The sequence below is a fragment of the Grampus griseus genome (genome assembly GCF_964374135.1).
Source record: "Grampus griseus genome assembly, chromosome: 6".
NCBI classification, from domain to species: Eukaryota; Metazoa; Chordata; class Mammalia; order Artiodactyla; family Delphinidae; genus Grampus; species Grampus griseus.
The window spans coordinates 87,477,854-87,549,942 of record NC_139000.1 but is presented as its reverse complement, the minus strand read 5'-3'; the positions used below and the strand labels follow the sequence as shown (position 1 = coordinate 87,549,942).

Here is a 72,089-nt window from a genome sequence, read left to right as displayed (position 1 = left end):
TCTTGTCTTTTTTATAATACACATACTAACAGGTGTGAGGTGATATCTCATTGTGGTTTTGATTTGCATTTCCCTGATGATTGGTGATGTGAATCACCTTTTCATATACCTTTTCCCCAAATATTTGTCATCTTTGGGAAAATGTCTTTTTAGGTCCTTTGCCAATTTTTAAATTGTGTTATATGGTGTTTTTGCTACTGATTTGTATGAGCTCCTTGTATACTTTGGATATTAACTTCTTTTTAGATAAGTGATTTGCAGATATTTTCTCACACTCCATAGGTTGCTTTTTCATTTTGTTAATAGTTACCTTTGCGGTTCAGAACCTTTTTCGTTTCATGTAGTCCCACTTGTACATTTTTGTTTTGTTGCCTTTGCTTTTGGTGTCAAATCCAAAAGAACATTGATGAGATTAGTGGCAAGGAGCTTACCCCCTATATTTTCTACTAAGAATTTTAAGGATCAGGTCCTATGTTCATGTCTTTAATTAATCTTGAGTTTTTTTTTATATCTGGCGTAAGGTGACTTTTCCATGTGGCAATGCAGTTTCCCCAAAAACCGTTTATTGGAGAGACTCTCCTTTTCCCATTGTTTATTCTTGACTTCTCTGCTGAAAACTAATTGACTATATATGCATGGGTTTATTTTTGAGCTCTCGATTCATTTTTGTTGATCTGTGTTTCTGTTTTATGCCAATACAGTACTTATTTGATTACTATAGCTTTGTATTATAGTTTGAAATCAGGAAGTGTGATGTCTCTAGTTTTGTTCTTCTTTCTCAAGATTGCTTTGGCTCTTTGGAGTCTTTTGTGGTTTCATATGAGTTTTAGGATTTTTTTTTCTATTTCTTTAAAACATGCTTTGGAATTTTGATAGAGATTGCATTGAATTTGTAGGTCACTTTGGATGGTATGGGCATTTTCACAATATTAACCTTTCCAATCCATGAACACAGAATATCTATCCATTTGTTTGTGTCTTCTTCAATTTCTTACATCAGTGTTTTATGGTTTTTAGTGTGTAGATCTTTCACCCCGTTAGATAAATTTGTTCCTATGTATTTTACTCTTTTTCATACTATTGCAAATGAGATTATTTTCTTAATTTTTCTTCTTATAATTCATTGTTAGTTGATATTTGTTGGTATACAAATGCAGCTGATTTTTGTATATTGATCCTGAAACTTTAAAGAATTCAGTTATTCTAACAGGTTTTTTTTTTTGCAGTGTGTTTAGGGTTTCCCACATATAATATCATGTCATCTGCAAACAGACTTATTTAACTTATAACTTTAAAATTTGGATGCGTTTTATTCGTTTTTCTTGCTTAATTCCTCTGGCTAGGACTTACAGTCATATGGTGAATGAAGGTGCTGAGAGTTGCATCCTCGTCTTGCTCCTGATCTTAGAGGATGCTGTTCCTTATTTCAGCTTCTCACTGTTGCGTGTGATGTTAGCTGTAATCTTATCATATATGGCCATTATTATGATAATGTACATTACATCTATACATAAATTGCTGAGTTTTTTTTTCACACACACTGTATTTTATTTTTACAAGACATAAACTGACACCAAGCATTGTAAATGGATGACCACAACAAAAGCAACAATGATTGCAATTACCAAACACGAAACACACTCATACTATGTCATAATATTGACATTCAGTCCAGTAAACTTCCACTGTAACGGCTCCTTTACTTTGCAGTGAAAATTGATTTGTATATTTTTTGCCTCTGAGTCTTTGTGGGATTTTTTTTTTTTATTCAAACAAAGTTATAAAAGGGCTTCCTTGGTGGCACAGTGGTTGAGATTCCGCCTGCCGATGCAGGGGACACGGCTTCGTGCCCTGGTCCAGGAAGATCCCACATGCCGGGGAGCAGCTGGGTCCATGAGCCATGGCCGCTGAGCCTGTGCATCTGGAGCCTGTGCTCCACAATGGGAGAGGCCACAACAGTGAGAGGCCCACGTACCACAAAAAAAAAAAAAAAAATTATAGTCGTCCTCATCAGTTCACTCAGTCCCATGTAATTAATATTTTTCATCTTATATGAATTCATCAGTTTTACACTAGAGTTCTGAAAATGCTTATTCCTTCAATTCAGCAGTATAGTCAGTTACCAGAAACCTGTACTTGTCAGAGTCCTCTCCATGAATGCCTTGAATATGAAACCCTTTTATAGGATCATTTTTGTGAAAGCATCAGAGTACACGCAGAACTGTCTGCAAATGACAAAAGACTTAAAAATGACCACAGTTAAATATTTGATGAAAGTTCATAATAATGCAATTGACAAGGAAATTTAGTTATTGCTGAGATATACATTTTAAAGTAATAACTAGAATTATGACTTGTAACATTATACCAGAACATATAAGATTTTTAGAAATTTCATGTAATGTCTGAAACATTTATATTAACATATTTCCATACAAATAACCCAAAGAAAGTTTAGTATTAGTTGTTTTTTTGTTTGTTTTTTTATACTGCAGGTTCTTATTACTCATCAATTTTATACACATCAGTGTATACACATCAATCCCAGTCGCCCAATTCAGCACACTACCATCCCAGTCCACTGCGGTTTTTCCCCCCTTGGTGTCCATACATTTGTTCTCTACATCTGTGTGTCAACTTCTGCCCGGCAAACCGGTTCATCTGTACCATTTGTCTAGGTTACACATACATGCGTTAATATATGATATTTGTTTCTCTCTTTCTGACTTACTTCACTTTGTACAACAGTCTGTAGATCCATCCACGTCTCAACAAATGACTCAATTTTATTCCTTTTTATGGCTGAGTAACATTCCATTGTATATATTTACCACATCTTCTTTATCCATTCATCTGTCGATGGGCATTTACGTTGTTTACATGACCTGGCTATTGTCAATAGTGCTGCAGTGAACTGGGGTGCGTGTGTGTTTTTGGATTATGGTTTTCTCTGGGTATATGCCAAGTACTGGGATTGCTGGATCATATGGTAATTCTATTTTTAGTTTTTTAAGGAACCTCCATACTGTTCTCCATATTGGCTGTATCAATTTACATTCCCACCAACAGTGCAAGAGGCTTCCCTTTTCTCCACACCCTCTCCAGCATTTGTTGTTTGTAGATTTTCTGATGATGCCCATTCTAACTGGTGTGAGTTGATAACTCCTTGTAGTTTTGATTTGCATTTCTCTAATAATTAGTGATGTTGAGCGCTTTTCATGTGCTTCTTGCCCATCTGTATGTCTTGTTTGGAGAAATGTCTAGGTCTTCTGCCCATTTTTGGATTGGGTTGTTTGTTTGTTTGATATTGAGTTGCATGAGCTGTTTATATATTTTGGACATTAATCCTTTGTCCGTTGATTCGTTTGCAAATATTTTCTCCCGTTCTGAGGGTTGTATTTTTGTCTTGTTTATGGTTTCCTTTGCTGTGCAAAAGCTTTGAAGTTTCATTAGGTCCCATTTGTTTATTTTTGTTTTTATTTCCATTACTCTAGGAGGTGGAGCAAAGAAGATCTTGCTGTGATTTATGTCAAAGAGTGTTCTTCCTATCTTTTCTTCTAACAGTTTTATAGTGTCCGGTCTTACATTTAGGTCTCGAAACCATTTTGAGTTTATTTTTGTGTATGGTGTTAGGGAGTGTTCTAATTCCATTCTTTTACATGTAGCTGTTCAGTGTTCCCAGAACCACTTATTGAAGAGCCTGTGTTTTCTCCATTGTATATCTTTGACTCCTTTGTCATAGATTAGTTGACCATAGGTGCGTGGGTTTATCTATGGGCTTTCTATCTTGTTCCATTGATCTATGTTTCTCTTTTTGTGCCAGTACCATATTGTCTTGATTACTTTAGCTTTGTAGTATAGTCTGAAGTCAGGGAGTCTCATTCCTCCAGTTCCATTTTTTCCTCTCAAGAGTGCTTTGGCTATTTGGGGTCTTTTGTGACTCCATACAAATTTTAAGATGTTTTGTTCTAGTTCCGTAAAAAATGCCATTGGTTATTTGATAGGGATTGCATTGAATCTGTAGATTGTTTTGGGTAGTATAGTCATTTTCACAATATTGATTCTTCCAATCCAAGAACATGGTATATCTCTCCAACTTTGGTATCATCTTTAATTTCTTTCTTCAGTGTCTTATAGTTTTCTGCATACAAGTCTTTTGTTTCCATAGGTAGGTTTATTCCTAGGTATTTTATTCCTTTTCTTGCAATGGTAAATGGGAGTGTTTCCATAATTTCTGTTTCAGATTTTTTATCATTAGTGTACAGGAATGAAAGAGATTTCTGTGCATTAATTTTGTATCCTGCAACTTTACCAAATTCATTGATTAGATACAGTAGTTTTCTGGTGGCATTTTTAGGATTCTCTATGTATAGAGATCTGCAAAGAGTGACAGTTTTACTTCTTCTTTTCCAATTTGTATTCCTTTTATTTCTTTTTCTTCTCTGATTGCTCTGGCTAGGTCTTCCAGAACTGTGTTGCATAATAGTTGTGAGCGTGGACATCCTTGTCTCGTTCGTTATCTTAGAGGAAATGCTTTCAGTTTTTCACCATTGAGAATGATGTTTTCTGTGGGTTTGTCATATATGGCCTTTATTATTTTGAGGTAGATTCCCTCTATGCCCACTTTCTGGAGAGTTTTTATCATAAATGGGTGTTGAATTTTGTCAAAAGCTTTTTCTGCATCTATTGAGATGATCATATGGTTTTTATTCTTCAGTTTGTTATTATGGCATATGACATTGATTGATTTGCATATATTGAAGAATTTTTGCATCCCTGGGATAAATCCCACTTAATCATGGTGCATGATTCTTTAGTGTATTGTTCAATTCTCTTTGCTAGTATTTTCTTGAGCATTTTTGCATCAATATTCATCATTGATATTGGTCTGTAATTTTCTTTTTTTTGTTGTATCTTTGTCTGGTTTTGGTATCAGGGTTATGGTGGCCTCATAGAATGAGTTTAGGAGTTTTCCTGCCTCTGCAATTTTTTGGAAGAGTTTGCGAAGGATGGGTGTCAGCTCTTCTCCAAGTGTTTGATAGAATTCACGTATGAAGCCATCTGGTCCTGGACTTTTGTTTGTTGCAAAATTTTTAATCACAGTTTCAATTTCATTACTTGTGATTGGTCTGTTCATATTTTCTATTTATTCCTGGTTCACTTTTGGAAGGTTATAGCTCTCTAAGAATTTGTCCATTTCTCCCAGGTTGTCTATTTTATTGGCATATAGTTGTTTGTAGTAATCTCTTATAATCCTCTGTATTTCTGCAGTGTCTGTTGTAACTTCTTTTTCATTTCTAATTTTATTGATTTTAGTCCTCTCCCTCTTTTTCTTGATGAGTCTGGCTAATGGTTCATTAATTTTGTTTATCTTCTTAAAGAACCTGCTTTCAGTTTCGTTGATCTTTGTTATTGTTTTCTTTGTTTCTATTTCATTTATTTCTGCTCTGATCTTCATGATTTCTTTCCTCCTGCTAACTTTGTGTTTTGTTTGTTCTTCTTTCTCTAGTGCCTTTAGGTGTAACGTTGGATTGTTTATTTCAGATTTTTCTTTCTCTTGAGGTAGGCTTGTATAGCAATAAACTTCCCTCTTAGAACTGCTTTTGCTGCATCCCATAGGTTTTGGATTGTCGTGTTTTCATTGTCATTTGTATCTAGGTATTTTCTGATTTCCTCTTTTATTTCTTCAGTTATCTCTTGGTTATTTTGTAACATATTGTTTAGCCTCCAAGTGATTGTGCTTTTTATGTTTTTTTCCCTGTACTTGATTTCTAATCTTATAGCATTGTGGTCAGGAAGGATGCTTCATATGTTTTCAATTTTCTTAAATTTACTGAGGCTTGATTTGAGACCCAAGATGTGATCTGTCCTGGGGAATGTTCCGTGCATACTTGAAAGTTGAATCTGCAGTTTTGGTATGGCATCTCATATAAATATCAATTAACTCTATCTGGCCTATTGTGTCATTTAAAGCTTCTGTTTCCTTAATTTTCTGTTATCTGTCCATTGGTGTAAAAAGTTGTGTTAAAGTCCCCCACTATTATTGTGTTACGGTCGATTTTCTCTTTTAGAACTGTTAGCAGTTGCCTTATGTATTGAGGCGCTCCTATGTTGGGTGCATATATATTACAATTGTTATATTTTCTTCTTGGATTGATCCCTTGATCAGTATGTAGTGTCCTTCCTTGTCTCTTGTAACATTCTGTATTTTAAAGTCTATTTTATCTGATATGAGTATAGCTACTCCAGCTTTCTTTTGATTTCCATTTGCATGGAATATCTTTTTCCATCCCCTCACTTTCAGTCTGTATGTGTCCCTAGGTCTGAAGTGGGTCTCTTGTAGACAGCATATATATGGGTCTTGTTTTTGTATCCATTCAGTTTGCTGAGTTATTATCATGAAATAATGTTCACTTTTTTCATAGTTACTGATCATATGATTTATCCCTCATTTTATTAATGTGCTATATCACATTTATTGATTTACATGTGATGAACCATCTTTGCATCCCAGGAATAAACCTGTTTGGTCATGGTGTATGATTCTTGTAATGTGCTGTTGAAGTTTGTTTGGTAATATTTTGTTGAGGATTTTGGCATCTGTGTTCATCAAGGATGTTGAGCATTGATTTTATTTTCTTGTAGTATGCTTGCCTGGCTTTGGTAACAGGGTAATATTGGCCTTTTAAAATGAGTTTGGAAGTTTTCCCTCCTCTTCAGTTCTTTGGAAGAATTTGAGATAGAATGGTTAATTTCTTTAAAGTGTTGGTAGAATTTACCAGTGAAGCCATCTGGTCTTGGAACTATTTTTGGTTGAGAGGTTTATTATTTACTGATTCAATCTCCTTACTTGTAATTTGTTCATATGTTCTATTTCCTTATGGTTCATTCTTGGTAGGTTGTATGTTTCTAGGAATTTATCCATTTCTTCTAGGTTATCTAATTTGTTGGCATAAAATTACTCATAGTAATTTCTTCTGATCCTTTATCTTTGTTGTTATGCGTGGTAATATATCCCCTTTCACTTCTGACAATATTGAGTATTTTCTTTTTTGCCTAGTTAGTCTAGCTAAAGGCTTGCACATCTTTTTTTTTTTCTAACCTTTAAAAAACCAGCTCTTACTTTCAGTGGTCGTCTGTTGTATTTCTAGTCCCTGTTTCATTTATATCTGCCCTAAATTTTTTTCCTTCCTTCTGATCACATTACGCTTAATATGTTGTTTGGTTCCTTTACTTTTTTTAGTTGGTTTTTTTAGGTTGTTTATTTTAGATATTCTTTTGTCTTAATGTAGACTTTTATCATTATACACTTCCCTCTTACAACTGTTTTTGCTGCAGCTCATAAGTTTTAGTACATTGTGTTTCATTTTCATTTGTCTCAAAATATCTTGTCAATCGCCCTTTGATTTCTTCTTCAACCCTTTTGTTCAGGAGTCTGTTGTTTAACCTACACATATTTGTGATATTTCTGGATTTCCTCCTATAATGTATTTTAGTGTCATACCATTGTAGTCGGAAACAATACAGTGATTTCAGTTATATTATGACCTAACAGATGATGTATCATGGAGAGTATTCCATGTATGCTTGGGAAGAATGTGTATTCTTCTGTTCTGCATATGTCTGTTAGGTCCATCTGGTATTATGTGTAGTTTAAGTCCAATGTCTCCTTATTGATTTTCTTTTTGAATGGTGATCTAGCCATTGATGAAAATGGGGTATTGAAGTCCCGAAATACTGATTTGCTGCTATTTCCGCCTTCAGGTTAGTTACTATTTGCTTTATATATAATTAGGGTGCTCTGATAGTGCAGGAATAAAAATGTATAATTGTATGTCCTCTTATAAGTAAATTTACTCCTTATCTTTATATAATGACCTTCTTTGTCTTTTGTTACAGTATTTGACTTCAAGTTCATGTAAGTATAGCTACCACTGCTCTCTTTTGGTTTCCATTTGAATAGAATGTCTTTTTCCATCCCTTTACTTTCAGTGTAAGTGTGTCATTAAAGCTGAAATGAGACTCTTGTTATCAGCAGACAGTTGGGTCTTCTTATTAAATTCGTAAAACCACTCTGTGTCTTTTAGTGGGAGAATTTAATTCATTTGCATATAGAGGAATCATTGACAGGGAAGGACTTACTAATTCCATCATATTAATTGTTTCCTGGATTTTTTGTCATTCTTTTACTCCTTTCTTCTTTTCTTGCTGTCTTTCTTTGTGAATTGATAATTTTGTTGTGTTATGCTTTGATTTTTGTCTCTGTTTTTTGGGTATCTACTAAAGGTTTTGATTCTTTGTTATCGTGAGCCTTTCATCCAATCTCTTAGAGTTATGACAGACTATTTTAAGTTGATAACTTAATTTTGAATCCATACAAAAGCCCTACAATTTTACACTCTCCTTATTTTATGCTTTGATGTCACAATTCACATCATTTTATATTGTGAATCCATTAAAAAATTATTGCAGTGATAGTTGTTCTTGTCTTTAACTTTTATACTAAAGTTATAAGAGATTTACCCATCACCATCTTAGAGTATTCTGAACTATCTTTTGGCCTATGAGTTTTATACTTTCATGTGTTTTCATGTTCCTAATTAATTAACACGCTTTCATTTCAGATTGAAGGACTCCTTTGAACAACTTTTGTATAAACTCCTTCAGCTTTTCTTTGTTTATGAAAACTCTGTCTCTCCAATTCTAAAGGACAAGTTTGCTGGATAGAGCATTCTTGGCAGTTTTTTTTTCTTTGCACACTTTGAATATATCCTTCCTATCCCTTGTGGGCTGCAATATTTTGCTGAAAAATCTGTTAATCTTATGGGGATTCCCATGTATAAACAAGTGGCTTTTGGCTTCTTGCTTTTACGATTCTGTCTTTAATTTCTGATAATTTCATTATATTGTGTCTATGTGTAGGTCTCTTTGGATTAATCTTCTTTGGAGAGTTTTGGGCTTCCTCGATCTGGATATCTCTTTCTTTCCCCACATTAGGGAAGTTTTTAGGCAGTATTTCTTTGAATATTCTCTCTGCCCTTTCTTTCTTTCTCTTTCTTGAAGACCTCTAATGCATATATTGATCCACTTACTGGTGTCCCTTATGCGATCTTCACTTTTTTCTATTCTTCTTTCTTTTTGCTCTTTTGATTAGATAACTTCCACTGCCTTGTCTGATTCTTTCTTCCATTTGGTCTAGTCTGCTTGTGAAGCCCTGTATTGAATTTTTCAGTTCATTTATTCTTGAAATCTATGATTTCTGTTTGGTACTTCTTAATATTTTCTGTCTCTTTGTTGAAACTCACACTTTGCTCATGCTTTATTCTCCTGACGTCAGCATCTTTATTACCATTATTCTGAACTCTGTTGGGTAATTACTTATATCCACTTCATTAAGGTCAGCTCCTAGAGATCTGTTTATTTGTTTGAAACATCCCCGTTTCTTTACTTTCCTTGACTCTCTGTGTTGGTTTCTGTATAAAACAGCCCCTTTTCCCAGTTTAATCTGTCTTGTGTAGGATATGAACCTCCTTAATCAGCCTGGCCTAGTTGTTGAAATCATTGTCTTTGTTGTTAGTGACTTCCAGCAGTTGAGGGTGTTCCAAGACCCATCAGTGTGCTCAACGATGTGGTTAATGCTCATATGCCTGTTTAGGCTTCTGAACAACTGCCAGTTTCCTGCTGCTTTAACTACCTGATGCAGGTTAATTGGAAGCCCAATTATCAGGCAGGAGCTGGAAAAGTCAGAATATGACATATGTAGTCTAGCCCCTATGAAGAAGAATTCAGAGCTGGAAGAGTTTCTTCTTCCTCACTCTGCGCTGAGCCAAGGGAAATAATTACTCTGAATGCTTCTCTGTCCAAGTAAAACAGCCTTTGTTTTTAGTGGTCCCAGGCACTCATGAAGGCTGAGCCCTTTCAGCTCCCAGAGCTAGGTGAACTGGGGGCTAGTCCCTTAGGTGGCAGTTGAAAACTGGTGTGCTAGATGTGTGGACAAGCTCCTTCCAGGAGAGAAGATAAAAATTTGGGCTTACTTGGAGCTGGGGGAGGTAGCAGGGGACATGCCCACCAGCTTTACCAGGCTCCCAAATGGATCCCCGTGAGCTTCCACATGCAGACTAACTGGAAGCCAGAACCACAGGCAGCAGCTACGAAAATATACGACTTCCTTCCAGGGAGAAACATTCTTGCTGGGAGATGGGCATGTTTTTGTCATCTCCCTCCATGCTGGGTCTGGGTGTATAGATATGGGAAATCCTCATGCATCCATTTAAAAACTTCTTCTTTGTTTGCTATAGTACTGTGGTGCTCAGGAATGCAAGCCCAATTGACTTTCAGAGGTAGGTTATTTTGGGGTCCATCCCTCAGGTGGCAGTTTTTAAAGTCAGGGTTCTAAATGTGTAGACAAACTCCCTCCAGGGACATGCAGGAGACTTGGCTTTATTGTTGAAGGAAGCTGGGGGAGAGGGCAGAGTAAGTACCCACTGGCTCTTTTGGGCGCTGGGCAGGATTCCAGTCAGCTGAAATGCAAGCTGATTAGAAGCTGGACCCTCAGACAGTAGCTGGGAAAGTATGTAGTCCAACGCCCTCCAGGAAGAAATTGGGAGATAAGCATTTGTGTGTGTTCCCTCTGCTCTGCGTTTGGGGAGATAGCCAGAGGGAGTGCTCAAGCACCTTGTAAAAACTGCTTATTTGTTTGCTATAATATCATGGGACTTGTGAAGGGAAGCCCTTTTGGCTCTCAGAGCTAGATGATTTGGGGGTCCATCCCTCAGGCGGCAGCCTTAAAATCTGGGGCATTAGAAATGTGGTGCAAACACTGCACTAATTGGGAAGAGGCTAGAAGTTGGTGGTTTCAGAAAGATTATAAGGCGCTGTTCTTGGGTGGGGTTTATAGTAAGAGTGTGTCTCATCCTTTCCTACACATTTCTGAGTGGGTATTTTCTCAGTTTCCCAATGTGTCGGAGTCACTAAAGTTAGTTTCTTGATATCTTTCAGAGGGAATTGATCTGTGTGTAGCTGTATATTCAGTGCATCCATGGAAGGAGGGAAATTCAGGAGTCTCTTCTGTGTCCATCTTGAGGTACGTGTTGATCTTTTCTAATAACTAACTCCTGGTTTCATTGACTTTCAATATTGTTTTTCTGTTTTGTTTATGTATGCTGTAACATTTATTATTTTTCCCATCTGCTGGCCTTGGGTTAAGCTTTTTCTACTTCTTTAAGGAAAATATTAGATTGTGGATATGAGATCTTTATTCTGTTTTAATGTAAGCCTTTACAGCTATAAATTTCCCTCTCATCACTGCTTGTGCTCCATCCCGTAAGGTTTGCTATTATGTAGTTTTTTTCTTTGGTCTCAAGGTATTTTGTAGTTTCTCTTGTAATTTCTTCCTTGACCCATCGGTTGTTTAACAGCGTGCTGTTTAATTTCCACATATTTGTGAATTTTTGTTTCCCTTCTGTTACTGATTTCCACTTTTATCCCATTGTGATGGAAAAAGATTCATTGTATGATTTCAGTAGTTTTAATTTTTATTAAGAATTGTTTTGTGGCCTAACATATGGCTATTCTGGAAATGTTTCACGTACACTTGAGAAAAATCTGTAATTTACTGTCTTTGGGTAGAGAGCTGTGTATATATGTGTCTGTTAGGTCCATTTGGTTTATACTCTTGTTTAAGTTTTCTGTTTCCTTACTGATCTTCTGTGTGGTTGTTCTCTCCCATTTCTGAATGAAGGCTATCAAAGTCTTCAACTCTTACTGTTTCTCCCTTCCGTCAAGGTTTGCTTCATCTGTTAAGGAGCTCTGGTACAAATGTTTATAATTTTTATTTTTTCTTAGAGAATTGATCCTTTTCTCATTATATAAATTCCTTCTTTGTTCCTTGTAAAAGGTTTGACTTAAAGTCTAGTTTGTCTGATATTAGTATAGGCACCTTGTTCCCTTTTGCTCACTATTTGCATGGGATAGTTTTCCATTCTTCACTTTCAACCTGTGTATGTCCATAAATTTAAACTGAATCCCTTGTAGACAGCTTAGGCAGCTTATACTTGGATTCTGTTTTTTATCCATTCTGCCAGCTTATGCATCTTAATTGGTGAGTTTAATCCATTATTCTTAAAGTAATTACTGATAGAGAAGGACTTTTTTTTGCCATTTGTGACATTTGTTTTCTGTATGCTTCATTAAATTTTTGTCCCTTCTTTATTGCCTTCTTTTGTGTTTATTTTATTTTTTTTGGAGTGACACGTTTTGATTCCCTTCTCACTTCCTTTTCTGTATACTTTGTAAATATTTTCTTTTTGGTTATCACAGGGATTACATACAATATCCTAAAGTCATAACAATCTGTTTTAAACTGTCAACAGCTTAACTCCAATAACATACAAAAATTCTACTCCTTCACAGCACCACTCCTCCAGTCTGTTATTGATGTTAAAAAATACATCCTTATATATTGTGTATCCATTAACATAGAAATTATGTTAATTTTTAATTTTCTTACTTTTATCCCATAATATATATAAAGTGTGATTACCAACCCACGTTGCAATACTCATGTTTTTTATATTTCTCCACTTATTTACCTTAACCAGAGAACTATATATTTTCTTCTAGCTTTCAGCTACTTGTCTAGGATTTTATCATTTCAACTTGAAGGACTCCCTTTAGTATTTCTGGTAGGGAAGGTCTAATGATAGTAATTCCATCCAAGATTTGTTTATGTTGGAAAGCCTTAATTTCTCCTTTATTTTGAAGTACAGTTTTGCCGATATAGGAGTTTCAGTTTATAAGGCTTTTTTTTTTCCCTTCAGTACTTAAAATACATCATCCCAGTCCCTCCTGGACTGCAAGGTTTCTGCTGAAAAATCTGCTAAAAATTTTATTTGGCATCATTAATACATGATGATTCAGTTGTCTATTGATTCTTTCAAGATTCTTTGATTTTTACTTTTGTCAGGTTGATTATAATGTGCTTTAGTGTGGGTCTATTTGATTTTACCCAACAGTTTGTTTAACTTGTATTTTTCTATCCAAGTATTTCACAGTTTGGGAAGTTTTTGTCCATTATTCCTTCAGACGAGGTTTCTGCTGTTTTCTCACTCTCTTTTCTTCCTGGATTCCCGTAATGTCTTCTTTTTTGGATTCCCATAATTCCATTAGGGTCTGTTCACGTTTCTTCATTCATTTTCCTTTTTGCTCTGAGAGCTAATAATTTCAAATGATTTTTCTTCAAGTTTACTGATGCCTTCCTCTGCCTGTTTCAGTCTGCTTTTGAACCGCTCTTGTGAAATTTTCAATTTAGTTACACTTTTAACTCCACATTTGCTTTTTTTAAATAAATTCTGTCTCTTTGTTGATATTCTCACTTTGTTGATATATCATCTTCCTGATTTCCTAGGCAGTTGTTTTCAAGAGTTCATCTAGCAACTCTGAAGCCTGTGTTTCTTTAGTGTCACTTTCTAGAGAGTTATTATGTTCCTTTGAGTGGGCCACATTTTCCTGTTTTTTTCTGTGTTTTGTGAGCTTTTGTCAAAAATTGCATATTGAAAAATACAGCCACCTCTCCCAGCCTTGTAGACTGGATACTTGCAGAGGAAGACCTTCACTAATCAGCCTGGTGTAATGACTTAAGGTCTTCTCAGATCTTTTCTGAGGATGTGCCTTCACTGGACCTGTGTCTGCAGCCCAGCCACAGCCCCCTAATTCTGCCACACACAGATGTTTCATTTCCCCAAGAGCCGCACCCCTGTCTTCTTGGCCCTTAAATGTTCTGTTGTATTCCTCTGTCAGTAATCTCTGCCTTCCAAGTGTGTGCAGGTCTACAGTTGCCATGAAGTTTTCATGGGCCATTGAATCCATCATTGCTTTCACAGCCACCAATCTGATATACAAAATATTCCACTATTCCTATCTCAGCTGTGAGTCATGTGAGACAGAAATCAGACTCTCAGACATTGCCTGGCATGCCACACATTGCAATCAAGTTGCACTCTTTTACTTTTCTCCCAATGGAGGACCAGTAATTGGGCAGCTTTCACTCTAGTGCACCATATTGAGTCAGGAATGGGTTAGGATAAGAGTGAGCAAAAATGTCACGAAATTTGCTATCCTTTTGAGAGTGACTCTTTCTTGACTGGGCATTCACTTTGTTGCTTCAGATTACTGACTGGTTTCTAGAGCTCCCACAAAGCTATTTGTATTCTATTGTTTAGTTCAGTGTTTTCATGGGGTTACAGACCTGGAGTTTCCTATTCTGCCATCTTACCTATATCACTGCTGTCCTTCATTTTTGGAAGATGGTTTTACCAGATATAGAATTCTTGGTTAACAGTGTTTTTCTTTCAACACGTGAATATGAAATCCACCAGCCTTCTCCCTTGACGCTTTCAAAATTCTTTGTTAGTTTTTGCAATTTTAAAATAGTGTTTTCATTTAGATCTCCTGTTGGAGTTCACTGAGTTTCTTGGATATGTACTTTCAGGTATTTTATCATATTTGAGGAGTTTGGGACAATTATCTCTTCAAATATTTTCCCTGACTTTCTATCCCTTTCTCTCCATGCAGCATTCCTATTATGGATATGTTGTCATACTTGATGATGTCTTGTAGATCTTTTACGTTCTGCTCGTTATTCTTCACTCTTTCCTCTTTCCACCTCTCAGACTGGATAGTCTCAATCAGTTCTTCTTCAAATGTGCCAATTCTTTATTCTGCCTGCTTAAATCTGCTAGTGAATCCCTCTAATAACTTCCTTATTTCAGTTGTGGCACTTTTCAACTCTAGCATATATATTTGATTCCTTTTTGTAATTTATTTCTCTTTATTAGTGTTTGTCACTTGGTGAGGCACCATTTTCCTGATTTCCTTTAGTTCTTTGTCCAAAATTTCGTTGAGTTCTATGGGAATATTTAAGAGAGTGATTTAGAGTCTTTTTAATGCCTGGACAATGTGTATATGTGTATGTCCACATTGTGTGGACAATGTATATGTGTATATATACACACACACGCATATATATATATATATATACACATTTATATATATATATATACATATATATATATACACATATATATATATATACACATTTTTTTCCTCATTCATGGATCAAACTTTGTTGTTTGTTTTCATACCTCATAACTCTTTGTTGAAAATTTATATGTTAAATAATATAAAGTAGAAATTCTGGAAATCAGTTTCTCCCTTCCCATCAGGATTTTCTGTTACAGCTGTTTGTTACTGTTGTTGGTGGTGGCGGTGGTATTGCTCCTGTTTGTTGAAATCTAGCTTGCATTGGGAAGATGTAATGGTTGTTACAGGTTGGAAGGAAGCTTTATGATATGAGAAGCCCATCACATTTTTTTGTGACTTTATTTTAAATTAATATAAAATGATGTTGGTTTTGTTGGATATATTTTTATGCTCCATGCTACTAACGTTTAAGATTCAAACATTTGACAAAAGTGTATTTAGGACTTTTCATAAGTATTTGATTGAGAGTATTTAGTGGTGATATTTTGTTTATTGTATATACATGGGTCTTTTTTGGGCCTACTTTGGGCTTACTTTGTTCTTCTTTTTTCTAGTTTCTTGAGGTATGATGTTAGGTTGTTTATTTGAGACTTTTCTTTTATCTTAATCTAGGAATTTATGACTATAAACTTCCCTTGTAAAACTGCTTTTGATGTATCCCATATGTTTTGGTATACTGTTTTCATTTTAATTTTTCTCAAGACATTTTCTAATATCTCTTTTGTTTTCATTTTTGAAAACAAAATAATCTTTCTCAAGATTATATTATTTAATTTCCACACATTTGTGAATTTTCCAGCTTTTTTTATGTTGCTTTTTATTTACATTCCATGGTGGACAGAAAAAATACTTAGTATAATTCAGTCTTGCTAATTTTATCAAGACTTGTTTTGTGACCTAATATGTGATCTAGGAGAAAGTTCCATTTAGAGTTGAGAATAATATCTAACTGTTGGGTGGAATTTTCTCTATATGGCTCTTAGGTCCATTTGGTTTATAATGTTGTTAAAAGTTAGCTGTTCCTTTATTGATTTTACGTCTGTATGTTCTATCCATTATTGAAAATGTTCTGTGTCACTTCAAAAATTTGTATCAGGGACTTCTCATTGACTCCATGCTGGCCCACAGTGAAGCTAAAAATAGTATTTCCTGCAGGCATTCTTTTTCTTTAAGCTGCAATGCAAAGAGACAGAATGACAGTCTCCCCTTTTGTTTCTGTTTTATTTTTTTTAATATTTATTTATTTGACAGTGCCAGGTCTCAGTTGTGGCATGCGGGATCTTCATTGCCGCATGTGGGATCTAGTTCCCTGATCAGGGTTCAAACCCAGTCCCCCTGCATTGGGAATGCGGAGTCTTTTTTTTTTAATTGGAGTATATTTGCTTTACAGTGTTGTGTTAGTTTCTGTTGTACAGCAAAGTGAATCAGCTATACATATACATATATCTCCCCTTTATTGGATTTCCTTCCCATTTAGGTCACCACAGAGCCCTGAGTAGAGTGCCCTGTGCTATACAGTAGGCTCTCATTAGTTATCTATTTTATATATAGTATCAAGAGTGTATATATGTCAATCCCAGTCTCCCAATTCATCCCACACCCACTTTCCCCTTGGTATACATGCACTTTTTCTCTACATCTGTGCCTCTATGTCTGCTTTGTAAATAAGATCCTCTATACAAATTTTTTCAGATTCCAAATATATGCGTTAATATACGATATTCGTTTTTCTCTTTCTGACTTACTTCACTATGTGTGACAGTCTCTAGGTCCATCCACATCTCTACAAATGACCCAATTTTGTTGCTTTTTATGGGTAATACTCCACTGTATATATGTACCATATCTTCTTTATCCATTCCTCTGCTGATGGACTTTTAGGTTGTTTCTATGTCCTGGCTATTGTGAATAGGGCTGCTGTGAACATTGGGGTGCACTTGTCTCTTCTTTCTCTTTAAGCTACAATGCAAAGAAACAGAAGAACAGGTGTTTCCCTTTAATTACTTAGAGTTTGACACCGCCCCCCCCCCTTTGTTTCTGTTCTGAACACTGGCCACAAAATAGTTACAGTTTGACACAATACTTGCCAATGAAATACCACCTGAGAGATTCTGAGAACTTACTTGTTTTCCTGATCCAGCATGACTCCTTCCAACTTCTGTTGTCCTTTATAGGTCAATCATGCACACTTGAAAGCAAAAGAACACTTTCCAAAGATGATGTGGCAGGGTGATAAAACTTACCTGAGTCCTTCATCACATCATTGAGCTATCTCTCCAGCCCTGGATTTCTTATTAGGTGAGAAGGATAAACTGCAATATATTTAAGCCACTGCCCTATAATTTCCTGTATTCTTGGTAAAGAATGACCCACCTGGAAATGGCATTTCAAGATGCAGACCTCAATATTTAAAGTTGGCTGAATGGGGGTAGAAGAGAATATTCAGTTATTCCAGGCAAGAAAATTAGACATCTTTATTACATGGTGATGAAAATGTGTGATCGAACAGATACGTACTTATCCTGGGACACAAAATACAGGGTAAGGAGAAATTATAAAAGAAAAAAAATCGATAATTTTAACTTGGGTGTGTTATATTTTGCTACTTTCTACGCAGTCCTCAAAGGCAGGGATGACTTCAGACTTCAGACAACCATTCTGCTCAAAACATGGAAGAATGAAATATAGCTTTGCTAAGGGAACATTCTCTAACTGCAGGCTGTAATGTATATTGAGTCAAAGAGTCATGATTTGGATTTCTGTGAGTTGAAATAATAACAGCTAACATTTATATGACACTCCCTACATGCTAAACACTGTTGTAAGCACTTTACATTTATTAACATATTTAATCCTCACAACAGCCCTGTGATGGGTGCCATTATCTGCAACATCAGAGGGAACCATGTGATCATTGTAGCCACCAGCTGACCCTACAGCCACCTTGTGCCTCCCTTGGTCCCACCCAAGAATTTCTGAGCCTTCTTTCTGGTGAGTCTTGTGGCCTTTTCTCCCTCATTGTGAATCCTCCTGCCAATAAAACATGCTGTGAATGTTAACAAAAGGAAACCTCAACTAGAATTGGAGTCTGGAAGGCCGCCCCGTAGAGGGAGCTCTCATGCAGTGTCACTCATCATCAATTACCCCAACAGGTATTGACAGATTTCTAAATGGAGGCCCAGAGAGGTTAATTACTGGTTGTACTGGGTCTCCCTTATTTTTTGAAGCTGCATAATTTAGTCTCTCATTTCACTAGCAAAAGTTTTGTTCAGACCATATATCAACTTGTTTTTGTTTGTTTGTTTTATTGAAGTATAGTTGATTTACAGTGTTGTATTAATTTCTGCTGTACAGCAAAAGTGATTCCAATATATACATACATACTCTTTTTTATATTCTTTTCCATTATGTTTTATCTCAGGATATTGAATATTGTTCCCTGTGCTATACAGTAGGACCTTGTTGTTTATTCATTCTATATGTAATTGTTTGCATCTGCTAACCACAAACTCCCAGTCCATCCCTCCCCCAACCACAAGTCTGTTCTGTATGTCTGTGAGTCTGTTTCTGTTTTGTAGATAGGTTCATTTATATATTTTATTGATAGATTCCACATATAAGTGATATCATATGGTATTTGTCTTTCTCTTTTTGACTTACTTCACTTAGTATGATAATCTGTAGCTCCATCCATGTTGCTGCAAATGGCATGACGTCACTCTTTTTTATGGCTGAGTGTTACTCCATTTTATATATATACCATGTCTTCTTTATCCATTCACCTGTTGATGGACATTTAGGTTTCAACTTGTTTATTGTTTCTTGGGGTTTTTTTTTCAATTTAAGCCAAATTTAACAAAAACCCAGCCACCTATGTTTTCCTAGGCCTTCTGCCCAGATCCTCCTAGGACCATGCCTGGGAAATGTACCAGTGCCCCTTAAGACTCCAAGTCTTAAGTAAAAACAGCTTGAATAAAACTCAGGATCATCACTCAAACAATGAAATCTGGATGTCAGAAGAACTCACCAGAACACCTGAGGAGTACTGAGAAGCCAGTGGGGCTCAATGGGTCCATGCTTGGTACCAAGCACCAGTTTGGGGTGGACTCCAGGTGTCCTCTGGTGGGTATCTCTGATATCCTGCTGGCTACACCATGCATGTTTGAAGAAAAAATTAATCAGTTGACCTAAGAAAAAGATGGAAAATTTTATTTGAACCACCCTGAGGATTACAACCCAGGAAACAGGCTTTCAGAAAGCTCTGAGGCTGTGACAAAGTGAGAGAGTGACATTGACATATATACACTACCAAACGTAAAATAGATAGCTAGTGGGAAGCAGCCGCATAGCACAGGGAGATCAGCTCGGTGCTTTGTGACCACCTAGAGGGGTGGGATAGGGAGGGTGGGAGGGAGAGAGACAGAAGAGGGAAGAGATATGGGAACATATGTATATGTATAACTGATTCACTTTGTTATAAAGCAGAAACTAACACACCACTGTAAAGCAATTATACTCCAATAAAGATGTAAAAAAAAAAAAAAAGAAAGCTCTGAGGACTGCACCCATTAGAGGTCAAAGCACAGTTAAATAAGTATTTGAGATAAAGGGTTATATGTAAAAACAATATGTATTGTTAACAGTTTACACAATCCAGATGTACACATACAAAGCAAGTATCAATAGAAGGTCATGGGCCATCATAGCCCCTTACAAGATAAAGATGAAAGGTTATCTCCTAAGGAGTTATGATCCTTGATGAGATTAAGATGGAATGTTATCTCCTAAGAAGGTCTGGTTAATGCAGATGCACAACACACACTAAAGGGGTGGGAGGAGGCCCAAATGGTCAAAGAAAATTTTTATGTTTAAATTTTTCTTATCTTGTCATAAAGTATGAATTTTATTTCATCAGGAGGAAGAGAAGGAAACTGTCATCAGGTAATCTGTCACTTGCTAGTTATTCAGTTTCACTGTATTTTCTGCGGTTTCAATGAGCTCCTTGGAAACATTTTTTATTGAGTTTTTCTTTCTTTAAATTGTTGCTTTTGTATAGGTGGTACCCTACAAAATAGTTTCAGAATTAACTCCTCTCTCTCCTTATGTAAAAAAGTTTTCACCTGTAAAATTTGGTTCTGCTATTAAAGTAGGCATTCAGTTTAAAGTAAACAGGTTTATTACTTTCATAGACTCAATATTAAATATTACCACTTCAATAAGATAAAATTTGAACATCAATATTAGACAAGGTTGTCACATGTAATATCAATTATACATTTTTAACCCACTGGACCAAATAATGGGCATGCAGTTAGTAACACAGTAGAAGGATATGATGAAAACCAGAGCTATTTGTGTTGTCAGATGAATGAGTATTCTAAACGTTTATTTTAAGGACAAAATGTGCTCCTCCAAAATGGGATAAGAGCCACTCTAAAATGAGAAGTCATCTCACTTGGATACAGTTTATTGGAAAACACTCACCAGGGGTCAATTCCTGCTTCAGCTGGTAGAGAACTAAGCAGACTGTGATATGTCATCGCCAGATTCCATTCAAGGATTAATGGCTCCAAAGAACAAGATGCCTCTCTAAGTCTTCCTGTAACTTTACACCCAATAGTGACTTGTCCCTCCATTCTAGTCACCTTTGCACACCGAGGGGCAGAGGATGGCTTTTCACAAGTCTCAGAGGAACAGGGCACATGGATAATCCAATACATGTTCTAAATCATCTCTTTTGGTTCAGGCCAAGTCATGGCACTTGTGGGATCTGCCAAAACAGAAGCTCCCCTGCCCTGGGGTGGGTGGGATAGCAAGAGATGGAATTTGTTTAGAGCCATCTCTCACCACAAGGGAAGGCTACAATGTCCCTGGAAAGATAATTGTCTGATTCTGCTACTAATTTGGTTCAAATGACCTTGGAAGGCTGAGGGATTTCTGTAACTCCTCCACTCCATATATAAAGGACTGTAACAATGAGATTTCAGGACAGCACCTGTGGTCTCCGCAAATCAGAGCTGAGGATCCAGGAGTGGGACTCTGAGACTTGCCCTCCTTTGCATCCCAGCAGGATATCAGTTCACCTGTAAATTCATCTTTAAGGTACAGTGTGTTCAGCTTTGTGTTGTCAGGTGTGGGAATAGCTTACATCTGGGGCTGGGAGTTGAGTCCCAATTTTTATACATGTGTCCTTTTTGGCCATTTGGACTCATTTTTTTCCCCTCACTTTGAACACCCCACCCTGTACCTGTTTGGAAATAGAGTTGGACAGGCCAATAGGACTTTTCCATCTCTTGATTTCTACATGTCAGTTATGCATAATTTCAAGTTAAAGAGTGTGAAAAAAAAATCAGAAATCAGTTTTTTATCTCACTGAACAAGGCTCTCTTAAGATTAAATAAATAAAATACAGAATACACCTCATGTTGATTAATGGATAACTTAGTCTTTCCTTTTAGCACAAGAATGCAATAAAACTTGTTAAAATTTACATTTATTTGTTTAAATGAGTTTTTTTTTTATGTTTGAACACAATTGACTTAAAACACATACTAACTCTATATTGGCACTGCCGTGGTTTGTTTATCCATTAATTCAACAAATATTTTTTGAGTGCCAACTACTTTCCAGGGTCTATCTTGGGGTGGCACATTCACATATGTTCTCCTGAGTACAAGACTAGAAGCTGTGCTTTCATCTTTTCACTAAGAGCTGAATACATTTACAGTCTGGTATTTTCTGCCCTAGTAGAGACTAAAAGCACCGCTATAGAAGATGATTATCTAAGTCCATAAACTTTCCAACATTTCCATAACTGCAGAGTGCAATTTAGAATTATACATTCAACGTTTAATAATACATAGCCTTTGACCTGCAGTTATACTTCTAGGAGTTTATGCTCCATATATACTTGTGAACAAAATGTATGATTCACTCTGTAATTTTTTTGTCCAAATAAGAATTAATTTAATGTCCATCAATACAAGAATGCTTAAATAAATTATGGCCTATCCATTAAAAGTGGCAACCATGAAAAACAATACGGGCTGGTAAGGAAATATTTTTTGAAGTGAAAAAAGAAAAATGCAGAACAGTGTATATAGTATGGTTCTACTTGCAAAAAGCATGCACACATGTGGTTTCATTAAAATGGAAATATAAATAAGACATCATTAACAGTGGACAGCTTTGGGAAGTGTATCTGGCAACAGCAAGGAAAGAAAAGATTTTGAGTTTTATATCCTTCAGTACTTTTTGAAATGTTTTGCTGTGTACTACTCTATTTTCACATTCTTTAAGGAGCATCTTTGCTTATAGTGTAAAACTTCAAAACTGATTGACCAAATTATTTGGGGGATTTTCTGACAAGAAAGACTGAATAAATTGTGGCATGCAATAATTTTCATATGTATCCCCAATATATGGACCATCACAACAAAAGGGGAAAAATTTTAAAAGTGACCTACAATACTCAGAGCGAAAAAGGAAGGTGAATGCTGCTCTAAGTCTCCATATTTTGGTCTCAAGTGTCTTATCTCCTTCAATACCACCACCAAGTGTGCCAACTGTGTTTGTCCTCCTTGTCAGCCATGCTCACTGTTTTCTCCTCGCACTCCAGTCTTCCAGAATTTGTCTGTTTGGACACAGCTGCCTCTCTCACATCTCTTGATTTTCTAAAGAATTATGCTTTATTGATCATAATGATCCAGCTTATTTAGAACCTGCTCTCTGTGGGGCAGAAATGTGAGATAACAACCAGCATGATTTTATTCTCACTCAGCAGAGCAATAAAAATGATTAAGGAGGTTTGTTCCATATATTCCACTTTCTAAAAGAAAAAGAAATGTTTCTAGACATGCAACTATTTGGGAAATCAGACTCTGGCTAAAACCCACTTTTTTAAAGAAGATACACAGATCATTTTCTGTCCAGGAAAAAGTAACATTGATTAATGACAGTCAAGTAGCCACTGGGCTGGAATTGGGGATGGGGGGAGAAATGATATTTTAGCCAAATTTTATATCTTAGCCATCTTACCACTTACTTTTAAAGATTTTTTTTAATGGGAGTAGAATATAAAATTTGCTAGAGAAGTTATCACTTTTAGCTCAAAATTCTTTGGAGAATTTTGACTTACCAGATGAGTGATGTCATCATGAGGGAATCATAGGTGTTTTGTCCATTGGGCAAGAAAGTTTACGGTGCACTGGGTGAAGGGTGTTCTATTAAGCAAGGTCCTTGGCCCACAGTATTTAGAGTTTGGTTAATGGGAAAAGGGGATGGAGACCTGGCTCTTGGTCCCAACTCAGCCAGACACAGAGGCTCTCTGTGCTTCAATGGAGTTGGGCAAATGCAGACCCAGGGGCTTCTCAGTGACTGGCAGGATGGACTTTATGGCCCCCCAGTTCCCTTCCAACCCCAGTAAGGTGTCTAGACATCAAATGGAACAGCCTAGATGTGACCAATATAAACCTACAGTGGTTAGCAGTGACCAGGGAGGTGGAGGAGGCTAAACTCTGTTTGCTTTTGCTTTGTAGTGTTTTATTTTAACTCTACATGTGCCCAGTGTATATTTTTTCCTGGAGTCTAAGGCATAGCTACATGGTTCACGGAGAACTCCAAGGTTTTTCCCATTAGACCATGTAGGACTCAGAAACTGGTGACCGAAAGGCCAAATCTAGCCAACAGACATTTTCTGATATTCATACAATGCTTTAAAATGTCTTAAATTCATTATCAACATTTTAAAAATAAGGAGATAACACATTTTTAGAAATCAGAATTTTTAGCTTGTCTTGAAAAACTTTTGGCAGCTCTGGGACCAAGCTCTGCTGGCAACAGTCCGTTCGAGCTGCGTCTCCTTTAAATGGGCCATGCATTCTAGAATTTGTTACAGAGCCATCTAAATGCACCTGGACCCTGCAGGCTTCTGAGTCTGTGGCCTGTGACTTGTAGGCAGTCAATGTTATGGATATGAATTAGACCACCCAGGATTTTATTAAGCAATTACTCTGTCAGGTGCTAAATACTTATCACAGCAGCTTTTTCAGTTGAAAATTAATTTAATCTTGTGAAAGTATGTATTGTTCCATTTTACAGATGAGAAAACAGACCTGGTTCAAGTAACTTGCCCATGTGGAACGTAGAGGTCTCCTAACTCCTAGTTCACGGCTGTTTCCATGACTCAGGTAGGGTGGTGCTCCTGGAGGGGTTAATTCTGAGCTCATTGAAAATGTTCCTCTGCTAGAGAATGGTCCATAATTCATAACTGTCAGTAGTGTCAGGAAGATGCGTGTACTTGATATAAATTTTTTTAACTTTTTATTTTGAAATCATTTTAGATTTAGACAAAGTTGCAAATCTGTCACCCACTTTTCTCTAATAGTAACATCTTACATAACCAGGTACATTTATCAAAACTATGAAATAAAAATTGGTACAATAAAATTAACTGCAGGGCTTCCCTGGTGGCACAGTGGTTGAGAGTCCGCCTGCCGATGCAGGGGACACGGGTTCGTGCCCCGGTCCGGGAAGATCCCACATGCCACGGAGCAGCTGGGCCCGTGAGCCATGGCCGCTGAGCCTGCGCGTCCGGAGCCTGTGCTCCACAACGGGAGAGGCCACAACAGTGGGAGGCCCGCGTACCGCAAAAAAAAAAAAAAAAAAAAATTAACTGCAGACTTTGTTCTGATTCCTCCACTTTTTCCACTGATGACCTTTTTCCTGTTTCAGGATCCAATCCAATCTACATTGTATTTATGGTAACTAGATCAATTCCAGTCTGTGACAGTTTTTCAGCCTTTCCTTGTCTTTTGTGACCTTGACACTTCTAACAAGTAGTGATCAGGTATTTTGTAGTGTTCCAGAATTTGATTTTGTCTGCAGTTTTCTCATGAATAGACAGACTTAACTTTCTGGTGTTAAGGAAAGTATACCACAGAGGTGATGTGTCCCTCTGGCTTATATCAGAGGACATGTGATATCAATATTGCTTATTACTAAGGATGTGAACCTTGGTCATGTGGTTAAGGGTGCTATTTGTTTCTCTACTGTAAAGTTACTATTTTCCCTTCAGTCACCAAGTCATCCCCGACTCAAGGGGAGGGGAATTCAGCTCCATTCTCAGGATGGGGGCCAGTAATCAAGAATTTGTGGTCATATGTTAAAATTACCACAGTGGTTACTGAATTTTTGGAGAGATTTTTTTGAGGCTATGCAAATACACTATTTCTCCTTAAAGTTTCATCCACTAATTTTATCATTCATCAAAGGATCCTACCTGCAGCAACTATTGTGGTATTCTCATGATGATATTTCTATTCCCCTCATTCCTTCTACATTTATTCATTGGAATTCTTCTGAAAGGAATGTGTTCCTTCTCCCCCATTTATTTATTTCACTAATTTATATTGGATCCATTCTTTGGTCATAACTAATATCATGTCATTTGTTGCTCAAATTGTTCCCAGTTTTAGATATTGGGTGCTCTTTCAAGTTGGCTTCTCATCTTTCTTCAATGCCCCTCTTACTTTTTGGCATTACAAAATGCTCCTCAGTACCAAGGATTTTAAACGGTAATGTGTGTCCAGGATTTATTCAGTGCTCTGCATAAGAAGTTGGTGGGGGGTGGGAGGGGGCAGTAAATGTGAGAGAAAAAGGTAAATAACAATTTGTCTCTTGAAAGAAGAAAAGAGTAATTTTTATTTTTTTAACTTTTTATTTGGAAAAAAATGTCAAGATTGTGAAATGTTACAAGAATAGTTCTGATCTAGTTACCAAGACTCCCAGTCTAACCCCACAGAGATACAAAAACTCTCAGGATTGAAACTGTAGGTTGGACCTGGGTGAGTCCAACAAATGCCCGTGCAGAGAATAATTATATTCTCTGATGACAGAAACTAAGCAGTCTTTAGTTTTTCTAGGGTAGGTGAACTTTCCCCTAAATGAGTGGGGAAATTGGTTCAAACTGTGGGAAGTGATGACAGGACCTTTGCAATCAGACAGCATAGCTTCAGAGCTCAGCACCAGCATTAACTTGTTCTGTGATGTGAACAAAAATTTAAAACTTCTAAGCCTGACTTTTTGTCTGGTAATAGGAAATAATAAGACCTACTTCCCAGAGCTATTTATATCATTAAATAAGATAATTTTCAAGATCTCGTTAGCAACTGCAAAGCACTATTACTTCTGTGTGATGTCAACACCTGATGAGTGAACAGACCAGGGACCCTGAAATCCACAGGTCTGGGCTAGATTCGTGGATTTCCCCGTTATTAGCTCAGTGACTGTGGGTAAGTCTCTAAGCCCCTCAGACTCGCTTTTTCATTCACAAATACAGAAATAATAAAACCTACCACAATATTCTGAGGATTAAATGAGATAACAGTTAGTACTGTACTCGATGCAAGTCGATAATTTGAATATAGAATGATGAGGACGATGATGAGTGTTTTCCCATAGGCCACATATTATGTTAAGTGTTTTAGATGCTAATCTCATTTACTTCTCACAGCAATCTTTTTTTTTAATTTATTATTTATTTATTTATTTATTTTTGGCTGTGTTGGGTCTTCGTTGCTGCACGCGGGCTTTCTCTAGTTGCGGTGAGCGGGGGCTACTCTTCGTTGTGGTGTGTGGGCTTCTCATTGCAGTGGCTTCTCTCATTGTGGAGCACGGGCTCTAGGCACAGGCTTCAGTAGTTGCGGCACCCGGGCTCAGTAGTTGTGGCTCACGGGCTCTAGAGCACAGGCTCTGTAGTTGTGGCACACGAGCTTAGTTGCTCCGCGGCATGTGGGATCTTCCCGGACCAGGGATCGAACCCGTGTCCCCTGCATTGGCAGGCAGATTCTCAACCACTACGCCACCAGGGAAGCCCAGCAATCTTTTTTTTTTGTAGAGAAACTTAAGCTTTAGAAAGGTTATTTAAGTTTCCCAAGGTCACATGGACTCAAGGCCACTTCCTTACTTAATTGTTAGCTATTTGCCTAGTCATTATTGGCATCTCTCCTTCATGACTTTGTGTCATTTCAATTAATTCAGATAAATCCCAGAGGAAACAACAGGGCTGAGTTATTATGGGCACGTTCAATATAAGCATTTTTTTCTTATTAGTCTTCTTTTACTTAAAATGCTTAGCTATCTCAGAACTCACTCGTACTGCCACAGGCAGTCTTTTATTTCACCTGCACCTTTTCTTAAGACCCAAATATCATACAGTGGGCAAAAATCTGAGGTGGCTTTGAAGTATATTAATTGCAGGGAAAACTATGGAGAGGGACTCAAGACAAATTTAAATAGCCTTTAAGAGGAGAGGGGAGGTTAAAGAGAAAATGTTTTCTGAAAAAGTGCTAAACTGAGGAGAAGTGCTTTCACATAATCCTCCAACTTCCAACTGCAAAGGAGGAGACGGTAAGAAAACTCACTTTACTCTCATCCAGGGGGGCCCAAAGGTGGGATGGGAGGAGAAACCCATCAAAATATCTCAGAGCCACTGTCAGTTGCAGTCATCTTAGCAACTGGTACTAGGAACATCACTCCTAAAGTTATTTTCACTATGGGTGAAAAAGACAACCTGAGAGGAGATGAAGTGGTAGCTGTGTCCCCTGACACTTGTAGAGGCAGAATTTCCAGGTGATGGGATCAGCATTTGTGTGGGATGGGGGAAGGGTGCCTCTAGTTTGTGTATGTGTATTTTGGTTCCTATCATGATGTACATAAAACTGATAATGGTGGGCACCTTTCATAAAGGTACTGGAGAGAAGAAGGGAAGTTTGTCTTAATTCAATAATCATAAAATAGTCTTGGAAAAAAATTAATCTAGCTCTGCCTTGAGAAAGAACTAATGATTTGCATATCACTCAGAACAAATTTAACCAGGGCGTATGCTTCTCGCATTACCCAGCTCTTCCCATGAGTTGCCATCTTTCTGATGGGCTGACTGGGAAGTGTGACTGTGATGAGCACAGGCTTTGGAGTTGGGTAGGGTTTGAATCCCAGCTCCATCACCATAGATTAGGTGACTTTGGGCAATGGCTTGCCTCTTTGCATGTCTTCAGTCAAATATGGATAAGAATAGTGTTGTAAGAAATGAATGCAAGATATAAAGCATTTTGAAAAATGAAGGTGTTCAGTAAGTACTCAATAAAGAGCATAAAAATAAGCCAGAGATCACAGACTAGCAGCCCACCAGCCAGTAGCGGAAGGCATGGCAGCAGGTTTTCTCTGGTCCCTTCATTGGGGCATGAACTCACTTCATACCTACACTTGCTTATTTCTTATTTCTGTGACTATAAAAGCACCACTGATCTGTCCCACAGGAGATCACAGTGGTTTTCCCTTCTTCCTGACTCTACTCAGAGAACAACTTGGGAAAGTAGTACCTTTTCATTCTCATTGGAGCCCCTACAGGGGCAGCACCACATACATAGTTGAAGGACCAGGTGAAGATGCAGAGAAAGTAACTCTCAGTGTTTAGGTTTCTCATCAGTACCCTTTAGGAAAACTGGACACCTTTTATTTTCTGTTCCCTGTCTCATTTTGATATTTTCCTGAAAAAATGCGTTTCTAAAGTTACTGTCAATTCTGTTTCTTGAGGGTACAAAGGAGAGGATACCAGCTCCTACCATGCTGCTCACAGCACAGTATATAATGCAACAAATGTAAAACAAGTAAAAAAAGAAGTTGGCGTGGCATAGCCAACAAAATTCATAGCAAAACAAAATTCATTTCCTCTTATAGAAGTTCTTACAAGTTGTCATGATCCCAAATGCTGAAGTTCAATTTCCCAGCAGTTTCCAGCAAAACAAGCACTTAGGTTATGAAGTAGCATGGGAGGATTGAGTCCAAACTTTAGCAGAGTGGCAACTGTCAACTTTAGTAAGACAATCACTTCTTAAACATATTGGGCATCACTTAGTGAATATAATTATAAGCTCTGACACCAAAGGTCCCCAAATATAGCATCCTAAGTGATATAAGGGCGAAACATCACCAAGAGCTTTTGTTAAAGTGTTCTCTGTTCACAGTCCAACTCTGGGCCTTGGACAAGAAGGGAAGCCTCTTATCCCTGAGGTGTAAGGGTTTCTAGTTCTGACAGCTCAGCAATAGAGATAAATAAACCTTAAATATGGTCTGAGTCAAGAAGGAGCAAAGCATTTAATATCATTTATAAAATAGAGATGATGAGAGCTTATTTAGGTGATGGTTCAAGTTCAGTTAACATTTTTGATCTCTTACCAGGGATGGGACAATAGACTGTGAGCTCCCTGAGGGCAAGCATGTATTGTATTGGTAGATGAACATTTGGAGAATGAATGGCAGTGTATTAGGTGCTTTCCTCTGTATTGCCACATTTAAACTCTAGTTCATGGATAATGAAACTGGGGCTCAGAGCACCTGAAGGGGTTATTGCCTAAAGTCACAGTAGTGACAACAGTCCTCCGTCCTCCTTCTTAACTCCCTGGCCATCCTGGCTGTCAGAGCACAGCCTCCAGGTCTGGTGAGTGAGACCAAAACCGAAGTTGTGTTTGGTAGGTAGCTGTGTCCACATGTCCTCTAGTGAGTGAGGTGAGGCTTGGTAGAAAGTTTCAATCCCAGTTGCTGCTGGGATGACAGCAAGAACCAGTGTGGACAGTGAGGATGCTATTTGCACATTCAGGTTTGGAGGCAGGAATGTGTAGGAAGAAGGGAGGCAGAGAGAAAGTGAAATAGTTCAGAATGCCCTTCAGGGAGAGCCTGGGGAGGAGGTTTTGAGAAAAGCTAAGGAAGAAAGACATAAAGCTAAAGCTACAGATAGAGAATACATCCCTTAAGAGGAGCAACTAGGGAGCCATCAGACTTCATGTAACCGAAAACCCTCTTTTCTTCAGCAAGCACAGTGTTCGCCTCCTTGAATGGGATGTCTTGAAGCAAAGCATGTGCTCTGCAGATGACCACAGTGCCCACTGCTCCCTGTTGCTCAGGTCTAGTAGCTTCACTTCCTTATGAGTAAAGGGAGCCTGGCCTGACCTCTGAGGACGTCTGAGTTCAACCCTTCCTCAAGTCCTCCCAAAGGTCACAGCCTCAGAAGTGCTTCCTGACCCAAAGGGAACAGGAAGGAGAGCCAGCATGCATCAGATTCTTCAGAGACTGCTGCCTGATTTCCCAAAGGCTTACGCTGATTTAATTTATTCCTTGGATGTATAGATACCACCCTGCTTTCAGCTGTTTCTCTTAACCTAGCTCATAATTACACAACTACAATGTTTTTTAGAATAAATCCTCCTTCCATATCCAAACTACACCTTTTATCCAAATGGAATGTGTGTGAAATGACATGATGAAATGATGATGTGAGCAGTCTGTGTTGCTGAATAGACCTCTTTTTTAAAAAATTAAAATCTCGGGCTTCCTTGGTGGTGCAGTGGTTGAGAGTCCGCCTGCCGATGCAGGGGACACGGGTTTGTGCCCCGGTCCGGGAAGATCCCACATGCCGCGGAGCGGCTAGGCCCGTGGGCCATGGCCGCTGAGCCTGCGCGTCCGGAGCCTGTGCTCCGCAACGGGAGAGGCCACAACAGTGAGAGGCCCGCGTACCGAAAAAAAAAAAAAAGAAAATCTCTTTAGAAAAAAATATTAATTCAGAATTTCAAGAAAAAAAAATTAATGAGTTCCTATTAGACCAAATTATCCTTTTTTGAATACCAGATACCTAACATAAACTTTAAATTTTTAGGGACATTTTGTAATAAAAGAATGTGTGAATGAATCTTGCATTACCTTTTGTCTACTTAAATTGCAAGTCTGCATTAACACCTTCCTCCCAGTTCAAAGCAAGTGCTACTTTCTTATCTAGCACTTATAGAGGCAGAGGTCACATCAGGAAAGTGAGAGTCTTAGACACTCCTGCAGCTTGAAATTCACAGGAAACCTAATTGCACACATCCTAGACTCTAGTTCTATGAAATAAAATTTTAAATATGATACATACTTTTTAAAGTCTGACATATGCTTTTGTTAACAGCTCTTTTTTTAATTGGAGTATAATTGCATTACAATATTGTGTTAGTTTCTGCTGTACAATGAAGTGAATCAGCTATATGTATACCTATATCCCCTCCCTCTTGGACCTCCCTCCCACTCCACCCCCCATCCCACCCATCTAGGTCATCAGAGAGCACCGAGCTGAGCTTCCTGTGCTTTATAGCATGTTCCCGCTAGCTATCTATTTCACACATGGTAGTGTATATATGTCAATCTTAATCTCCCAATTCGTCCCACCCTCCCCTTCCCACCCTGTGTCCACGTGTCCGTTCTCTATGTCTGCATCTCTATTCCTGCCCTGCAAATAGGTTCATCTGTACCATTTTTCTAGATTCTACATATATGCCTTAATATACGATATTTGTTTTTCTCTTTCTGGCTTACTTCACTCTGTGTGACAGACTCGAGGTCCATCCACGTCTCTACAAATGATCCAATTATTTCCTTTCTATGGCTGAGTTATATTCCATTGTATATAGGTATCACATCTTCTTTATCCATTCATCTGTTGTTGGACATTTAGGTTGTTTCCATGTCCTGGCTATTGTAAAGACTGCTGCAGTGAATATTGGGGTAAGTGCGTCTTTTTGAATTATGGTTTTCTCAGGGTATATGCACAGTAGTGGGATTGGTGGGCCATATGGTAGTTCTATTTTTAATTTTTTAAGGAACCTCCAAACTGTTCTCCACAGTGGCTGTATCAATTTAAATTCCCACCAACAGTGCAAAAGGGTTCCCTTTTCTCCACACCCTCTCCAGCATTAATTTTTTGTAGATTTTTTGATGATGGCCATTCTGACTGGTGTGAGGTGATACCTCATTGTAGTTTTGATTTGCATTTCTCTAATAATTAGTGACGTTGAACATCTTTTCATGTGCCTCTTGGCCATCTGTATGTTTTCTTTGGTGAAAGGTCTATTTAGGTTTTCCAGCCATTTTTCATTTGCATTGTCTGTTTTTTTGATATTGAGCTCCATGAGCTGTTTGTATATTTTGGAAATTGACCCTTTGTCTGTTGCTTCTTTTGCAAATATTTTCTCCCATTCTGAAGGTTGTCTTTTCGTCTTGTTTATGGTTTCCTTTGCTGTACAAAAGCTTTTAAGTTTCATTAGGTCCCATTTGTTTATTTTTGTTTTTATTTTCATTACTCTAGGAGGTGGGTTAAAAAAGATCTTGCTGTGGTTTATGTCAAAGAGTGTTTTTCCTATGTTTTCCTCTAAGAGTTTTATAGTGTCCAGTCTTATATTTAGGTCTTTAATCCATTTTGAGTTTACTTTCATGTATGGTGTTAGGTAGTGTTCTAATTTCATTCTTTACATGTAGTTGTCCAGTTTTCCCAGCACCACTTATGAAGAGGCTGTCTTTTCTCCATTGTATATTCTTGCCTGCTTTGTCTTAGATTAGGTGACCATATGTGCGTGGGTTATCTCTGGACTTTCTATCCTGCATCATCGATCTATATTTCTGTTTTTGTGCCAGTACCATACTGTCTTGATTACTGTGGCTTTGTAGTATAGTTTGACTTGAGGGAGGCTGATTCCTCCAACACCATTTTTCTTTCTCAGGATTGCTTTGGCTATTTGGAGTCTTTTGTGTTTCAATACAAATTGTAAAATTTTTTGTTCTAATTCTGTGAAGAATGCCATTGGTAATTTTATAGGGATTGCATTGAATCCACTCTTGCCACTCTTATTCAACATAGTTTTGGAAGTCCTAGCCATGGAAATCAAAGAAGAAAAAGAAATAAAAGGAATCCAAATTGGAAAAGAAGAAGTAAAACTGTCACTGTTTGCAGATGACATGATACTATACGTAGAAAATCCTAAAGAAGCTACCAGAAAACTACAAGATCTAATCAATGAATTTGGTGAGGTTGCAGGATACAAAATTAATGCACAGAAATCTCTTGCATTCCTATACACTAACAACAAAAAAATCATAAAGAGAAATTAAGGAAACAATCCCATTTACCATTGCAACAGAAATAATAAAATACCTAGGAATAAACCTACCTAAGGAGGCAAAAGACTTGTACTCAGAAAACTATAAAACACTGATGAAAGAAATCAAAGATGAAATACATGGATGGAGAAATATACCATGTTCTTTGATTGGAAGAATCAATATTGTGAAAATGACTATAGATTCAATGTTAGCAATTCTTTCAATGTCAAGTGACTAGGAATTTATTAGAAATCTGTGTGCTGAATCCATTAGCCAAGGACAGAAAATAAATGGGAAATAATGTGCATACAGGAGAGAACATGTGCTCCTATCAGGCTGCAGGACGGGCCCTGCTCCACTCTTCAGAGCTCAGGCTCAGAGAGAACCTGGAGAGCCCCAGGGTACAGTGCCCTCCCACACGCTTCTGGCAGTTTTGCCCAAGTCAGTTGTGGCTACAGAAATGACCAGATGAATAGAAGATGGGTATAGGAGGAAAAATAGGAGTGGATTTTTTTTAAATCTTTACAGAATACTCAAAGTTGCCTTCAGTTCCAGAAAACAAAGTTTCTTCCTACTTTAGGACATTTATATATCTCTACAAGTGGGAAGGTCTTGCCACCTCTGGCACAGGTGTCAGTCTGTTATTATAAATATAATATAAATAAAATATTCTATGTTCTGTATTATAAATAATTCTATATTATAAATTGCATATTCTATAGCATAAAATATTATAATTCTATAATATAGAATTACCATTCTATATTATAAATATGAAATAATAAATGGGTTATTTATTCCCTGAAAGCTTTTCTAAACTTCTCTCTCACCCCCAATCCTCTGGGCTGCCCCCCCAGACAATCCAGTTTGAATGGGATCACTGGGATTCTGTAGCAAGGGAGTGAAGGTCCAGGTCCTTTCCAATCTCCAGCCAGGGACAAAGCTCTTCTCTGAGCAGGCACTCACCAGCAGGCAGAAAAGGATTTGTTTTGCAGTCCTTTTCATCTACCTGCCCACCAGAGCCACTAAGGTCTGGAAAACGGGCAATGTTTAAGTAAAAAGTAAATGTTTTTTAGTAGTAAACATGTATACTTCCAAATACAGTCACCATTTCTTGTGATGAGGATTGATAGAATAGAGGGCATCCACTTTGAAGATGGACAGACCTAGATCCAAATTTCTGCTCTTTCATGCTCAGTTATGAGGCTATAAGCAAATTCTGTCTCTCAGTTTCCTCATCTGAACCATGAATTCAGAATCACCCATCTCACAGAGTTGTAGTGAGGATCAAATGGGACAGTGTGTAAGAAAAGCCTATTGCACATTATATGCTCAATAAATGGTAGATGTTATTATGTGAGGAAGGATGGAAAGAACATAACATTTTCTGTGTGCCTGTTATTTGCCTTGCGTTGTGTTTAGAGCTTTGCATACACCATCTCTTTCTACACACACACACACACAAAGCTGTGAAGTAATTGTTAAAGGATAATTTTTTAAGTTAAAACCATGACTCTCATACAAATATAAACTGAACTTGTATCAAATATTTTACTTAACTTACTATAATTAATAAGAAAACTAGTAAGATACTACAACTGATTCAAGGAGAATTAAAAAACACATATATAGACAAGAATATTAAAATGAATTTATAAGTAGATGAAAATTGGTTGATATTCACAGCTATATCAATCACATCCCACTGGACAAAATATATTTGAATCTCTATGTTCAAAAATCATTTGCATTACTATACTTTTTCTATAATTTACAGAGTTGTAAAATAGCTCAAAGGCATGAAAGGGGCAGGCCCTTGTAGAAGCAAATAATCTGGAAGGGTTATCAGACATCCTTTGTATTTTTGCTCATTTCAAAATTTTTCACAGTATATTCTGACATTAACCATTATTATCCCTATTTGCAGTTGACAAACAAAATCATAGTGACTGTGATTTGTCTACAGGCACAAAAAGTGTAACTGGCAGTGTATGGATTCAAACTCATTTTTCATCACTCCAAAATTAGACTGGCTTTATTTGAAGTACTTGGGTTTGTTTTTTCTTTTATTTTCAGAGGATGAACAATCAATACATACGTCGAGAAGTCTTCTGCTGTGAAACTTGTCATGAGCTCAAAAGCTTCTGGGAGAAAGAAATTAGCAAACAGACTGGTTACCGGGAACTGGAGGAAGATCGTCAGGGAAGAAGTGCCCTGAGAAAGTATGTGGATTGTTTCTTCACTATTTTTTAAGGTAGATTTCCCCAGAAACATACCAGATGTGAAGATGGGGAAACTGAATTGTTTTCATTACCTACTGTTCTAATAATGCAAATATTGGAGGTGGTATGGTCAAGTCGGTGTAGCCACAGACAAAAGGAGAATGAGGCTTAGAAGGAAGACATTTATTATATACACAGCTTTCAGAGAGAGTATCACTGCATGCCACTCAGGACCACAGGATAAGCACCAGGTTTTGGCCACGTGGCAGAAGATGAAAGCAGAGGGAAAGTCTAAGCCAGAGCCTTTATCAGGGTTTCCAAGGAAAGGCAGAGTAAACAGTTTAGGATTGGCTAGTTTGAATAATTCCTGAGGGTTGTGGGATTTAGGGATGGTCTCTAGTTGTCTGGTGCCTGGCCTGATCTTGGGATGATATAGGGCAGGGAAAATATGGCTTTATCTATGAGAGTTAGATAAGGAGGTGCTTAGGGCCACAGACTCAGGATTGGTTGACATGCAGAAGAAGGCTAGCCCTGTCAAGGGCAGCCAGAAAGCTTTTTAAGATGTCAAAATATCATAAAATATAGAAAATTAAAGACATGATTAATTCATCTACTCATTTAGTCTTGCTACCATCTGTATCAGAGTTTCTCAACCTCAGCACAACTGACATTTAGGGTCTTATAATTCTTTGTTACTAAGGCAGCTGTCCTATGCTTTGTAAGATGTTTAGCAGCATCCCTCAAAACATTAGATGCTGCTAGTACTCCCCTGCCACATTGTGACAACCAAAAATATCTCCTGACATTGCCAAATGTCCTCTGGAGGGCAAAGTTGCCCCTCATTGAGAACCAATGACTTATAGATATGAACAAGCTTTTTCTTGGTGTAAACAAAAATGAGTTTCTGTTATTTATATCTTAATGAACTGAAAAAATCTCTTCCTCACCCTGCCTCTGTTGCAATCCTCAGCACACGAGGATACACTAAATTTCAGGGTTAGGTCAACAGATGTGTATAAGTGTGAAAGATCCCACATCTGAGATGATACATATTAAGTTTCTTGGGGGAAGAATAATGTGATCTTCCTCTTACTGGCAGTTGAACTTGTTCTAGTCAAAGAAGTCTGCTGAGAGGGGAACATTTATTTACGTGAGAAGACATGTGTCACAAGTGTCAACATTGCTCTGACTAAAAGGGCCAGCACCTGCCCTCACACATGTAGTGCCCTGGAGCAGACAGATCAGCTCAACTTTTCAGGGACTGTCTGGGTTCTCTGTCCCTAAAATGGGAACAGCCCAGCCAGGCTGTCTATTTGCTGAGATGCCCACTTATAAGTGGAATCGCATCTGTGTGTTCTGCTGGACAGCAAGGCATGTGCTTCCATGTTTCTGAGTATGCTGAGCTACAAACATGTGTAATTCACAGGTGTTGCACCAACATTAACTTCTAAAAACTTTTCTTCAGCTCCTGAGGGGAAATAGCCTCTCTCTATATCCAGAGAAGAGCTCTACCATTATTCCAGTTACGTTCCTGGTTGTCCAGCAAGAAAAACCAGGTTTTTCTAAATGCTAAAAGAGTTACATGTTAGAGCACCCAGTCCTGAAGAGTCCAGGGGAGCAAGAAGAGTCAGTTGTATGGTCCCTGCCATCTTCCTCCCCTAGTCCTGGCGCACAAGCCCACTGGGAGCCAGATCCCCACATGAGCCCTGTACTGCATCTTCCTTTCCAGAAGCCCTGGGGTGTGGGATTAAGAGCAAAATTTGCAATATGATCTGACTTTTTTAATGTATAGATGCAGTTTATCCATATGTATAGGGAAAGATTAGAAGAAAATACTCTAAAATATTAAGAGGGTTATTTTTGACTGGTGGAATGGCAAATTTTGTGTGCATGTGTTCTTCTATTTTTTCCAAAGTTTCTAAAATGACACTACCATATTATAATTAGGAAAAAAGTTATTCAAAAAAGCAACCATTTGCAAATGGCCCATAGAACAAATGAATTAATTATCCAGGTTCTAATGTGCCCCCTAAAAAGACTCCCTTCAGAGTTTGGAGCAGTTTTCTCTTCCTTCTATAGCCAAGAGAATAAATCTTCAAAATGTGCTTCATGAAACATTTTAGCATTGTCTCTCCCAAATAAACGTTTGAAGATGGAGACAGAGCTGCTGCCTTGCTCAGAGAAGAGGAAAATCAGCAGAGGCTGGGGGAGGAGAGGCAGTTTCTATGGTCTCCTCCTCTGTTCTTGAGTCTCACTTACCAGAGCTGTTGCCCCCTATCAACTATGAATATAAAACTCAAAAAGCCTTCTTAATTTGGTAAACAATGAATGACAACATAGTGGTTTTGTTATTATTTTTGTTAAAAAACGAAAACAAAACAAAAAATACAGCCACATATATCCCAGATGAACCAAGTTGCACAGAAAGAATATAAATATTTTTAAACCAAAACCAGAATGTCAGAATATTTGCTTAAATATTGCTTATGTAAGCAAACAGTTTGAAATATTGTCCTAGAATAATTATCTTCCAGGATACACTTGACCAGACCAATGAATGGCATAAAACCTTGGGTCCCTATTTCCCCTAAGGCTATGGCTTTCCAAAATGCTTATATGTAAGTGCATAACCTGAGACACACACATAACACTGACACCTTTTGTTATTTTACCCTCCAATTATAAAAGTGGCAATTTCAAGCCACTGTGCAATCCAGAAATGTTCTAAATAAACAGTAGAAGACAAAAACCTCAAAAAAAAAACCTCAAAATTTTCCACCAACGCCTTTGCTGATAGTAGAACAGAGCCAATAATGCCTTATGTTCCTCAGCTGGGCTAACCGGCAAGGCCTTGTGCCAGAGCTGAGTAGAGTGGAAACAGGTGTTTCACCATGGACATGCTCATTAGCACATGCCTACGGGTTCACTGACTGAGAGGAATGCAACCAGAGCTGCAGAGAATCCATTTACCCTAGGAACACATGTGTGTGGAAGAAGCCCTGGAGGTGAGATCACAAGCCAAAGTGGGTGGCCTCAGAACTAGAAACCCTCTTACTCTCTCTGAGTCTGAAAGAAAGCAGAAAGAAGCAGCACAGCAGGCGTCAGTCCCCTGGAGAAGTTGAAGTCTGTTTGCAAATAACTCATTGAGGCAATTTGAGAGAAGTCAAGTGTACTGTAGGTACAATGAACAAATCTCCTGGTGTGTTGGGACAGTCCAGGTGTATGTATATCGATTTGTTATAATTATGAATTGTGCTCCCTTTTATTTCCAAAGTATCTCAATTTAGATGATAAATTATATGAACACCTAAGCCTAAATAACCAGCCTGTAACTATAACTAAATGTACAATGCTTATATGAAAATAATAATGTTTTAATGAAAGAAGTATGATCTTCAAAATACCTCTTCAGAATTTAGCAGAGCTCAGAGTGTCTAAGTGAGGAGAGGAGTTTATCAGGCCTCACCCCAAGACCACTCACCTCCCTCTGCTTTGATTCCTACTTATCAGTTATGTCAATCAGGATGCTTTCAGAAGCAGGTAACAAAATATCCAACTCATAATCTCCAAGCCAGATGAAATCATCATTTCAAACTTTTTATAAGATTTAGTCTACGAAAAATAACCAGTAAGAAAAATTTTAGTTAGTTTTTTCATTCAAACTGAGGGGGTGAGGTATATGGCTGGTAAACTGAGTTGTTCAGAGCAGTATGCTGAGCTGCCCCGTGACCAGATCCAGCTGGTGAGCTGAAGGTCAAAGGGAACCAGGATCAGGCCCATCTCTCCCCACTATGGAAAAACCACTGTAAAGGCATGTTCATTATTACACAGGAATAGGGGCAGCAAAAGCATCATCTGACCTTTCATATTAAAACAAAAGCACAGAGATTATGATTATAGTGTGAAATCTAAATTGGGAGATCAAGGACTCAGTAAATTATAAATTCCTTGATGACAAGGATTATTATTTTACTGCTCTTCTTTACATATTGAGGTAGCCACAGAGGTGCTCTAAACTTGCAATGGGGAGAAAGTTGACTAAGAGCCCTAGGTGCTGCCTTTCTGGATCTGCCATTTTATTTGAGCTGAGGCCACATTTACCCCTGACTGCTCTAGCCAATGACTGAGCATGGCAGGGGTAGCTAGTCCTGGTAAATTCCTGTGTGACAGAACTCCTCTACTGGGAAACTTTTACCCAGGGACTCCTCATCAGCTCAGCTAAGCTTTCTCAGAACTATGCTGTGGTTCGGGCCTATTCCTACCCAATCATTCCTTACTTCTCACTCTCCTTTCACAGGTGTTAGACCAGCATGCTAATCTGAAGGCTATCCCTTACCATTTCTGTTTCTTCCCCCAACCCCTGCTTTATTTTTCATGGTTGATTCCTTTGAATCTGCTTCTTGGAGGACCCAAACTGGCACATATCTTTAGGGCCTAGCAAGCACATGATAGAAAAAAAAAAAAAAACTAATTATGTGCCCAGTTGATCTTCTGTGGTTCTTAGTAAGGACATTGTGATTCTGGTTTGTGATTCTGGCTTATGGTTCTTAAAAAAAGTCCTCCTTTCTAGTCAAATCCCATACTTATCAAGCAGAATCTGTGTTCCTAGATATTAATTACAACTCCTCCACTAATCAGATGAATCTAGAACAATAAATAGTAAATATCATTTGGTCTCCATTTGAAAAGTGAGGTCAGTATTTCTAGACTTAAGGAAAAAAATGTTCTCTTCAAGTTTAATGTCAGTTTTATTGCCCCTCTGCTGTATCTGACTCTGCATACCAATTTTTAAGCATTATCTTTCTCATATTGACCTTCCTTACTATAGAAGAAAAGATCCATATATACACTTATATTCACCAGCTTACTGAGAGCACAAAGATAAAGGGAAGCAACACAGTGATGAAAGATATTGACCAGAAAGGGGCAGGAAACAGTCTAAATACTCATAAAATAGGATTTAATGGGAACTAGGTAGATAGTGGCATCTATCATCCATCTGGCAATAAATGGTGATACAGATAATACAAAAAGTGAATAAATGTGTCATAAACCCCAGATTCGTAAATTCTGTTCCTAGAATAAATTCATCATTCCAAATGTGTTAATTTGGTTCCTCCAAGAAGCAGAGGGCAAGATGAAATTAGATGGGTGTGAGATTTATTGGGGAAAGCACCTGTGAGAGAAAAATGGGAAGCAAGTTATGGTGTGCTGGTAAACATTTAATGACTGTCTCTCTGTGGAAAAAATGTATACACATATATATGTACATAATTTTATTATGAATTTTACTTTTATAAAGATGTGTGACATATACTTTACAAATAAGAATAAAACATGCAATGCTCTTTATTACACATTTCATATATCCAACTGATTCTCACAGCATCCTTCTATTGGTTTTTGCCAACCTTCTGTCTCTATAGCCAACATATGGTTGCAATTCAGCCATGATAGGACAAAATCAGACAACGAATAAATGTTTAATTACTATACAATTCAGCAAAGTCAGATTGTTAAGGATTATAGTTTTCTAGTGCCGGAAGAGCTTTTCCACATTCTTTTTCTGCCATTCACAACATAATAGTTATAGAAGACAGGGCACACTTCTAAGTTTAATCTGCATTATTAAGATTTTTCTCCATCACTTTCTTAAATCTAGATGAGGGGGCGGCAAATATTTCCTATAAAGGACAAAGTAGTAAATATTTTGGGCTTTGTGCTCTATGTTGCAACTACTCAATCCTGCCATTGTATGAAAGCAGTCACAGACAATAGTCACAAATGGGCAGGGCTGTGTTCTGATAAAACTTTATTTACAAAAACAGGCAATTGGCCAGCAGGATCTCTGAGTAACACATTTTCATACCCACCACACCAAGGAAAAGTTAAAGCCCCTTTAATTAATGATGAATTCACATTATATTATGCCCCTACAGTTCAATGAAACATACAGGCAGCAACCGTTATTACTGAGCTTTAAAAGACCCCAGGTGACAAAAGTCATGTACATTTGGAGGCAGATTTATTTACAGAGCCTTTCAGAGATGCTTAACAACGGGAGCTTGTGAGCTTGGATATTTCCCAGGTTGGAGAGGTGGGATAACAAGATGATTAACAAATAACAAGATGATTACTTAATAACCATAATGAAGGAATATAATTATTAAAATTACTAATAGGTGGATCTCAATACAAGGTCATATAATCTCAATAAATCATCACTTTTTAAGAAAAATGTGCATGGACCTATGTCCACTAATGGGAGAGCAGCAGTTACATGTTTTATCTTCCCTTTCAAACCGGCAAACTATATTTCTATGTCATTCATTCTATTTAAAGTTGAGGTAGAATGAGGATGATATCCCCCCATGTCCCTATTCTCTCAGTATTTCAACTTTTAATCCTTGGTCGCTAATGTGCTTAAGCAACATCACCACCAAACAACAGGCCAACATTCCAAATTCTTTCCATTCTTTCTTGGGCCCATAATTGAGCAGAGTTTTACGTAAGAAGTTTCTTGGAGTCAGTTTGATAATAGGTGCCTACAGCTTTCAAAATATTTATACCCTCTAGTTATTCACCTCTGGGGATCTTTTCAAGGAAAGTAGACTGGTATATGGAAAGAGTATTAATTATTATCATACTCATTTTAGGGTTATTTACAAGAGTAAACAATTAAGGTTGAATCCAATTTTTCTTTATTCATTATTGTGTATTCTAATTTATCCATAATAATCATGCATTGCTTTAGCATTGTTATGAATTGTGTCCCCCCAGATTCATGTGGGAAGTCCTAACCACCAGCACCTTAGAATCTGACTGTATTTGGAGATAGGGCCTTTAAAACAAGTGACAGTTAAAGTGAGAGCTTTTAGGGTGGGACCCGATCCAAGTAACTGTTGTCCTTATAAGAAGAAGAGGTTATGATACACAAAGAGACACCAGGGATGCACAAACACAGAGGAAAGGCCACATGAGGATGGAGCAAGAAGGACATCTGCATGTAAAGGAGAGAGGCCTTGGGAGAAATCAAACCTGTTAACACCTTGATCTTGAACTATCACCCTCCAAAACTGAGACAATAATTGTCTGTTGTTTAAGCCAATCAGCCTGGTATTTTGTTATGGCAGCCCTATTAAATGAATAAAATGATTTATCCAACTTAAGAAACTAACCAAGCATATTTTTTTAACATCTTTATTGGAGTATAATTGCTTTACCATGGTGTGTTAGTTTCTGCTTTATAACAAAGTGAATCAGCTATACATAAACATATATCCCCGTATCTCCTCCTTCTTGTGTCTCCCTCCCACCCTCCCTATCCCACCTCTCTAGGTCATGGCAAAGCACCAAGCTGATCTCCCTGTGCTATGCGGCTGCTTCCCAGTAGCTATCTATTTTACATATGGGAGTATATTTAAGTTCATGCCACTCTCTCTTCGTCCCAGCTTACCCTTCCACTTCCCCGTGTCCTAAGGCCATTCTCTAGGTCTGTGTCTTTATACCTGTCCTACCCCTAGAATCTTCAGAACCATTTTTCTTCAGATTCCATATATACATGTTAGCATATGGTATTTATTATTCTCTTTCTGACTTACTTCTCTCTGTATGAGAGACTCCCAAGTCCATCTACCTCACTACAAATAACTCAGTTTTGTTTCTTTTTGTGGCTGAGTAATATTCCATTGTATATATGTGCCACATCTTCTTTATTCATTCATTTGTCAATGGACACTTAGGTTGCTTCTATGTCCTGGCTATTGTAAATAGAGCTGCAATGAACATTGGGTACATGACTCTTCTTGAATTATGGTTTTCTCAGGGTATATGCCCAGTAGTGGGATTGCTGGGTCATATGGTAGTTTTAGTTTTTTAAGGAACCTCCATACTGTTCTCCATAGTGGCTGTATCAATTTACATTCCCACTAACAGTGCAAGAGGGTTCCCTTTTCTCCACACCCTCTCCAGCATTTATTGCTTGCAGATTTTTTGATGATGGCCATTCTGACTGGTGTGAGGTGATACCTCATTGTAGTTTTGTTTTGAATTTCTCTATGATTAGTGATGTTGAGCATCCTTTCATGTGTTTGTTGGCAGTCTGTATATCTTCTTTGGAGAAATGTCTATTTAGGTCTTCTACCCGTTTTTGGATTGGGTTGTTTGTATTTTTGTTATTGAGCTGCATGAGCTGCTTGTAAATTTTGGAGATTAATCCTTTGTCAGTTGCTTCATTTGCAAATATTTTCTCCCATTCTGAGGGTTGTCTTTTCATCTTGTTTATGGTTTCCTTTACTGTGCAAAAGCTCTTAAGTTTCATTAGGTCCCATTTATTTATTTTTGTTTTTATTTCCATTTCTCTAGGAGGTGAGTCAAAAAGAATCTTGCTGTGATTTATGTCATAGAGTGTTTTTCCTGTGTTTTCCTCTAAGAGTTTTATAGTGTCTGGCCTTACATTTAGGTCTTTAATCCATTTTGAGTTTATTTTGGGGTATGCTGTTAGGGAGTATGCTAATTTCATTCTTTTACATATAGCTGTCTAGTTTTCCCAGCCCCACTTATTGAAGAGGCTGTCTTTTCTCCATTGTATATTCTTGCCTCCTGTATCAAAAATGAGGTGACCATATGTGCATGGGTTTATCTCTGGGCTTTCTATCCTATTCCATTGATCTATATTTCTGTTTTTGTGCTGGTACCATACTATCTTGATTACTGTAACTTGGTAGTATAGTCTGAAATCTGGGAGCCTGATTGCTCCAGCTCCGTTTTTCTTTCTCAAGATTGCTTTGGCTATTTGGGGTTTTTTGTGTTTCCATACAAATTGTGAAATTTTTTGTTCTAGTTCTGTGAAAAATACCATTAGTAGTTTGATAGGGATTGCATTGAATCTGTAAATTGCTTTGCGTAGTATAGTCATTTTGACAATATTGATTCCGCCAATCTAAGAACGTAGTATATCTTACCAACTGTTTGTGTCATCTTTAATTTCTTTCATCAGTGTCTTATAGTTTTCTGCATTCAGGTCTTTTGTCTCCTTAGGTAGGTTTATTCCTAGTTAATTTATTCTTTTTGTTGCAATGGTAAATGGGAGTGTTTACTTAATTTCTCTTTCTTATTTTTCATCATTAGTGTATAGGAATGCAAGAGATTTCTGTACATTAATTTTGTATCCTGCTACTTTACCAAATTCATTGATTAGCTCTAGTAGTTTTCTGGTTGCAACTTTCGGATTCTCTATGTATAGTATCATGTCATCTGCAAACAGTGACAGCTTTACTTCTTCTTTTCCGATTTGAATTCCTTTTTCTTCTCTGATGGCTGTGGCTAAAACGTCCAAACTATGTTGAATAATAGTGGTGAGAGAGGATAACCTTTTCTCTTTCTTATCGTAGAGGAAATGGTTTCAGTTTTTCACCATTGAGAACGATGTAGTCTGCAGGTTTGTCATATATGGCCTTTATTATGTTGAGGTAAGTTCCCTCTATGCCTACATTCTGGAGTGTTTTTGTCATAAATGGGTGTTTAATTTTGTTGAAAGCTTTTTCTGCATCAATTGAGATGATGATATGATTTTTCTCCTTCAATTTGTTAATATGGTTTATCACATTGATTGATTTGCGTATATTGAAGAATCCTTGCATTCCTGGGATAAACCCGACTTGATCAGGGTGTACGATCCTTTTAATGTGCTATTGGATTCTGTTTGCTAGTATTTTGTTGAGGATTTTTGCATCTACATTCATCAGTGACATTGGCCTGTAGTTTTCTTTCCTTGTGACATCTTTGTCTGGTTTTGGTATCAGGGTGATGGTGGCCTCGTAGAATGAGTTTGGGAGTGTTCCTCCCTCTGCTGTATTTTGGAAGAGTTTAAGAAGGATAGATGTTAGCTCTTCTCTAAATGTATGATAGAATTCATCTGTGAAGCCATCTGGTTCTGGGCTTTTATTTGTTGGAAGTTTTTTAATCACAGTCCCAATATCAGTGTTTGTGATTGGTCTATGTTTTCTATTTCTTCCTGGTTCAGTCTCGGAAGGTTGTGCTTTTCTAAGAATTTGTAGATTTCTTCCAGGTTGTCCATTTTATTGGCATATAGTTACTTGTAGTAATCTCTCATGATCCTTTGTATTTCTGCAGTGTGTGTTGTAACTTCTCCCTTTTCATTTGTAATTCTATTGATTTGAGTCTTCTCCCTTTTTTTCTTGATGAGTCTGGCTAATGGTTTATCAATTTTACCTTTTCAAAGAACCAGCTTTTAGTTATATTGATCTTTGCTATTGTTTCCTTCATTTCTTTTTCATTTATTTCTGATCTGATCTTTATGATTTCTTTCCTTCTGCTAATTTTTTGTTGTTGTTGTTGTTCTTCTTTCTCTAATTGTTTAGGTGTAAGGTTAGGTTGTTTATTTGAGATGGGTTTTTTTTTTTGAGATAGGATTATATTGCTATAAACTTCCCTCTTAGAACTGTTTTTGCTGCATCCCATAGGTTTTGGGTCATTGTGTTTTCATTGTCATTTGTTTCTAGGTATTTTTTGATTTCCTCTTTGATTTCTTCAGTGAGCTCTTGGTTATTTAGTAATGTGTTGTTTAGCCTCCATATGTTCGTATATTTTACAGATTTTTTTCCTGTAATTGTTATGTAGTCTCAGGGTGTTGTGGTCAGAAAAGATAACTTGATATGATTTCAATTTTCTTAAATTTACCAAGGCTTGATTTGTGACCCAAGATATGATCTATCCTGGAGAATGTTCCATGAGCACTTGAGAAGAAAGTGTATTCTGTTGTTTTTGGATGGAATGTCCTATAAATATCAATTAAGTACATCTTGTTTAATGCATCATTTAAAGCTTGGGTTTTCTGATTTATTTTCAGTTTGGATGATCTGTCCATTGGTGAAAGTGGGGTGTTAAAGTCCCCTACTATGATTGTGTTACTGTCGATTTCCCGTTTTATGGCTGTTAGCATTTGCCTTATGTATTGAGGTGCTCCTATGTTGGGTGCATAAATATTTACAATTGTTATATCTTCTTCTCGGATTGACCCCTTGATCATTATGTAGTGTTCTTCTTTGTCTCCCTTAATAGTCTTTATTTTACAGTCTATTTTACCTGATATGAGAATTTCTACTCCAGCTTTCTTTTGATTTCTATTTGCATGGAATATCTTTTTCCATCCCCTCACTTTCAGTCTGTATGTGTCCCTAGGCCTGAAGTGTTTCTCTTGTAGACAACATATATATGGGTCTTGTTTTTGTATCCATTCAGCCAGCCTATGTCTTTTTGTGGGAGCATTTAATCCATTTACATTTAAGGTAATTATCAATATGTATGTTCCTGTTATGATTTTTTTAATTATTTGGGTTTGTTATTGTAGGTCTTTTCCTTCTCTTGTGTTTCCTGCCTAGAGAAGTTCCTTTAGCATTTGTTGTAAAGCTGGTTCAGTGGTGCTGAATTCTCTTAGCTTTTGTTGTATGTAAAGGTTTTAATTTCTCTGTTGAATCTGAATGAGATCCTTGCTGGGTAATCTTGGTTGTTGGTTTTTCCCTTTCATCACTTTAAATATGTCTTGCAATTTCCTTCTGGCTTGCAGAGTTTCTGCTGAGAGATCAGCTGTTAACCTTATGGGGATTCCCTTGTATGTTAGTTGTTGTTTTTCCCTTGCTGCTTTTAATATTTTTTCTTTGTATTTAATTTTTGATAGTTTGATTTATATTTGTCCTGGCATGATTCTCCTTGGATTTGTCCTGTATGGGACTCTCTGCACTTCCTGGACTTGATTGACTCTTTCCTTTCCCATATTATGGACATTTTCAACTATAATCTCTTCAAATATTTTCTCAGTCCCTTTCTTTTTCTCTTCTTCTTCTGGAACCCCTATAAATAGAATGTTGGTGAGTTTAATATTGTCCCAGAGGTCTCTGAGACTGTCCTCAGTTCTTTTCATTCTTTTTTCTTTATTCTGCTCTGCAGTAGTTATTTCCGCTATTGTATCTTCCAGGTCACTTATCTGTTCTTCTGACTCAGTTATTCTGCTATTGATTCCTTCTAGAGAAGTTTTAATTTCATTTATTGTGTTGTTAATCAAGGTTTGTTTACTCTTTAGTTCTTCTAGGTCCTTGTTAAACATTTCTTGTATTTTCTCCATTCTATTTCCAAGATTTTAGATCATCTTTACTATCATTATTCTGAATTCTTTTTCAGGTAGACTGCCTATTTCCTCTTTATTTGTTAGGTCTGGTCGGTGTTTATCTTGTTTCTTCATCTGCTCTGTGTTTTTCTGTCTTCTCATTTTTCTTATCTTACTGTGTTCGGGGTCTCCTTTTTGCAGGCTGCAGGTTCGTAGTTCCCTTGTTTTTGGTGTCTGCCCCCAGTGGCTGTTGGTTCAGTGGGTTGTGTAGGCTCCCTAGTGGAGGGAACTGGTGCCTGTGTTCTGGTGGATAAGGCTGGATCTTGTTTTTCTGGTGGGCAGAACCATGTCCGGTGGTGTGTTTTGGGATGTCTGTAACCTTATTATGATTTTAGGCAGCCTCTCTGCTAATGGGTGGGGTTGTGTTCCTGTCTTGCTAGTTGTTTGGCATAGGGTGTCCAGCACTGTAGCTTGCTGGTTATTCAGTGGTGCTGTGTCTTAGCGTTGAGAAGGAGATCTCTGGAAGAGCTTTCACTGTTTGATATTACATGGAGCTGGGAGGTCTCTGGTTGACCAATGTCCTGAACTTGGCTCTCCCACCTCAGAGGCACAGGCCTGACACCCAGCCGGAGCACCAAGACCCTGTCAGTCACATGGCTCAGAATAAATGGGAGAAAAAAAGAAAGAGAGAAAAAAGAAAGAAAAAGAAAGAAAATTATTAAAAAATTTTTAAAGTATTAAATTTTAAAAAATTAGAAAGTGATTATAAAAGAAGAAAGAGAGAACAACCAAACCAAAAAACAAATCCACCATAGATAACAAGCATTAAAAAAACTATATTAAAAAAAAAAAAACAGAAAAACAGACAGAACCCTAAGACAAATGCTAAAAGCAAAGCTATACAGACAAAATCACACAAAGAAGCATACCCATACACACTCAGAAAAAGAGAAAAAGGAAAAAATATATATATTTTTTTTTAAAAAAAAGAAAGAGAGCAACCAAATCAATAAACAAATCTAGCAATGATAATAAACTCTAACTACTAAACTAAGATAAACATAAAACCAGAAACCAGTCTGTTGCATACAGCAAACCTCAAGTCTACTCTTGCTCCCAAAGTCCACCGCCTCAATTTTGGGATGATTTGTTGTCTATTCAGGTATTCCACAGATGCAGGTACATCAAGTTGATTGTGGGGATTTAATCCACTGCTCCTGAGGCTGCTGGGAGAGATTTCCCTTTCTCTTCTTTGTTCGCACAGCTCCTGGGGTTCCGCTTTGGATTTGGCCCCACCTGTGCGCGTAAGTCTCCTGAGGGCGTCTGTTCCCACCCAGACAGGATGGGTTTAAAGGAGCAGCTGATTTGTGGATTCTGGCTCACTCAGGCTGGGGGAGGTCGGGGTACGGAATGCGGGGTGAGCCGGTGGCAGCATAGGCCAGCGTAACATTGCAACAGCCTGAGGTGCACCGTGTGTTGTCCCAGGGAATTTGTCCCTGGATCACAGGACCCTGGCAGTGGTGGGCTGCACAGTCTCCTGTGAGGGGAGGTGTGGATAGTGACCTGTACTTGCACACAGGCTCCTTGGTGGCTGCCGCAGTAGCCTTAGTGTTTCATGCCCATCTCTGGTGTTGTGCTGATAGCCGTGGCTCACACCCGTCTCTGGAGCTCATTTAGGCGATGCTTTGAATCCCCTCTCCTTGCGCACCCTGAAACAATCTCTTGCCTCTTAGGCAGGTCCAGAGTTTTTCCCGGACTCCCTCCCGGCTAGCTGTGGCACACTAGCCCCCTTCAGGTTGTGTTCACACAGGCAACCCCAGTCCTCTCCCTGGAGTCTGCCTCTGAAGCCTGAGCCTCAGCTCCCAGCTCCTGCCCACCCCGGAGGGTGAGCAGACAAGCCTCTGAGGCTGGTGAGTCCTGGTTGGCAGTGATCCTCTGTGTGGGAATCTTTCCACTTTGCCCTCTGCACCCCTGTTGCTGCGCTCTGCTCTGTGGCTCCGAAGCTTCCCCCGCCCCCTGCCACACCCCGTCTCCACCTGTGAAGGGGCTTCCTAGTGTGTGGAAACTTTTCCTCCTTCACCACTTCCTCCCAGATGTGCAGGTCCCATCCCTATTCTTTTGTCTCTGTTTTTTCTTTTTTCTTTTGCCCTACCCAGGTACGTGGGGGAGTTTCTTGCCTTTTGGGTAGTCTGAGGTCTTCTGCCAGCATTCAGTGGGTGTTCTGTAGGAGTTGTTCCACATGTAGATGTATTTCTGATGTATCTGTGGGGAGGAAGGTGATCTCCACATCTTACTACTCTGCCATCTTGAAGGTCTCCCCAAGTGTATACTTTTTAATACTAGTGTCCTTCACACTTAGTCTCCTAGACCTGCTCTCCAGAGAAAACTGACATCAACAGTTTCTCACATATATCTCTCCAAAACTTTAGTTTTTCTAAGCAAATAAATAAGTGTGCTGTATTTTTATGCAAAATAGGATCTACACAATCTTCAATATTCTGCACTTTCCTTTTTTAATTTTTAAAAAATTTTTTATTGGAGTATAGTTTCTTTACAATATTGTTTTAGTTTATACTGTGCAGCAGAGTGAATCAGCTATACATATACATATATCCCCTTTTTTTGGATTTCTTTCTCATTTAGGTCACCACAGAGCACTGAGTAGAGTTCCCTGTGCTATACAGTAGGTTCTCATTAGTTATCTATTTTATACATAGTATTAATATGTACCTTCCTTTTTTAACTTATGCTATCTTGGAAGTTTTTCTATATTGGCACTTTGAGTACTTCTTTAATGTTTTCCACAATAATGATGTGACAATTAATTTAAACAATCACACTGAAGGACATTTAGGTTGTTTTTCATTTTGTGGCTTTACAATGTTGTAATAAGAGTACTTGTACATACATTATTCATACATGGATAAGCATTATGGGATAAGTTCATAGAAATGAAGATATGTCAAAAGATGAGTGTTGTAAATTTTGATAGCTATTGCCTCCTTGTCTTGCAAAGAGGTTGTTTTAAACTTCCACTCTAAGTATGGGAATGCCAATTCCCAGTCACTCACACTGTGTGTTGTCAGACTCTTAATCATTGTTAATCTGACCGGTGAAAATGGCATCTCACTGTTTTAAAATGAATTTAATTAATTACAGGTTTGGTTGAGATCTTTTCATATGCATAGGAACTAGCTGGATTTCTTCTTCAGAAACTGCCTTTGTATAGCCTCTGCCTGTTTGATTATAGACTTTCTTTTTCTTAATTGATTTATAAGCACCATGCATTTCTTTTCTTTTTGTGTACAGATCTATGAGTTTGACAAATGCTCAGAGTCATGTAATCACTACAGTCAAGATATAGAATAGTTCCATCACTCTGAAAAATTCCCTTAAGCTTCTCCTTTGTGGTCAACTCCTCTCCCAATTTCCAGTCCATAGCAACGACTGATCTGTACTTCATCCCTACAGTTTTGCCTTTTCCAGAATGTCATAAATGAATTATACAGTATGTAGTCTTTTGTGTCTGGCTCTCTTCACTTAGCACAATGTACTTGGGATTTTTCTTCTTGTTGTGTGTATCAATTGTGTACATCCATTCCTTCTCATTGCTGAGTACTTTTCTGTGGTAGGGATGTATCACAATTTGGTGATCCACTCCCCATTGAAGGACATTTAGGTTGTTTCCAGTCTTGGGTGACTATAAATAAAAGTGCTGTAAACATTCACATATAGATTTCTGTGTGAAGATAAATTTCTATTTCTCTTGAGCAAATAGGATTGAAATTACTGGGTCATAGGGTAAGTGTATGGTTAACTGTATAAGAAACTGCCAAACTGTTTTACAAACTGACTGCACCGTTTTGCATTTTAATAGCATGTAAAAGAGTTCCAGTTAGTCAGCATCCTGGCCAGCACTTGGTTTGAGTTTTGTTGTGAGGGTTTTTTGGTTTGGGGGGTGGGGGTTGGATTTTGGTTTTGCCAGGGGGGGTAGGGGGAAAGAGTTGGTTTTGGTTTTTTTTGTTTGTTTTGGTACCTCACTGTTGTTTTAATTTGCATTTTCCTAATTATGTTGAGCATCTTTTACGTGTTTATTTGCCACCCATATTACTTCTTTAGGAAACTGTCTGTTCAAATATTTTCCTCATTATATTATTTTCTTATCATTGAGTTTGAAACTATATATATTCTGGAAATAAATCCCTTATCAGATATGTGACTTGCAAATATTTTCTCCCTGTTTGTGGCTTGTCTTTTATTCTCTTTACAGTATCTTTCACAGAACAAATTGTTTTAATTTTGATGAAGTCCCAAATTTTTTATTCTTTTATGAATCATGCTTTTTGTAATGTATATAAGAATTTTTTCCTTATCCCAAGGTCATGAAGATATTATTTTGTGGCTTTTTTCTTGAAGCTTTGGTCTTACATTTTACATTCATGTCTATGATCCATTTTTAGTTAATTTTGTATAAGATGTGGAGTGTGGATCAAAGGCCATTTTTTAATATGGATATATAATGTTCCAGCATCATTTATTGAAAAAAAATACTATCCTTCCTCCATTGAGCTGCCTTTGTACTTTGTCAAAAATCAATTGGCTATATTTGTGTATGTTTATTTCCACACCATTCTGTCCCATTGATCTGTTTCTTCCTTCACCAATGCTACACTGTCTTGATGATGGTAGCTTTACATTAAGCCTCAAAATCATGTAGTATGAGTCTCCCATCTTTCTTCTACTTTAAAATTGTTTTGGCTAATTGACTTCTTTTGCCTTTCCATATAAAATTTAGAATCAGCTTGTTGATAGCTACAGAAAAGTCCTGCTGGGATTTTGATTGATATTACTCTGAATCCGCATACCAATGTAGGAAGGAATAAATTTTGGAGAAAACTACATATTCATAGACTGCTCATTACTCTACTGATTTTTTTCTTCATTAATTTGTAAAAGCCACTTATTTCTCTTAAAAAATATTCTTCAGAAGGAAAAAAACCCAAAAAACAAAAAACTTCTCTGGACCAGCAGATGTCTAGACAAATGCACTAACCACGTATATTGTTTCCCCTCCTCAGGCTCAGAGAAGAATGGAAGCAGAGACTGGAGAAAAGGCTGGGGATGTTGGACAATCCTGATGGGAAGGAAAAGCAGGCAAACACTGTGGGCTGAGAGCTTCCTGCCTCATCCACTTCAAAGATAACAAGCCACCAAGGGCACTTTTCTAAGAGAAAAAACTAGCACCCAAATTATGTTGACTTACTAAGCAGGACACTCTCTATTTGCTCTCGCATTTGTGAGGGGATTTACATGTGAAACCTCCCCCAGTGCTAATGAGAGTCTTTATCCAACTCAATCCTCCCTGCCACAGAGGACAGGATGACCTCCAAAGGGATAAGAAGCTCGGGTTATCTAATATAAAAATCTCTTTGAGTTAACATGTAATGTAATTTATTTCCACATTTTCTTCTCATGTAAAAAGTCTTGTTATTTTATCCAAGCTTACCAGGGGCAATGACCTTGTTGGGAAACTGGCTTACCTAGATCTTCTGGAAAAACATAGTCATACAATCTGTTTTCCTGTTCTCCCTTTTTTGTGAAGACAGAAATGCTACTGCTTACAGAAAGAAAGCTGTTATTATGAAAAGAATAATTTTTTAACATTATGGTTTGAAAATGAACTGAACTAAATTATTTTCTCTTCATATAAATTGGATTTTTTAAAAATAAATATTTAATTAGAAACATGCAGTGAAAGCAAAATAATGCTTAATAAACTTGGTTGTCGTGCCCTCCCTGGTGTGTGCCCTGTGTTAACCCCTCACGCCTGTCGTGGTTAGTTCTCTGCTGCTATAGCAAGTGTCAGCTCCAAGCTGTCTTTAGAATGTTTTGGAATTTAAAGTCACTTTCACCGCAGCCTCCTCTCAGGCCCAGAGCATGATCATGGTCACAGATCAGGAGGGACTCTGACAATCACAGGAACTAGGGCTTCTCTTCTCCTCTACCCAGGGATTCCTCACAGGGGACAGGAGCAGAGTGGGAAGCCTGAGGCAGCCAAGGAGCACAGATGGCCAGAGGGACCCAGAGAATGACACAGACAATCCTGGGGAGGGTATCACAGCACTCACAGATGCTATGTGGTGGCATAAACTGCTGTCCCTATAAAATTAAAAGAGATCCTTATGGCTGAGAGGTCCACAGGGTGGCAACAGGGTTGGAGAGGTGATTCCACATCCCCACAGTTATGAGATCCAGGGTACAATGTTCAGGTCTTTGCTATAGGCTCTTATCCAATTCAGATGTAACAACTAAGCAGTAAATTACAGCTGGGAAAATCTGAGCAAAGTTTGGGAAAAGAAGCTAATAATAAAATAGAATTTTAGTAAGGACAGAGAACCATGGGAATAGATATCAGGATACATAACCACATCTGAGAGTCAGCGAAAGCCCCCTGAGAAACTGATGTTTAAGCTGAGACATAAAAATGAGTAAGAGTCATGCAGAAGAAAAGAAACAGCATGTGTGAAGAACTAAAGAGGAGCAGGAGGGCTGCAGAGTGGAGGGGGCCTGGGGGTCCTGGGAGGTGAAGAACCAGGAAACGTGTCTGTGACACAGAATGAGGAGGGCAGCTGTTTTATAGGAGGGTGGAGACATGAGCAGGGGCCTCTGGGGCCCAAGCTAAAGATCCTGCATTGATCCACAGGGGATTAGGAAGCCATTGACAGATTTTAGGTAGAGAAATGAACAGATTAGGTTTGCATTTTTAATTTTTTCAGATTTTGTCTATACATACATATGTATATAATTTTATATAAGTGCATAAATTTGATCATATCACATATGCTGATATGATTTTATTAGTTTTTATTAACCTTTTATCCCTTGTCTTTACTGTCTTGACTTGCTCCCTCCCTTTTTTTTGAAGCTCCACATCCATGATGTGGATGTTCCATAATAAAGTCAACAATTCTTTTAGGGATGGACAATCATGCTACCTCCAGGTTTTTGCCATTTGAACAATGCAGCAGTAAATACTCTTGTTCACAGGTCCTTTATTCTAATGGTTTTGAGCTGGAAAGTAAACTGATTTCCAGGAATGGGAAATTAGAACAAACAGTATTGCAGTTTCTTTTAAAATGTTACTAGAACACTTCCCAAAAAGGCTGACGAAACTTCCCTATGAACCAGCAGTTTACAAGAGTACTCTTCTCCCACATTGCTGCCAGCAATATGTATCATAGTTGTTGTTTTTTTTAATAGATCCTTATTGGAGTATAATTGCTTCACAAAACTGTGTTAGTTTCTGTTGTACAACAAGGTGAATCAGCCATATGCATACATATATCCCCATATACCCTTCCTCTTGAGCCTCCCTCCCACCCTCCCTATCCCACCCCTCTAGGTCATCGCAAAGCACTGAGCTGATCTCCCTGTGCTATGCTGATGCTTCCCACTAACTATTTTACATTCGGTAGTGTATATATGTCCATGCCACTCTCACTTCGCCCCAGCTTCCCCCTCCCACCCCACCCCATGTCCTCAAGTCCATTCTCTACGTCTATGTCTTTATTCCTGCCCTGTCACTAGGTTCGTCAGTACCTTTTTTTTTTTTTTTTAGATTCCATATATATGTGTTAGCATACAGTATTTGTTTTTCTCTTTCTGACTTACTTCACTCTGTATGACAGACTCTAGGTCCATCCACCTCACTACAAATAACTCAATTTCATTTCTTTTTATGGCTAAGTAATGTTCCATTGTATATATGTGCCACATCTTCTTTATCCATTCATCTGTTGATGGACATTTTGGTTGGTTCCATGTCCTGGTCATAGCTGTTTTTAATTTTTTCTAATCCGAGGGGAGTTGAGTGACATCACTTTGTTTCTTTGACCATTAGTGATTGGGGTTTCTTTTCATTTATTTGTTTATTAGTTTAATTTCCTCATCAGTGAATTACCTCTCATGCCTATTGCCCATTCTTCTGAGGTTTGCCTTCCTACGTCAATATGTACAAACTCTTTATTCATTGTAAAACTTAACCCCTATATTGTCATTTGCATTAGAAGTCTAAAGGGCAGGGAAGGCTCACTTAAACACCCATTATCAAGTCTGAAAACCTCAAAGCTATAAAGGTAAAATTAGGCATATTTTTATATGTAAAAATGAAAAGCTTATATGTGGTAAAATATACCACGAGCAGTGGCTTTGGCAGATTTGCAAAGTTTAAATGATTACTCAGCTACAGTTAGGAAAACAGATTAGAGGCGAAATGGTAGGAGACAAATTAGAAGGCTGTTTCCGAGGTCTACATGGCAGAGAATGAAGATGGGCAGATAGAGTGGGTAGGTCTTGCAGGTTGATTGAATGTAAGGGAGCAAGGCACAGAGATTCTAAAAATATAGATGTTAACTTATTTTAACTAACATTTAATTAACATGAGTTAAGTAAAAAGAATGAGCCTAAAAAGACAGCAGAGCTGGTTTTGTTACCAGTGGGAATCTTGGACAAGGGCCTAACCCCTTTAACTGTGGTTTTCTTGTCTATAGTAATAGGCTTGGGCTTGCTATAATCTATTTCTTGAGGTGGTTGAGATTAAATGCAGATGTAAAATCTCTTAGAGAGGAGCTGATACAGAGTGAGTCCTCCATGTACCTCAACTCTCTGCCTCATTCCATTTCTTGCTGTCACTGGGCTGGGTCCATGGAAAATGCAATGGGGCAGTGGTTACCAAGCCTGCCTGCTGGTCAGAATCACCTAGAAAACTGATTAAAATTTATGGATATCTGGACTCCACTCCCAGAGATTCTGATTCTGTTGGTCTGGTATGGGGCTCAGGGATTTTTGTATTTTTATCAAGCTACCCAGGAGACTCTGATGCTTAGCCAGACTTGGGAATGTCTTCTCCAGAGGGCACAGGATTGAGTGGAGAAAAACAATTAAAACCGAGTCAGTCACGAGGGTGTACACTAGATCTCCAAAACTTAGTCATCCTGCACAACTGAAACTTTGTACCATCTTCCCATTTCCCCCAGGCCCCAGCCCCTGGCAACCACTGTAGTTTAATAGTACTATATTGTGTATTTGAAATTTGTTAAGAGAGTAGACTTGTGTTCTCAGCACACATGCACATACAGATAAAGGTAACTGTGTGAGGTGACGGAAATGATAATTAGCTTGACTGTGGTAATCATTTCACAAAGTATATATGTATCAAAACATCACGTTGTATATCTTAAATATATACAATTTGTCAATTATACCTCAGTGAAGAGGGGTGGAAACTGAGTCAGCATGGAAGGCCATAATAAGGGCACATGAGATGCTGTAGAGGGTCCAGCCTGGGAAAGGCATGGAGGTCTCACAGAGAGGGTGAGATTAGGCCTTGAAGGAGAGGGAAGAGCATTCTTCCTCAGGAATGAGCTTTTTTTAACTGGAGAGATGGGTTGGGGTTAAACGGGGAGGCCCTTGAAATGCTGGCTAAGGAGTTGATGAGTCTCCAAAGGCAATGGAGACACATTAGAGGCTTTTAGGCAGGGCAGTAACTTGCTAAGAATTTGTCTTAAGTGACTGAGTGAAACACCCTTGGCAGCGGTGTGGAGAATGCACTCTACAGATGCTAGGGATAGTCTTTGTTAAAACTATGTTTATCCAAACAACTTGATTTGGAAACTATACCCCTTATGTGATCTCTACTCCATTCAAGGTGAGTGAAAATACAAATAAAAATGTGTTCTAAAGTGATTAAATATAGAGACCAAAACATGACTAATTTGCCTTATGCTGTGACTCAAAAAAAAACCCCTTACGCTTACAGCTTTTTATTTCAAAATTAATTAGCACATTTCCTTTAATAACCCTGTGTGAAACAAACTGAAAATGGCAAAATCTTGAATTGCACCAAACTAGAGATGAGCTCAGCCACCCAAAAAGGCTTTACTGAATTTAAACCACAGCTTTATTTATGATTGATAATAAGAAGTTATAAAAGGCCTTTTGTCTTTTGGACAAATGATTTAGTATCAGTGACAGAAGAAATGAAAGCAGAAAATATCTCTTTTCACAAAAGCAATTAAACAGTAAAATTGTGAAGAGCTCTCAACATCCAGATCAGCGCCCAAGCCCTCAGGCTGTTTTTGGTTCAGACAAGCGGAAACACACTCCCAGCCAGGAGACAACACGGCACTTGAAGGCTTTGCTACCAGAGTCATGGTGGATGGGCATAGAGTGAGGGGTGGACACTGGTTAGAAAAGATTTACTGTCGTACGCTTTCAGACGAGATGGGCAGCACCCAAAGACCTAATAATCCTTAGATAAATCAAAGGATTATTTGCAACTCTGGGCCACCTCCCCCAAACACCGTGAGCACTGAAACACTGCTGAAATGCAGGTGAAGAACAAAGCCAGGCTTCCCCAGAGGACCACAACAGGACAGGAATGAGGAGCCCCAGGCAACCCCCTCAGCTTCTGCTTGCCAATGTGCCCCTTGAGAACATAGATGCTAAAGGGGGAAGATAGGATCCCCCCACGCCAGGAACCTTAGATTAATTATCTTAGAAAATAATAGTTTTCTTTGAAGAGAGTAAATAATTGCACTTGTAATAAATAATTTTTGATTGTAAAAATAGACAAGTTTGTGGTAAAATTTCAGGAAAGTAAAAAGCTTATAAAAATCACCCAAAGTTCACCAACCAGCAATAAACACTGCTAATATCTTTTAAACTTTCAAGCATCCCTCTATTTAGATATATTATCTTTCAAAAAGATAAATAATTTTTCAAAAGTGTAACCTTACCACAAATTATTTTTTACCTGTTTTTCCATTCAACAATATATTCTGGACTTTATAAAATTGATTAAAAAATCTTTTGTACACCATACTTTTGTTGGCTGTGTATTATTCAGATGTAAATAATTAATTTAAACAATTCCCTTTTGACAGACTTTTTAGTTTTTCACTACAAAGGACGTTTCAATGAATGTTATTTTCTTTAATATTTTTTTAATATATCTGTCCAATTATCTACTTAGAATAAACTCTAAGAGGTGGAACTGCTCTGTCAAAGAGTGACCATGCAAGAGAAGACAACTCCTGGCTCATACTAGACCCCTTCGTACTGGTGCTGTTGGTTTTGCCTGACCAGTGTCAATTCCCCCTTTCCCTTATAGCAGACTGTAATGGGGTGGGGGATGGGGTAGAGGCCCATCTCCAACTCACTTTGCATGTGGTAAAGAGAGGTATCCCCACCCCCAGACCTGTGACACAAGCCTGGCTGATCGAAGAAGTGCTAAAGATCGTTGCAGGGACGGCCCAGGACCCAAATAGGTCCAGGGCCTGGGCTGGAACTATAGGATCTGCCAGCAATAAAGCTGATGTAGCCTGAAGCTGCTGTCAGTCACCACGGGGACAGTGCTGTCCATGAATGAAGCCAAAGCACAAGAAGGCAAGGCTGAGAGATGGGGAGGTGGGGGGACTTTATTTTAGTCCTTGGATTCAGACAGATCTGGAGCCAACTTCACCCCTAAACCATTTGATTTCTTCACCCTTTTTTTTTCTTAAAACATTGTAGTTGTCTTTCTCTCTCTTGTAAACAAAAAAATGTAAAGAGTAAGGAAATAATGGTTAAAAAAAAAAAGTCCTTCTCTGGACCTAGTTCCCAGTACACAGGCACCAGCCCCGGGGCCCTGACTAGGTTGCACCTAATGATACTGCCTGAATGTCTGGCTACAATGACTGATCCCAGGCTAGATACTGGCCCAGAGCCTGGCCAGAGACAAGCACATCAGCATTAGTGGCTGCCCTGGGAAAGGAAGCTCCTCCCATGCCTGCACAAAGATGCTCACAGAGCCCTGGCTCACTTCCTTCTATGTTTTGGGGAATAAGAATCCCATTTAAAGGTGGGGGTGGGGTAGGGGGCTGCTCAACTAAGTGTGAGACGCGTTAGACGGAAGAAATATAATCAACTTCCTTTTTAAGTGTTTACTGCTGAACTTCTCAGATGCATTAGCATACTAATATGCATCAGGCTTTCCAAAGGCTCCATGAGGTCTGGATCTTCAGAGTATGGGGGGAAGTGGGGGAGAGGGGGGCCTCTGGCCACCTAGCCCACAGGCTACCAGTTAAGAGTCCTGGGCTGCACCTTCCACGCTGAAGACCATAGGCAAGTCACTTAACCTCTCTGAAACTCAGTTCCCTCATCTCTGAAGTACCTACCTTATAGGGTTACTGTCAAGATTAGATAAGCAGAGTGCTTGAACAATACTTGAAACACCAAAAGACTGCAATAAATGTTAGCTATTAACATTTTAGCATTAAAGTCCACAATGTACTTTTCCCGTTATTACCTCATCTGAGGACTCTTGTACCCAAGTCCAAGTCCAAGAGGGCAGTGAGCAGATCATACTCTAGTCTGCTGACCTGGCAGGAGGCTGGTGGAGAGGAGGTGACAGTGGAAGAATATGATTTAAGCAATTAGATCAAAGGAGTCCGCTGGGAGCCAAGGTCACCTTGACTTCTGGCCTCCACATTGGCTTTAGTGCCCACTGAGTTTCTTCATTGCGTAAGCTGTGGTCACAGTGCATCTGCTGGAAGGCAATGGGGGTGCTCCTCCTGCCAAGGCTGCTCTTCTCAGCTGAGGTCTGTGCAGGGCTGTGGTTTGAGATTTTTTTCTTTTAGATCCCACACATTCTGTTTTCTTGGACTGGGAGAGGAAGAGGCAGGTGGACAAGGCTGTTCATAATTGCATTGCATTTCAGGATATTTCCAGTGGTGGTGGTCTTAACCACAAGTCCCTATCAGACACCCCTGCCTGTGAACTTCTGTCAAGAGGTCAATATTTTAAACATTGTTTGTTTGGGGCTGGTACCAAAACATGTTATAGTTCCTCCCAAGGAGAACATTCTTTTCTCTTCAGATACCTCTTTGATTCCCAGGGTGTCACCCCAGTGCAATAAATACAGGCTGGCTGCTTAAAAGCCCCATCCATCCCCAGGGAGGTGGTACAGCTCCTCGGAAGCCTTGGGTGGAAGAGGCCTCCTTTACTTGATCCTAACTGGTAATGAGTCTTTTCAGTCTTTTCTCATCACCAGTACCTCCCACTATGTGACAGTCAGACCAATAGTAGTAAAAAGCTCTTAAAAAAATGCTTAATTGATGTGTATAAGTATTCATATATCGGTAAAAAACTGATTGAGACTTATAAAGGATATATATATATTTACTTAAGTAAAAGAAAGTGAGCACTTTTTTTTTTAATATTAAGCAAATAACAAGACAGATGGTACATAAATACGTTGGAACTTGTGTCCGTGGTGTTGGAGCAGTGGAGGTTTGGGGCTCCTTCCCCAGAGTAAGGACAGCACAGGATCCCCCATTGTCCTGGTCTGATGGGTGTGTGAGAAGTCCTGGTCACTCCAGAGCACTAAACAGGTATTGACAGTCGCACATTTATTTCAGTGTAGAGTTGTCTCGAACAACACAGGTTTGAACTATACAGATCCACTCATACTGATTTTTCTATAAATGTGTACTACAGCACTACACAATCTATAGTTAGTTGACTCCCTACATGCAGAGCCACAGATACAGAAGGCCAAATGTAAAGTTATGTGGATTTTCAACTGCAGGGAGTCAGGCTTCTATCCCCCACGTTGTTCAGATATCAACTGTATTAAAAATTCAAATAGTAGCACATAGCCACGGCTAGGATAAAAGTTCACAGTATACTGAGGAAGGGTCCCTCACAGAGCAAAAATTTTCCCAGGCTTCCACAGCACAGGAAGGTGAGTGAGCTGCAAGGGCAGGGAAGGCCCAGTCCTGGAGACTGATCAAATATTTTCCAAGGATCAGCATTTAAACATTGATTCTTTTCCTCCCTCTCTCACTCCCTTGACTATTTGTCTCTCTGTACTTACTCTTTTCCACCTCTTTCTCTAGCTTAAATAAGAGGGAGAGGCAGAGTAGGCTGAACTTTTTAAGACCAAGTAATCAGCATTTTCTTTTCTGCAGTATCCATTTGCTCACCAGCACCTGGAGTCTCCTGGAGCGTCCAGCTGAGCAAGGTCCCACAGCACCACCTGGATCCCTGTCCCAGGCAGTCTTCCCCTAGTCAGTGGGTGAGCCTTCAGGTTGACCCATCTCTGTTTCCAGGTCAACTGACAAATGCCCCTCCTCCTTCCAGAAGTTAATTTAAAACATAAGATCTGACTCTGAGGATTTGATCATAAACACAGCTGAGAACAGAGGCAGGTCTCAAGAGAAACCAGTCTTGGTGCAAAACCTCAGAATCAATGGCAATGCCTCAAGGTCAGGTCAGAGCTGAGCCTTCTCTTGTCAGCTTCGCACTAAGAGAGTGTTCGGGTTGTGATCAAGAAGAACCTTAAGCTTTCTTTTAAGACCATTTGAAAATAAATAGAATGCAAGGATTCACCCTCTGGGTGAGTACAGAAGACTGAGCAATGTGGCTGGCAAGTGGGGTTGGAAATGTGGAACAAAGAAATCACAGAGTTTAGGCTTAATATAACATTAATATTGCTACCCCAGTTTTCTTTGGTTGGCATTTTTTGGGTATTCTTGTTCCATTTCTCTATTTTCCACTGTCTTGGTCTGACGCACGTTGAACATATGGTGAAACATCACGAATGCGACATCATTCTTGTCCTATCTACCTGCCAACTAAGCCACATTAAGTAAACTAAGTGCCCCCAAATGCAGCACAGGGTGGAGACCCTGTGATGATGAGTGGACATGAGGGGGTCCCAGAAGATGCCGCTTGAATTATCATGTTTGATCTTTTCCCAGTCAGGTCTTATGAGTGGGAGGATGATGCCAAGTGATAAAGTTTGGGTGTTAAAACTTGATTTACAAAATAAGAGTGGCTAGAGCTTCCCTGGTGGCGCAGTGGTTGAGAGTCCGCCTGCCGATGCAGGGGACGCGGGTTTGCGCCCCGGTCCGTGAAGATCCCACATGCCGCGGAGCGGCTGGGCCCGTGAGCCATGGCCGCTGAGCCTGCGCGTCCGGAGCCTGTGCTCCGCAACGGGAGAGGCCACAACAGTGAAAGGCGCGTGTACCGCAAAATAAATAAATAAATAAATAAATAAGAGTGATTAACTGGAGCTAACTTTTTACCAAGTGTGGCCTGAAGAGACTTATATTCCAAGACTCTTCCCAGGATTAAATTCTCAGTATTTTCAAGTAAATATTTAATAATTAACTGTCAAATGTTAATGGGCAACTCTCATGGTTGGGAGAGTGATTAACAAAGGGAACAGAAACCTACAAGTCTGGTTTTCAAGTGTTGCTTGCTGGGACTGTGACAAAGTTGTTATTAGTAGAGCCAAGGAGTCAAGTGTATGGGCTTTGGAGTCAGACAGACATGGGAGATAATCTCAGGTCTACCAATTACTAGGCATGTTAGTGAACCTCCATAAGCATTAGTTTCCTCACCCTCAGGGTGGGGAAAATAATTCTACTTCACAGAAATTTTAGGATCACATGAGAAAATGTACATGGTCTACTTTAAAATGGAAACCTCTATTCATCTGGGTATATCATTTGAGAGAATGAGGAGTCAGGCTTTGAAGTGAAGGGGGTGTTTCGTCATTTATAACAGAGAAGGCTTGCATCCAGAATGTTCTGAGAATCATGAGATGAGCAGATAACCCAGCGGAAGAATGAGCAAAGGAACTAACAGCCACTTTTCGGGGGAAGATGGCTAGGTGGTCAATGAAGATATAGGAGGATGGGTGTTCAACCTCACTGTATTGGGAAATGCAAAGCAAAACAATGGTGGGCCATCATACACACTCATCAGGACAGCTAACATGAGAACTAATATGTGTGCATCCGAAGGCGCATGCAAGAATATTCGTAGCATCATTGTTAAAATGACCATAATCGGGAATTGCTTCAGATGCTAACAATAGAGTGGATAAGAGGATTTTTTAATGTAATGAAATGTTATATAGCAATGAACATGAATGAATTACAGCTACATACAGAAAGATGGATGAATCTCAAAAGTGATAACTGAGCAAAAGAAGCTAGACACAGACAAACACATACGTGAGATTCCATGTGTGTGAAATTGACAAACTGCAGAATAAAACCCGACTTTGGAGATGCGTATTTGGTGATGGACAATCAAAAAGAACAGGGAAGTGATTACCTTAAATGTCAGGGTGGAGGCTACTTTTGATGGGGAATGAGGGTGTAATGAGAAAGAGCGATGGCTACATGAGTGTTGGCTTTGTGATAATTCTCTTGGATGTATATTTATGTTTGATAAACTTTTTCTGTGTATGTCATATTTCACAATAAAAAGGCTAAGAAAAAGAAAATGCATGTAAAACCCTTAGCACAGTGTAAGTTGTCATTAAATAAGGTAGTTGTTGGTTTTGTTGAGTAAGTTCTCATTAAATAAGGTAGTTGTTGGTTTTGTTGATATTAATTTAGAAATGTGTCATTGGAACTGAAAAACTAGATGAAGCATTTCAAGCTGACAACTTTCTTTCTAGGTATAAAACCTAAGAGTGAGACAGAATGTACCTGATCCAAGAGTGAATTGGGAGACACAGCTAGGGAGAGGTCTTTTCTCTCTGGTGTTAAACAAGCCAGAAGACTGCAGGCAAGTGCTATGCCTTGCGAGGCCATGATGAGCAGAGCCTAGGAGAACTACCTCGCCTTGGTAGTCAAGAATTTCTGAAGATAAGGACAGCTGTGGCATTTTATCAAACCTCCCCTGGTAATTCTAACCTGTAGCTAGGGATGAGGAACCTGCACTAGTGTTGAAGTGGATGATGGCAGCTGCTGCCAGAGGAGCACCTGCAGTTACCAAGAGAACAGAAGATACCCCAGAGGTGGAGCAGAAGGTCCTTCAGCAGACCCCATGATCCAGGGATTTTGTGTAGCAGGCTGAGATGAATAATGGTGGGAGTGGTTGGTCTCCAACTCTGTCTCCTCTGGGTGAGTTTCTCTTAAGGCAGCAGAGCTTCCATGTTCATGAGTAGTTCCTTTTGTCCCCTTCAATGCTTAATCCTGGAATTAGTTTTTCAGAGAATGGCACTGACATCAATTGGCTCAACGTCATTTTGGATAAAGCCCATATACTGGATGCACTACCACCAGTTGTTGAGAATAGGATTTTCAGACCTCCCGAGAAATTTCAACTTTTTAACTATGTAAGAAAGAAAAGTTACAAGCTGTTTCACTGGTATAACAATAACCAAAAATGCCAGCTTATACATTGATGATTCTTTACCAAGACACATGTGCCTCTAGAGATAAAAGACATGGAATAAATGAATTAAGAGAAACTAATCTTACCTGGGGGATGTGGCCCAGCAAGAATTCCAAGGACACCAGGGCAGGGCAGATATATCTCTTCTTGTGCCGTGAGTACAGCCTTTGTATAAGGCAATACAATTCAATGCTGATGCAAACACCCAGAGTTAGCATCAGACTCCACAGGTCCCCAACAAGACTGTCCCCCTTTGAGATGCCAGCCACAAGTTCAGGGATTCCCAGGCCACCTGTACTTCTGACCAAATGGCTACAAGTCCAGGACATCCCCATGAGTCCCCTTAGTTTCAACAATTCACTGGAATGACTCACAGAACTTTGGAAAGTACTATCCTTATAAACACGGTTTTATTACAAAGGATTCAAATCAGGACCAGACAAAAGAAAACATACATGGGGCAAGATCTGGAAGTGTTATGAACACAAAGCTTCCATGCCCTTTCCCCATGGAATCAGAGTTCATCACCCTCCCAGCACGTTAATGTGTTCACCAACCAGGAAGCTTCACCAAGCTTCAATGACCAGAGTATTTATTGGGATTTTTTTATGTAGCCATGATTGGTGGAGTCCTTGGCCACATAATTGAACTCAATCTCCAGCTCTTCTCCCCTCCCTGGAGGTCAGACTGGCTCAAAACCTCAACCCTCTAATTACACCGCTGGTCTTTCTGGTAACCAACCTCCATTCTGAGTTATCTTGTTAGGATAAACTGGGGTGTGATCCCAGAGGCTCATGAATAACAAAGACACTCTTATTACTCAGGAAATTCCTAGGATTTAGTCTCCCTCCCAGGAACCAAAGATAAAGGCCAGGCAAACTCTTTATTATGAATAACAAACTTCATACTCTGGGACACCATGCTGTAGAAGGGGAAAAACAGGTTGGTGACATCCCAAAGACTGAGCTTTTGTCTAAGAGCCATACGTAAGAGAATATTTAAACCAGTCCTGATATCCAATGGGACTTTAAACAGACCAAATGCTCAAATTCAAAATGTTCCATTGAAATCAAAATACTGTTAACTGGCAAGTCTAAAGCGTCTCACCACCCCACAGATGGTGGGCTCCTGAGGAGGATCAAAGCAGTTTGGAGGCTATGGAACAGATTAGCACCAACCAAACTTATCCAAAAGATGATATAAATCTGAATAACAGTGTAGTAATTTGGGACTAGGAATATTTTGATTAGGTGATTCAAAATCATTGTACCAACTTTTTGGTGAATGCTTCCACCTGCAAAGCAAGGCCAACATTCAGGGCCAAATTAACCAGAGAATGGTGCTTAGTGACTATGGAGTCAGAACAGTGGCAAAACCCCATAACCCCGTACATTCTCATTTTTCCCCCTTTTTCTTGCACTCCAGGTGTACTATCACCCTTCTATTTTCATAATAGAATGCTTTCCTTAGATGTATTGTACTTGTAATATTGGTTTATATGTAGCCTTACTCACATCATACTGTAATTTCTTGAGGATACATCAAAGGTCATCTAGGTTGACCTTTGTAGATTAACAAGTTTCCCTCAGTACATATTTACCATCAGACCTGGGGGTTTGTCTCATACTTGTATCCACTTTTAAATTGACTATGACTAGCCAATTCCAGAGCAGTAAATTTCTAAACTTACCCAAGAATTTGACCTGTACACCTTTATACACTATGAGAGAACTCAGTCCGTGATCGTGATTAAAAGGTGCCATTTAGAGGGCTCCGGGGGAAGATGGTGGAAGAGTAAGACGCGGAGATCACCTTCCTCCCCACAGATACACCAGAAATACATCTACACGTGGAACAACTCCTACAGAACACCTACTGAACGCTGGCAGAAGACCTCACACCTCCCAAAAGGCAAGAAACTCCCCACGTACCTGGGTAGGGCAACATAAAAAAAAAGAAAAAACAAGGGCTTCCCTGGTGGCGCAGTGGTTGAGAGTCCGCCCGCCAATGCAGGGGATACGGGTTCGTGCCCCGGTCTGGGAAGATCCCACATGCCGCGGAGCGGCTGGGCCCGTGAGCCATGGACACTAAGCCTGCGCATCCAGAGCCTGTGCTCCGCAACGGGAGAGGCCACAGCAGTGAGAGGCCCGCGTACCGCAAAAAAAAAAAAAAAAAGAAAGAAAAAACAGAGACAAAAGAATAAGGGCGGCACCTGCACCAGTGGGAGGGAGCTGTGAAGGAGGAAAGGTTTCCACACACTAGGAAGCCCCTTCGTGGGCGGAGACTGCGGGTGGTGGAGGGGGGGAGCTTTGGTGCCGCGGAAGAGAGCGCAGCAACAGGGGTGCGGAGAGCAAAGCAGGTAGATTCACGCACAGAGGATCAGTGCCGAACCGCACTCTCCAGCCCTAGAGGCTTGTCTGCTCACGCGCCGGGGTGGGCAGGGCTGCGAGCGGAGGCTCGGGCTTTGGTCAGAGCGCACGCAGAGGACTGGGGCTGGCAGCGTGAACACAGCCTGAAGGAGTTAGTGCACCACGGCTAGCCGGGAGGGAGTCCGGGAAAAGGTCTGGAGCTGCCGAAGAGGCAAGAGACTTTTTCTTCCCTCTTTGTTTCCTGGTGCACGAGGAGAGGGGATTAAGAGCGCTGCTTAAAGGAGCTCCAGAGATGGGCGTGAGCCGCAGCTAACAGCGCGGACCACAGAGACGGGCATGAGACGCTAAGGCTGCTGCTGTCGCCACCAAGAAGCCTGTGTGCGAGCACAGGTCACTATCCACACCTCCCTTCCAGGGAGCCTGTGCAGTCCACAACTGCCAGGGTCCTGGGATCCAGGGACAACTTCCCCGGGAGAACGCACGGCGAGCCTCAGGCTGGTGCAACGTCACACCGGCCTCTGCCGCCGCAGGCTCGCCTGCACTCCGTGCCCCTCGATCCCCACGCTCTGAGTGAGCCAGAGCCCCCGAATCAGCGGCTCCTTTAACCCTGTCCTGTCTGAGCGAAAAGCAGACGCCCTCCAGCGACCTACACGCAGAGGCGGGGCCAAATCCAAAGCTGAGCCCCTGGGAGCTGTGAGAACAAGGAAGAGAAAGGGAAATCTCTCCCAGCAGCCTCAGAAGCAGGGAATTAAAGCTCCACAATCAACTTGATATACCCTGCATCTGTGGAATACATGAATAGACAGCGAATCATCCCAAATTGAGGAGGTGGACTTTGAGAGCAAGATTTATGATTTTTTCCCCTTTTCCTCTTTTTGTGAGTGTGTATGTGTATGCTTCTGTATGAGATTTTGTCTGTATAGCTTTGCTTCCACCATTTATCCTAAGGTTCTATTGGTCCTTTTTTTTAAAAAATTTTTTTTCTTAATAGTTATTTTTTAATTTAATAACTTTATTATATTTTACTTTATTTTATTTTACTTTATCTTCTTTCTTTCTTTCTTTTTTCCTTCCTTCCCTCCTTCCTTCCTTCCTTCCTCCCTCCATCCCTCCTTTCTTTCTTTATTTCCTTCTTGCCTTCTTTTCTTCTTCCTTCCTTCCTTCCTCCCTTCATTTCTTTCTTTCTTTCTTCCTACTTCTACTAATTCTTTCTCTCTACTTTTTCTACCTTTTATACTGAGCCGTGTGGATGAAAGGCTCTTGGTGCTGCACACAGGACTCAGTGTCATGTCTCTGAAGTGGGAGAGCCAATTTCAGGACACTGGTCAACAAGAGACCTCCAAGCTCCACATAATATCAAACAGCAAAAATCTCCCAGATATCTCCGTCTCAACGCCAGCACCCAGCTTCACTCAACGGCCAGCAAGCTACAATGCTGGACACCCTATGCCAAACAACTAGCAAAACAGGAACACAACCCCACCCATTCGCAGAGAGGCTGCCTAAAATCATAATGAGTCCACAGACACCCCAAAACAAACCACCAGACATGGACCTGCCCACTAGAGATACAAGATCCAGCCACATCCACCAGAACACAGGCACTAGTCCCCTCCACCAGGAAGCCTACACAACCCACTGAACCAACCTTAGCCACTGGAGACAGACACCAAAAGCAACGGGAACTACGAACCTGCAGCCTGCAAAAAGGAGACCCCAAACACAGTAAGATAAGCAAAATGAGAAGACAGAAAAACACATAGCAGACGAAGGAACAAGATAAAAACTCACAAGACCTAACAAATGAAGAGGAAATAGGCAGTCTATCTGAAAAACAATTCAGAATAATAATAGTAAAGATGATCCAAAATCTTGGAAATACAATAGACAAAATGCAAGAAATATTTAACAAGGACGTAGAAGAACTAAAGATGAAACAAACAACAATGAACAACACAATAAATGAAATTAAAAGTACTCTAGATGGGATCAATAGCAGCATAACTGAGGAAGAAGAACAGATAAGTGACCTGGAAGATACAATAGTGGAAATAACTACTGCAGAGCAGAATAAAGAAAAAAGAATGAAAAGAACTGAGGACAGTCTCAGAGACCTCTGGGACAACATTAAATGCACCAACATTCGAATTATAGGGGTTCCAGAAGAAGAAGAGAAACAGAAGGGGACTGAAAATATTTGAAGAGATTATAGTTGAAAACTTCCCTAATATGGGAAAGGAAATAGTTAATCAAGTCCAGGAAGCACAGAGAGTCCCATACAGGAAAAATCCAAGGAGAAATACACCAAGACACATATTAATCAAACCGTCAAAAAATAAATACAAAGAAAGCATATTAAAAGCAGCAAGAGAAAAACAACAAATAACACACAAGGGAATCCCCATAAGGTTAACAGCTGATCTTTCAGCAGAAACTCTGTAAGCCAGAAGGGAGTGGCAGGACATATTTAAAGTGATGAAGGAGAAAAACCTACAACCAAGATTACTCTACCCAGCAAGGATCTCATTCAGATTTGATGGAGAAATTGAAACCTTTACAGACAAGCAAAAGCTGAGAGAGTTCAGCACCACCAAACCAGCTTTACAAAAAATGCTAAACGAACTTCTCTAGGCAAAAAACACAAGAGAAGGAAAAGACCTACAATAACAAACCCAAAACAATTTAGAAAATGGGAATACGAACATACATATCGATAAATACCTTAAATGTAAATGGACTAAATGCTCCCACCAAAAGACACAGATTGGCTGAATGGATACAAAAACAAGACCCATATATATAGCTGTCTACAAGAGACCCATGTCAGACCTAGAGAAACATACAGACTGAAAGTAAGGGGATGGAAAAAGATATTTCATGCAAATGGATACCAAAAGAAAGCTCAAGTAGCAATTCTCATATCAGACAAAATAGACTTTAAAAAAAAGACTATTAAAAGAGATAAAGAAGGACACTACAAAATGATCAAGGGATCAATCCCAGAAGAAGATATAACAATTGTAAATATTTATGCACCCAACATAGGAGCACCTCAATACATAAGGCAAATACTAAGAGCCATAAACAAGGAAATCGACAGTAACACATTCATAATAGGGGACTTTAACACCCTACTTTCACCAATGGACAGATCATCCAAAATGAAAATAAATAAGGAAACACAAGCTTTAAATGATACATTAAACAAGATGCACTTAATTGATATTTATAGGACACTCCATCCAAAAACAACAGAATACACATTTTTCTCAAGTGCTCATGGAACATTCTCCAGGATAGATCATATCTTGGGTCACAAATCAAGTCTTGGTAAATTTAAGAAAATTGAAGTTGTATCAAGTACCTTTTCTGACCACAACGCTATGAGACTAGATATCAATTACAGGAAACGATCTGTAAAAAATAAAAACACATGGAGGCAAAACAATACACTACTTTATAACAAAGTGATCTCTGAAGAAATCAAAGAGGAAATTTAAAAATACCTAGCAAAAATGACAATGGAGACACGATGACCCAAAACCTCTGGGACACAGCAAAAGCAGTTCTAAGAGGGAAGTTTATAGCAATACAAGCCCACCTTTAGAAACAGGAAACATCTTGAATAAACAACCTAACCTTGCCCCTAAAGCCATTAGAGAAAGAAGAACAAAAAAACTCCAAAGTTAGCAGAAGGAAAGAAATCATGAAAATCAGATCAGAAATAAATGAAAAAGAAATGAAGGAAACAATAGCAAAGATCAATAAAACTAAAAGCTGGTTCTTTGAAAAGATAAACAAAATAGATAAACCATTAGCCAGACTCACCAAGAAAAAAAGGGATAAGACTCAAATCAATAGAATTAGAAATGAAAAAGGAGAAGTAACAACTGACACTGCAGAAATACAAAAGATCATGAGAGATTACTACAAGCAACTCTATGCCAATAAAATGGACAACCTGGAAGAAATGGACAAATTCTTAGAAATGCACAACCTGGCAAGACTGAATCAGGAAGAACTAGAAAATATGAACAGACCAATCACAAGCACTGAAATTGAAACTGTTTTTAAAAATCTTCCAACAAAAAAAGCCCAGGACCAGATGGCTTCACAGGGGAATTTTATCAAACATTTAGAGAAGAGCTAACACCTATCCTTCTGAAACTCTTCCAAAATATAACAGAGGGAGGAACACTCCGAAATTCAGAAGGTAGAAGATGTAGAAGACGAGGCCACCGTCACCTTGATACCAAAACCAGACAAGGATGTTACAAAGAAAGAAAACTACAGGCCAATATCACTTATGAACATAGATGCAAAAATCCTCAACAAAGTACTAGCAAACAGAATTCAACAGCACATTAAAAGCATCATACACCATGATCAAGTGGGGTTTATTCCAGGAAAGCAAGGATTCTTCAATATATGCAAATCTATCAATGTGATAAACCATATTAACAAATTGAAGGAGAAAAACCATATGATCATCTCAATAGATGCAGAGAAAGCTTTTGACAAAATTCAACACCCATTTAGGATAAAAACCCTGCAGAAAGTAGGCATAGAGGGAACTTTCCTCAACATAATAAAGGCCATATATGACAAGCCCACAGCAAACATCATCCTCAATGGTGAAAAACTGAAAGCATTTCCACTAAGATCAGGAACAAGACAAGGCTGACCACTCTCAACACTCTTATTCAACATAGTTTTGGAAGTTTTAGCCACAGCAATCAGAGAAGAAAAGGAAATAAAAGGAATCCAAATCGGAAAAGAAGAAGTAAAGCTGTCACTGTTTGCAGATGACATGATACTATATATAGAGAATCCTAATGATGCTATCAGAAAACTACTAGAGCTAATCAATGAATTTGGTAAAGTAGCAGGATACAAAATTAATGCACAGAAATCTCTGGCATTCCTATATACTAATGATGAAAAATCTGAAAGTGAAATCAAGAAAACACTCCCATTTACCATTGCAACAAAAAGAATAAAATATTTAGGAATAAACCTACCTAAGGAGACAAAAGACCTGTATGCAGAAAATTATAAGACACTGATGAAAGAAATTAAAGATGATACAAATAGATGGAGAGATATACCATGTTCTTGGATTGAAAGAATCAACAT

The 72,089-nt window shown here is 38.8% G+C and overlaps 1 protein-coding gene across 1 annotated transcript; it reads left to right on the top strand.

Moving 5' to 3' along the window:
- The first annotated feature begins 31,607 nt into the window (after nt 1–31,607).
- Nucleotides 31,608–53,055, top strand: FAM240B (family with sequence similarity 240 member B). Its single transcript, XM_082656609.1, has 3 exons — nt 31,608–31,629; nt 35,077–35,222; nt 52,425–53,055. Exons 2-3 carry the CDS (start codon nt 35,080–35,082, stop codon nt 52,516–52,518), a joined length of 237 nt encoding a protein of 78 aa, XP_082512735.1. The 5' UTR covers nt 31,608–31,629; nt 35,077–35,079; the 3' UTR covers nt 52,519–53,055.
- Nucleotides 53,056–72,089: the final 19,034 nt, after the last annotated feature.

What these genes read in the sequence shown, in the direction of transcription:
- FAM240B (XM_082656609.1), top strand. Translation starts at nt 35,080, where the DNA reads ATGAACAATCAATACATACGTCGAGAAGTCTTCTGCTGTGAAACTTGT. An exon ending in GGAAGAAGTGCCCTGAGAAA is followed by an intron (nt 35,223 to 52,424) that starts GTATGTGGATTG and finishes TCCCCTCCTCAG; the next exon opens with GCTCAGAGAAGAATGGAAGC.